This window comes from Neofelis nebulosa, chromosome 6, assembly GCF_028018385.1.
Source record: "Neofelis nebulosa isolate mNeoNeb1 chromosome 6, mNeoNeb1.pri, whole genome shotgun sequence".
Lineage (NCBI taxonomy): Eukaryota > Metazoa > Chordata > Mammalia > Carnivora > Felidae > Neofelis > Neofelis nebulosa.
The window spans coordinates 123,363,632-123,435,720 of NC_080787.1; the positions used below are offsets into that span (position 1 = coordinate 123,363,632).

General features: G+C 38.4%; 5 protein-coding genes and 1 pseudogene across 5 annotated transcripts; 1 reads left to right on the forward strand and 5 right to left on the reverse strand.

The window, feature by feature from the left end:
* Nucleotides 1-3,583: 3,583 nt before the first annotated feature.
* Nucleotides 3,584-4,766, reverse strand: LOC131513510 (trace amine-associated receptor 6-like). The gene has a single exon (XM_058732628.1). It carries the CDS (start codon nt 4,674-4,676, stop codon nt 3,651-3,653), a length of 1,026 nt encoding a protein of 341 aa, XP_058588611.1. The 5' UTR covers nt 4,677-4,766; the 3' UTR covers nt 3,584-3,650.
* A 7,420-nt stretch (nt 4,767-12,186) lies between these two features.
* Nucleotides 12,187-13,265, forward strand: LOC131513511 (trace amine-associated receptor 6-like; annotated as a pseudogene).
* Nucleotides 13,266-17,123: 3,858 nt separating this feature from the next.
* On the reverse strand, nt 17,124-19,546 carry TAAR5 (trace amine associated receptor 5). The gene has a single exon (XM_058732629.1). The coding sequence runs from the start codon at nt 19,188-19,190 to the stop codon at nt 18,177-18,179; it is 1,014 nt and encodes a 337-aa protein (XP_058588612.1). The 5' UTR covers nt 19,191-19,546; the 3' UTR covers nt 17,124-18,176.
* Nucleotides 19,547-26,113: 6,567 nt separating this feature from the next.
* LOC131514859 (trace amine-associated receptor 4) lies at nt 26,114-30,681 on the reverse strand. The gene is made up of 3 exons (XM_058735303.1): nt 30,637-30,681; nt 28,792-28,909; nt 26,114-27,853 (listed from the first exon to the last, which is right to left on the reverse strand). The coding sequence occupies exon 3, from the start codon at nt 27,793-27,795 to the stop codon at nt 26,752-26,754; it is 1,044 nt and encodes a 347-aa protein (XP_058591286.1). The 5' UTR covers nt 27,796-27,853; nt 28,792-28,909; nt 30,637-30,681; the 3' UTR covers nt 26,114-26,751.
* Nucleotides 30,682-40,313: 9,632 nt separating this feature from the next.
* Nucleotides 40,314-41,409, reverse strand: LOC131513513 (trace amine-associated receptor 3). Its single transcript, XM_058732630.1, has one exon. It carries the CDS (start codon nt 41,343-41,345, stop codon nt 40,314-40,316), a length of 1,032 nt encoding a protein of 343 aa, XP_058588613.1. The 5' UTR covers nt 41,346-41,409.
* Nucleotides 41,410-53,224: 11,815 nt separating this feature from the next.
* Nucleotides 53,225-54,218, reverse strand: TAAR2 (trace amine associated receptor 2). The gene has a single exon (XM_058736172.1). It carries the CDS (start codon nt 54,155-54,157, stop codon nt 53,225-53,227), a length of 933 nt encoding a protein of 310 aa, XP_058592155.1. The 5' UTR covers nt 54,158-54,218.
* Between the last annotated feature and the right edge of the window lie 17,871 nt (nt 54,219-72,089).

Genomic DNA, 72,089 nt, shown 5'->3' on the forward strand with positions numbered 1-72,089 from the left:
AGACACAGAATCGGAAGCAGGCTCCAGGCTCCGAGCCATCAGCCCAGAGCCTGACGCGGGGCTCGAACTCACGGACCGCGAGATCGTGACCTGGCTGAAGTCGGACGCTTAACCGACTGCGCCACCCAGGCGCCCCGAGACACACTGTTTAAAGGAAAAAAGAATTTAAAAAAATATATGCTATTCACATAATGAGCATAAGAATGCTGTTATGGCTATATAAATACTGGACAATATAAAACTCCTGACAGATCATACCTTCAGAAATAAAGACCGATTCCATAAAATGATAAAAGAACTATATTCCAGAGGAATTGAATCTTAAGATGAGTTCTCTGAATAGGTTCGGGGTTTCCTGGAATTGGTTCTTTGATGCATTCATGACCCCATTTCCAGAGGTAGAAAGAGAATTTTTAGCCCATAGCCTACAGTGGCAAAACATTTACTCAAATTATTATTGTAGATACCTGTAATCAAGTGCCTACAGAAGACGAGACTCTGGTGACCAAGGATTTGCTGCCATACCACATTTTAGTTAAAATAGAAGTGTAATACATTGGCTAGTTTCTTTTAACTGCTCTGGAGAACCTGGGGAAAGAAAATGATGAGCTTGAGAGTCTTTGAATTCTTTGCTCAAGGCCCATATGAAGGATTGGAACGTTCCCTGAACACTTTGAAAGAATCCCCTCTCTGCCATAGCCATAGGACTGAGTTTCTGAGAACCAAGTCCCAGGCCCAATTCTATAGCTGGCTGAATTACCATGCAAGCTGAATTCTCAAACTCCCAGAGCATCTTTTGCTAAAATTCTGGCATTGGTTAGGAAATAAAGATTCTAGATGTTAGAATGTTGACCTATGGCAGGTCCTGATAAAACTGATTACCCCTGCCCTCTAATTCTCACAAGCCTTTCTCTGCTGGAAGAGGCAGCTGGTCCACTTCTGCCTGAGGAGGTCACTCTCCTTTGTTTCAAAAAGCTATAATGGCCTTCCCTGGGGAAATTGCTTTACAGTGCACCACTGACCCTCCTCAGGACTTCCCCTAACACCTTTTCTTGCCTCCAGAACTGTAATTACACTCAATTCCAGCAGCCCCAAAGAGAGAAGTACAAAGTGTGATCCATGAAAATGTGCAACTCAAAACAATATTAAAAATATTTTGATAACATTAAGATGTAACTCTTAAGATACTTTAACCACTTTTAAGAGGTACTTCCTAAAATATACCAATGCAACTACAATTCAGTTGCCTTACGTAAGGCAAAATATGCTAGGGATATATACTCGAAGAAAATCCTCATTTGATTAAAACAAGCAAACAGACAAACCTGACTCAGTACTCAAGTAAAACAGATGTTGTGAAATAGTAATGTCAATTTTGATACGTTAATTTTTCATCACAAACACCGCAATGATAAAGATAAATGACACAGTAATCCCTCCATATATACACACATTGTCCATTATACATAAAGTTAGACTTTAAAAGAGCATATGGAAATATACATATGTAGGGGCCATATTACTTATACTGTTATGTAATCTGGGATTTTACAATCAGGGTGTTTGGGTTTTGTTTTATTTTTATTTTATTTTATTTTATTTTTAATGTTTTTTTTTTTTTTTTTTTTTTTTTTTGAGACAGAGAGAGACAGAGCATGAACGGGGGAGGGTCAGAGAGAGGGAGACACAGAATCTGAAACAGGCTCCAGGCTCTGAGCTGTCAGCACAGAGCCCGACGCGGGGCTCGAACTCACGGCCTGCGAGATCATGACCTGAGCCGAAGTCGGCCTCTTAACCAACTGAGCCACCCAGGCGCCCCTGTTTTATTTTGATTTTAGTCAAAAAATATATTGTGTTGTTTTTCCATGTCAATTTACACAGAACTCATTAGCACTTTTTAACAGTTTCATAATGTTCCATTACATAGGTGGAGCATAATTTATTTAATTTATCCCATATTGACCTTGGCTTTTCCCAGTTAATAATTAAAAGTTATACAATGAATGTTATTGTCATGTTTGCTTTCTTGGCTGGCTCTTTCCTTAAGATTACTTTCTAGAAATGGAGCTATAGAGTCAAGTGACATGTATGTTTTAATTTTTTTTTAATTTTTTTAATGTTTCTTTTGAGACAGAGAGAGAGAGAAAAAGAGAGAGAGAGAGGGAGCGCAAGCAGGGGAGGGGCAGAGAGAGAGGGAGACACAGAATCTGAAGCAGGCTCCAGGCTCTGAGGGGTCAGCACAGAGCCCAGCCGTGGGGCTGGAACTCATGAGCCGTGAGATCATGACCTGAGCTGAAGTTGGATGCTCAACCGACTGAGCCACCCAGGCGCTCCTTAAATTTTTAATTCCTCTCAGAAAGGAGATACTAAGTTATAGTCTCCCAAGATGTATGTAATTATAATCTACTTGCATGAAAGTATCCAATTTCCCATACTCTAATATCGGGTATTATAGAAACTTCAAATATTTGCCAATTTGGTATATTATACTATATCACATATTCATTAGCATTTAAAAGTTATTTTTAGATTTGCATTTTAATGTGTTTATTAAACATTCGTATATTTTTTCTCTGTGGAATCATCACTCATATGCCCAGTCAGGTGTTAACCTTGTCTTACTGTTTTGTTAAAGCCTTTACATGTTTAAATCTATTAACCTTCACCATGTGTGCTGCCCAGACTTTTCCAAGTGTAACTTTTTAATTTTTCCCGAACTAGGCTTCGTTTCCTTTGAATTAAAAAAAAATTAAATTGAGTGCTTGAATCTATAAAGATGTTCAGTCATGATTTCTACCATGAAAAATTCTAAAAACACTAGTTTTTTTTAACATCTGGAAATACTAGTTTTGATTTTGTTCATGATATGAGGCAAGATGCTTAACATTCTTTTCCAAAAAGCTGTATGCCACACCATCACTTCTTAAATAATCCATTCTTTCTCCATAACTTGCAATGCATTGTTATTTTTGTCATCAACAATGTACTACTTTGGATATTTTTTATAGAAAAAAAAATGCCAGAAAAATGCTCTCCACAACAGCAGAAAGGTGAAATAGCTCACCGCGTAGGGTGAGAAAACGGTCCCATGAAAGAACAATCACCAGTGTGGAAATTGCATCATCTGTTCAGAATTATTCCGTAAAATATGCCCCAAAATATAAAACACGAGTCCATTTCGGAGTCTGAAATAAGCCTCAGAGAACTATAGGAGCTACAGAAAAAGACCAGACCCAAGAAACAAGCTGCTTAAAATGGAAGTCAAGTGCTCAGAGTCCAGAGATGACAGGGACAGCAAGACTTTCACAGGGAACATGGAACCAGGCAACCTTTGAAGGTGACACAAGGGTAAGCCTAACGAGAGGCCTTGAAAAGGAAAATAATTAGCAACTGACAAAGCAGGGAATGCACAGATTTGAAGACACTAGAAAATATGAACTTATGTCAGCCATTTTTTAGTAAACATATTTCTTTCAAATGCTTAAAGGTGTTCACTGAGAAAGTAAAAACATAAAATTATGCTCCTGAAACTGTGGCATTATTTCTCCTCTGCAGTTTGATGGGTCATCTTCATACAGCGTGATTCATGCCACAGTTCTGGGGAATTTCGCACTCGAGCAACAGATTCCTCGATTTGAAATTTAGGATCATTAAGAAAACAGGCTTATGGTTGAGGAACTGTCTTTTAATACTTGACCACTTATAATGAGTTTTACTGCTCTCCTAAACCAAGGGTAAAATAAAGCATAGATCAAAGGATTTACAGCAGAGTTATAATAAGCGAACCAGCAAAGTATCTCATAGACATAAGAAGGTGTTATAAACCCCCCAAAAGAATCAATGAATGAATCAATCATGTACGGTAACCAGGAGATCAAAAATGCTACCACCGTGATACCCAGGGTTTTAGCTGCTTTTCTCTCTCTCTTACTCACCCTGGTTTTGTATGTCCCTGATGCTTCTGTTTTGCTACTAATGTTTTCAATCTTTATAGCCTGTTTTCTAGCCACAAGAAAAATGTTACTGTACAGCATCATCATTACAAAAGTAGGTGTGAAAAATAATAGCAAATCTATCAAAATCCAAAATTGATTTATAAGTGGCCGACAACCGCCTACGCAGCTGAGGGCACTTCCTAATTCCTCCAGCCCGTCATCATGAACACCTGTGAAGAACACGGCACCACTGTATACAAGGGGCAGGATCCAGGAGATGCCGATGCATGTCCCCGACACGGACACCGTGAACTTGGTAGGATAGACCAGAGGCTCAGTAACAGCGATGTACCTGTCGATGGAGATGAAGCACAGGTGGAAGAGGGAAGAGTAACAAAATGCCACATCACAGCACGTGTGGAAGGTACAGAAACTTGGCCCAAAGTACCAGCAGCCCTCCACAGACCTGACCATGCTGAAGGGCATGACGGTCACCCCCAGCAGAAAGTCAGCACAGGCCAGAGAGGCGATGAGAAAATTGGTTGGCGAGTGCAGCTGCTTGAAGTGCAGGATTGAAATCACCACCAGGAGGTTTCCAAAAGCGGCCAGCACAGCCCCCGAGCTGAACAGTGCGTAGAGAATGAGCCGGGGTCCGGGCGAGTAGGGGGCTTTCGCGCAGGATCCGGTCACGTTCTGGTAGCAGAGCTGCTCGGATGCAGCGGGGGACGGGTTGGTGCTCATGGTGCTGCTGCAAACAGCTTGTAAACGTGGAGAAGTTCTGCCCTTGGCCAGTCGCACCAAGCAGAGCGGTTTCTTATTTCCTAAGGCGGAGAAAAGGTCCTTTGCAACTGATACCCCTGTTGTAGTTATCAGATATTATCACTGTGCCCTGTCATATGCATTTATTTTAAGCTCACAACATATAAAATAGTACTATGTTCAATTTAAATGCTCAGTAAATCTTAGCTATTAGTATCGTTTTTATTTTTGCTCTTTGGCATGTAGTAATTGGCATGTAGAGCCAATTTTTTTAATGCAGTACGAATTTTACTTCACGTAAGACTGTGGCAAATTTGCTTTTGCCACAAAAGATTTTGTTTATCTTGCAACTTATCGAACGTCTTTTGTTACCTGCTCTTGATATAGGGGATATTCCTTTTTGCCAGTTAGCGATAATTGTGTGACTTGTGTTTTATTAGTTACCTTTTACTGCCACCCCCCACAAAACTGTCTGTGACGTTAATGACAAAAAAGATCCCAAGAAGCACCACCAAATCCCATGTCTCAAGTCATCACAAATCAACTGGAGTCCCTGTAGTGCAAGGTGTGAATAGAGAGCAGAAACTTAATATTCTCCACTTAAAATTCATATTTTGACATAGAATAGCCTCCATACTAAAACCCAACAGAGACTATGTGAAAAACATAAACGAAAGGACACCTCACTCATATAAATAAATGCAAAAATCCTGAACAGAAGTTTAACAAACCAAACCTAGAAATATATGAAATGATAATGCATCATGATTGGAGTCGATACAAAGAAGGGAAGTTTGCCTTAACATTAGAAAGTAAAATAATACAATTCTCCATTTTAACATATCTGAAGGAGGAAAGCAAATTATACAAAGTTCAACACTTATTCATTACTGAAAAAATTCTTAGCGGGGAGCCAGGGTGGCTCAATTGGTTAAGCATCCGACTTTGGCTCAGGTCGTGATTTCATGGTTCATGGGTTCAAGCCCCACGTCGGGCTCTGCGCTGACAGCTTGGAGCCTGGAGCCTGCTTCAGATTCTGTGTCTCCCTCTCTCTCTTTCTGCCCCTCCCCTATTTGTGCTTCTCTCTCTCTCAAAAATAAATAAATAAACATTTAAAAAGTTTTAGCAAAATAAAAATACAAGAAATCTTTGTAGGTATAAAGGTCTCTACTGAAAATGCCTATTACATATAATATACTCCAAAGTGCTATTTGAGAGCATTCTCTTTGAGTGACAAGGCAAAGATGCTTCCGTAATCACAAGATTCAGAGGGTAAGTCCTCCCACAATACCCATAAATTCACGTGCAGTCCAATCATTCATGCATGCATTGTTCATGCTTATTTATTTAGCATCTATTTGTATCAGGGTCTTGAAGATACAAGAATAAGCAAGGAATATGTCCTGCACTTCGGGGGGTATCCATGTTAATATGAGAGACAGACATATAACAATAACAGTTCACTGCGCTCTGAGTTAAAGTTGACACATGTAAAAAGGGTAAAGTGAAAAATGACATCAGCAACTAATTGAATTGGGTGAATACATAGAATTCACTGGGGGTATAGATTGAGAGCCAGATCTAGAAGGCTCTTAATACCTTCCAGGAAGGTATTAATGTAAAGAACAAGGAAAGTTTCAAAACTCTGCACAGCTTTGAACACCCCAATGATCATTTTAGATTTTATCCTATGACTGGTGCATGCAGGTAAAGAAAACATATTTATTAGCAGGTGAAGATCTCAACTACCACAGAAGGTAATTTTCTTGATTTTTCTGTAACTTATCTTTACCTCTCTTAAAAACCCCCATGTCATGGAATGCAGTAGACTTAAGTTCAGTCAATTTGGGTTTCCCACTCTCTTCTCCCAGAGTAGGTATGTAGTCTGCCTCATTTCCATACGAATCGATTAGGATTGTGTCTGTAGGTGTCTTCTAGGATGAAATGGCCATCTATCTCCAAATGGAAAAATGAATGTATACACAACCCGAAACTCTGCATAATGTGCTTAACAATAGCCACCTCTAGACTATGAATCCGATGTCTCTTCCGTGTGTTCCAGACCACCCACGTGTGGCAAGTGAGGGGCATGCTGCTTTAGCTTTTTCAGATTTCACAGCCAACGTACCCTCATCAGTCTTTCCTCTATCTCCAAGAAAAATGCCACTTTTGTTGAAATTGAGATATTAATTGGGGGTCTTAGTTCTCTGCCTTCAAGGCCTTCCTTTTCGGCGTCCTCAGCTAAGACTTGGAGATTTGAGTTATGTGAGAGTAGTCTGTCATTTTCTCTCTAGTTTTCCTTCCCTCCTTCCATCATCTCTCCCCTCCCCTCAGCCTCTGCTAATTACTTTCAGGATATTGAAAACATGCTGAAGTTCTCTTTCAACTCTGTCTCATCATAGCAATCAGGTATTTCTCAGCCTACTATAACTGCAGAGCACCTACCTAACGTCTTTGTATGAATATTCTTACAATTCGGATAATAGCTCATTATCAGATTGTTATGGCTTTTAACAATCTGTTTTACAGAAATCCTTCCTAAAACATTACAGAAATGCCAGAAAAACCCACAAGTATCTTCGTGAATCACAGGGCACAGATTCAGGTATGCAAAACATGCTACCGTATTGTTAAGGCGACTATCACTATAACAGTAGCAAACAGCTTTTGAACACTTGCTATATCTAAGTGTTTTATACGTATTAAATCATTAAATTGTCACAGCAAGAACACATGAAGTCATCATGGCTATTTTACTGAAACACTACAAGTTAATCATGTGCCCAGGGTAAACGTCTAGTAAATGGTGAACTGGGGATTTGCATCCAAGCAATTTAGCTCCAGATTTTGTGTTCTCTGTGCTCTACAATTATAAATTTACCTCATTTCTGAGCCAAGCTCCCTAACCTCCAGGTGATAGAAACTTCCTGTCGATCTGGGTTTTCTCTACCTTCCCTACTGTGTCAGTCACCCATCAACAGTGTGATTCTGTGGATTAGAGATCTGATCTGGGTGACCATCTACCTACAATGATGTCCAATAAGATGTCCTTCCTGGTCTCTAGACTTTGGTGCTCTTCTGTCACAGAGTAGTCATTCCTCATATCTGACAGCAAGTCTCCTTTAATTCTTACTTTTATCGGCCAATTCCAGTGCCTTTCTCAGAAGAATTCAGCTACGCTTGTGGCATCGCAGGCAGTCAAACATTTGGTGGGGTTTTGAGGATCTGTCATGACTCCGTGGCACCCTCAGGGGCTCAGGAATTTTTACTGTCCTTGTACCATGGAGAGCAGTGGGGTGCTCTGTGGTGCTGTCTCAAGCTGTATGCTCACACAGCCTATGTAGCCATTTCTGCCCCGTGAGCTCTGCACAAGGAAGGAGAATGAGTTTCCCTTGCACTTGGATCTTTTCCCCTTAAACCTACCTGACTATATTAGTTTCCTGTGGTTACTGTAACAAATTACCACCGCCCCTGATGGTTTAACACAACACAAATTTATTCTCTTAGAATTCTGGAGGGCAGAAACATGGAATCAGTTGTACTGAACCAAAATCAATGTGCCTACATAGTCTCACACCCTCTGGAGGGTCTGGAGAAGAATCCATCCTGGCCTCTTCCGGCTTCCGCTGGCTGCTGGCACTCCTTTGCTTCTGGCCCCAACACTCCAATCTCTACCTGTGTGGTCACACTGCCTTCTTGGTGTGTGTCAGCTCCCTGTGCTTCTTTCTTATAAGGACACCTGAGATAGCATTTAGGGCCCTCCCAGTTAATCCAGGATGATTCCTCCACGTCAAGATTTTTAATTTAGTCACATCTGCAAAAGTATTTTTTTCCAAACAGGATTAACAGTGGCAGGTTCCAAGTATTAGGATATGGATCTCTTTCAAGGGGCCATTATTCAACCAACTGCACTGGCATGTCAATTTTTGCCCTTTCTCAACCCTCTCCCAGAGAGGGAGAGATGGGGCGCTCCTGTCTCAGAGATCCCCACTACTTTCTCCCTTATTTTGGCCATCCAATTATCTTTCCTACTTTTATTCTGGAATACAGGGAAATTTTGATAGTGTGCATAACTTCCTCAAATCCAGTGACTATCAGCTCTTTCTTTTCTGAACAGGGCTTTGGCTTTTAAGGTTAAAGTGCTTGGGAAAAAAAAAATCTGTCTTGCTCATTTCAACTAAATCAATTAGAGCACAATAGATGTTCCAAAGAGTTTTTTCCAAGTTTATCTTTTCTAAACTTTATTATGTGGAAATTTTAAGTTTATGTTAAATCTTCCCAAATTTTCCATTTGAAACTATGAAAGTATTCAGTATTTTTTCTAAATTTTTATGGTTTTGAATTAAAAAAAAATTTTTAATGTTTATTTTTGAGGCAGAGAGAGAGAGAGAGACAGAATATGAGTGGGGGAGGGGCAGAGAGAGAAAGAGACACAGAATCTGAAGCAGGCTCCAGGCTCTGAGCTGTCAGTACAGAGCCCAACGCGGGGCTCAAACCCACAAGCTGTGAGATCATGACCTGAGCTAAAGTTGAATGCTTAACCAACTGAGCCACCCCGGCACCCCTATGGTTTTGTATTTTATACTCAGATCTGTCCCAGGGGAACATCTATCTATTTAGATACAGATATAAATACAGATATAGATATAGATATAGATATAGATATAGATATAGATATATAGATATAGATATAGATATTCAAGTGTTTGTAGAGGAAGGATATAACTTTTTTCCTCCAAGGTAAATGTCCAAACATAATTTGTTGAATATATCATCTTCTATAAATATATGACATTGTAAGTTTGCATTATAACCAACAATGACAATATTTATAATATGTTATGACAGGCAACTATTCCCACATGATGTTGAAGAAGTGAAGTGAAATAAACATGTTGGAAAGATAGTTATTGTTATAAATACATCATTTTGTCAATTTCACAATGGAGAGATGTCCTAAGGAGAATGTCCCTTAAACATCAAATCTCAGGCTTGAGTCAGATCTGAATTGGACGTCTGATTCCCTTGCTGTTGGAAGAGCACTGGCGAACAAGAGGAACTCAACTCCTCGCTAGAGCATGAAACAGAGGGAGGTGAGGAGATTTAAGACAAGAACTCCAGCAAAAGAAAATGTTGGAATGAAAGTTGGCCGAAAAACACAAGAGTCTAGGGGAAGGCCAAGAGCACATGACATTAATAGAGAAGAGGAAGAAGAAAATGAGCACTGAAAGTAACAGGGAGGTAACCGTGAAAGGTGAAAATACCAAGAAATCACACCCCCAGAAGGCCAGGAAGTGGAAAAGTAACAGGACAAGAAGTGGGCAGAATCAACAGTAGGAAGTAGGTCTGTTCACCACGTCAGTAAATCTGTCTGTGGCAGATGCTTGGAAAAGCTCACTTTAAGCAATGTTTGATTAAATCTGAGGAAGACTTTTTTCAAATTTGATGTCATATTCATACACTGTATCCCATGTCATAAAATATGGAAAATTCCCAACATCTCACAAATACCTCAATTTTAAGTTTAGGCTGATCTTGAAAACACATTTGTGGCAGAGAAGCTACCCTGTAGTTCCTGAGCAGTTAGGTTGTTTGACTTCTCTCCAAATCTCAGGGTAAATAAAACCAAAGATTTGGCCCTGAAGTTTGAAATCCAGGTCTAAAAGTTTGTTACCCATTTGAACGAGTCTTCTCCTATTTTATTATAATCATTGATACATTTGAGTTTAAGTCAACTATCTTAGTATTTTTCTTCATTCTTCACATTTTGTCTTTGTTCTTTTATCATTCTGGACTCATTTTAAATTATTATTTTTATTATTCACTCTTCCTCCTATGAAATTATAAATTGGACTAACATATTATTCTGTTGGAATCCTGGAGTTTTTTTTTTTTTTTTTTTTTTTTTAATTTTTTTTTTCAACGTTTTTTATTTATTTTTGGACAGAGAGAGACAGAGCATGAACGGGGGAGGGGCAGAGAGAGAGGGAGACACAGAATCGGAAACAGGCTCCAGGCTCCGAGCCATCAGCCCAGAGCCTGACGCGGGGCTCGAACTCACGGACCGCGAGATCGTGACCTGGCTGAAGTCGGACGCTTAACCGACTGCGCCACCCAGGCGCCCCATGGAATCCTGGAGTTTTAATATGTATCCCTGATTAATTAAATTCTCCAATAAGTTAATAATTTTGCCAAGTCAGGGCAATGCAAAAGCTTGCCAGGAATTTCAATATATACTTTAACTCCGTTTGTCTTGGCCATTTTATTGATACTGCGGTTATTTATTTTAATTCTGCGTATAATTTAAGTCAAAAAGACATTTATTTTTACTTTCAGCATTCATTTTATTTTTCCGATATTGACACTCTGTGGCACACTTCGTTACTTCCCACACTACAGTGTTTCCTCTGGGATTAGTTTTTTTCTGCCTTGAAAACTCCTTTAGTTTTTTCCTTTTGTGTGGGTATGCTGGCAATGAAGATTCTTGGGTTTTGTTTATCTAAAAATATTTTTATTTTGCATTCAATTTTGAAAGGTATTTATGCTAATTTCAGAATTCAAGGTTGTCAGTTATTTGTTATAAAGGCTTTAATGATCAGGGCACCTGGATGGGTAAGTCGGATAAGGGTCCAACTCTTGATTTAGGCTCATGATCTCAGGGTTCAGTTCCTGAGATGGAGCCCAGCGTTGGGCTCTGTGCTGACAGCGTGGAGCCTACTTGGGATTCTCTCCCTCTCCCTCTCTTTCTGCCCCTCTCCCTCTCATGCACACACACACACACACACACTCAAATTAATAAAGAAAACATGAAAAAAGAAAAGAAAAACATTCCTAAAAATCACTGTCGAAAATAACCTACCAAGTTCACACACCTTATGCTATAGGGATTCCATGCAGGGATTTTCCCGTTGATGGCATTTATTTATCTGGAAGGACTACATGTCCTAGTAAAGCAATGCTGAGATAAGGATAAGAAGAGGTGATCCTTCAGTCCCAGAGTTACATACCGTATCAATGCCTGTTGCAAAGAGAAATGCTAAAGGTAGAAAATAAAGATATTTAGGGGCGCCTGGGTGGCGCAGCCGGTTAAGCGTCCGACTTCAGCCAGGTCACGATCTCGTGGTCCGTGAGTTCGAGCCCCGCGTCAGGCTCTGGGCTGATGGCTCGGAGCCTGGAGCCTGTTTCTGATTCTGTGTCTCCCTCTCTCTCTGCCCCTCCCCCGTTCATGCTCTGTCTCTCTCTGTCCCAAAAATAAATAAAAAACGTTGAAAAAAAATTAAAAAAAAAAAAAAAAGAAAAGAAAGATATTTATGACTAAAAGGAAATTTTATCAAATTAAGGCAACCAAATGTTTTTTAATTGACATCAACCCCTCGGTAATCTTTTATTATATAATTTTAATTTTATTATAGAAATCAAAAGATTTATCATAAAAATGGTAGATTGAAAAATATAATAAACATCCTATCTGATCATTCCTTTAGACATCCTTGTGGATTTTTTCCCAGATGTGTTGAGAAGTAAAATCCCACTTCCTCTGTGAAAATGAAGAAACACAGAATTCTCCACATGTAAACAGCAGCATCAGGAGCAGCACCTGTCCTCACCTGCAGCCCAGAGCTCTGCTACCAGAACATGACTCTGACCAGATCCTGCACGAAAGCCCCCTACTCGCCCGGACCCCGGCTCATTCTCTACGCACTGTTCAGCTCGGGGGCTGTGCTGGCCGCTTTTGGAAACCTCCTGGTGGTGATTTCAATCCTGCATTTCAAGCAGCTGCACTCGCCAACCAATTTTCTCATCGCCTCTCTGGCCTGTGCTGACTTTCTGGTGGGGGTGACCGTCATGCCCTTCAGCATGGTCAGGTCTGTGGAGGGCTGCTGGTACTTTGGGCCGAGTTTCTGTACCTTCCACACGTGCTGTGATGTGGCATTTTGTTATTGTTCTATCTTCCACTTGTGCTTCATCTCCATCGACAGGTACGTCGCTGTTACTGAGCCTCTGGTCTATCCTACCAAGTTCACGGTGTCTGTGTCAGGGGCATGCATCGGCATCTCCTGGATCCTGCCTCTTGTATACAGTGTGCCGTGTTCTTCACAGGTGCTTATGATGATGGGCTGGAGGAATTATCTAGTGCCCTCAACTGTGTAGGAGGTTGTCAGACCGTTGTCAATCAAAACTGGGTGTTGATAGGTTTTCTATCTTGCTTCATACCTATTCATAATAACTCTTTATAGCAATATTTTTCTTATGGGTAGACAACTGGATAAAAAGGTTGAAGATACTGGGGGCAAAATAGAATTTTCATCAGCTAGTTGATTTATATCCAGAGTGGCCAAGAGAGAGTGAAAAGCAATGAAAACCCTGGGTATCACTGTGGTAGCATTTATGACTTCATGGTCACCGTATAGTGTTGACTCATTGATTGATTCTTTTATAGGCCTCATAACCCCTCCCAAAACTTATGAGATTTGCTATTGGTGCGCTTGTTATAACTCAGACATGAACCCTTTGATTTATGTTTTATTTTACCCATGGTTTCGGAAAGCCATAAAAGTTGTGAATGGTTGACCTTTCAAGGACAGTTCAGCTACCGTGAATTTGCTCTCTGAACAAACGTAAACAATTGGACTGGGAAGTTAAAGAAATCTTCACAATTTCTAAATGAAACGAGTTTTAAAAATCAACTAAGGCTATTAATGAGGAGATAACAAATCACTCTTCAAATGTTATAGGGTAAATATATTTATTAGTAAAAGGAAATTTTTTTTCCACTCGTTAAAATGTGAACTTCCTTGTCACTTCTCCAAAAGCATGTACTTTATTAATAAGTGTTAAATTTTTATTTGCTAACTACCTCAGAGCTCAGCATACCCCACTTTCTAAAAAGATTTTTCTCCCTCATTTCTTTCAGTTCACTGACTCTTCCCTTTGTTCTGATACATCATCTATAAACATCTTCATTCTTTGATTCACTTTCCTCTTTTCTAAAAAGCTTTTTTAACTCTAGCAACCAGTCAAAACTTTCACCTGTGAGTTGCATCCCAAGGTTCTTGCTGTCTTTTGGTTTGTTTCATTTCCTGAGGGAGGCTTTTGGGGAGCAGTTACATGTCTTGTGCTTAATGTCTGAGGAGAGAGATCTAAAATATTTATCTATAAATTGTGTGTAGACTAACACAGCCACTGTGTCTGATTTAGAATTAGTGGAGATCTCGGGGCGCCTGGGTGGCGCAGTCGGTTAAGCGTCCGACTTCAGCCAGGTCACGATCTCGCGGTCCGTGAGTTCGAGCCCCGCGTCAGGCTCTGGGCTGATGGCTCGGAGCCTGGAGCCTGTTTCCGATTCTGTGTCTCCCTCTCTCTCTGCCCCTCCCCTGTTCATGCTCTGTCTCTCTCTGTCCCAAAAATAAATTAAAAAAAAAAAAAAAAAAAAACGTTGAGAATTAGTGGAGATCTCTTGGGGGTTGGGGGGCATTTGCAAGCATAGATATCGTTTTGACCAAGCTGTTGTGATGGCCAAACAGATTACTGTCATCTTGTGTAATTATTTCCTCCCCCAATGTAGGAAGCAGAAGCCACTGTACTTCCCGAAATGATGATAGGATGATTATTTCTCTGCTCTTCTCGCTACTGCTGTTACAACTCAGAACTGTGTAAATGGTTAGAATGGATAGGACTGTATGCTATGCTCTTCTGTTTAAACACATTGAACATTACTTTCCCATTCAGGGTAATTCGTTTTTGAAAGCAGTCTTTAGTTCTTTCTTTTCTATAACAAAACTTAATTTCAACAGAAAATTTGCTAGTTTTAGGAGATAAGTGAAATATACATCAATAAAGACATTGACATATTCACCTTGTTTTTCATTTTTGACATATGAACCACATGCCCACATTGTACCAAATCAGTGCTAGATTATGTAGAAATGGTTATGTTTCAGAATCTGTAACTCTGGCAAGAAGCAATGTTGTTAACTGTGAAAATTTTAAAAGGATAAACACTAGTTCAACTAGATCAAGATTAACATCGAAAGTGACAAGTCATGTTGATAGCAGTGTGCCCTTGTCATGATGTGATGATAATGGCATGTTATTTCAATGTTTGTTCCCCTAAAAAACCTATAACCTCAGTGGAATCATGAGAAAAATCATTACACAAACCCTCATAGAGGACTATCCTACAAAATGCCTGACTAGTGCTCCTCAAAACTGTCAAGGTCATAACAAATAAGGGATAAAAGAAACTGTCAAGGTCTAGAGGAGCCTAAGGAGACATAACAACTAAATGTAACGTAGTGTCCTAAAGGGGAACTAGAACAGAGGAAGGACATAAGGAAAACCTAAGGCAATCTGAATCATGTATGGACTTCTTACTGATACATTAATAATACTATATCAATGTTGGTTCATTAATTGTAAGAAATTTATGATACTAATCTAAATTGTTAATAATAGGAGAAATGGGGTGTAGGGTATAGAAACTCTCTGTACTGTCTTTGCAGCTTTCCTGTAAATTTAAAATATTCTAAAATAAAATGTTTATTTTTAAAGTACAAGGCACACAATTATGTGAGGACAGTGAGCGTTGATCCTTATACTACTGATTCATTGATCCATTTCACAAATACCTTTGAAAACTTAGCATTCTGGGTTCTGGTTCAGAGCTTTAGGAATACAAAACAAAAACCTTAGACTATCTTGTAGAAAAAAATGGTGTATCAACAATTTTTATGGTTTGGAATGCATGGAAGTTTAAATGATAAAAGATGTGTTTGAGAAGCACGAAAGAAAGGAGAACTTGGCTTCTGGAAGGAAGATCAGGGAGACTTATTAAAGAAGTGGCACTTAAGCTGGGCCTTATGAGATTCAGAGTTTCTGCAGGAGGGAAAGGATGGAAATGGATTTTCAGGCTGAAGGAATGGCATGACCAAAGAAACTGAGAAACTGCACAGAGTATTCAGGAAATATGGAGATAAAGCAGCTAAACAACTACCAAGGGAGTCGTCACCCTTTTGACCTCCCTGAGGTTGGCATTCAAGCCCCTCCACCTCTTCCTCTCCCTCCATCTTCCCAGGCATCCCCCACTTTAATTTGGAGGCATTCTTACCTCCACTGCTTTGCTCAGGTTTTGACTCCTCTGATTCTCATTGTCTTCTGAGCCAACATTTCCCAAATGAGGTTTTATCAGACAGTCATCCTCCGAAATGCTCCAGGGGAAAGAAATTCCTGCATCCCCAACGTTTTGGAATTGCTGCATACAATAGCCTGCTCTTGGAGAATAACACTAGACATGACATAGTAAAGACTCCGAGAAGTCCTGTTTCAACAAAAACCTGTTTAACGTCGTTTAAATATGCACATAAAAATTATTTATGCAGAGTTCTACCTTGTGATATAGCAGAGCTTCCTTCTAGGACAGACAGTGCCATACTCAGTGGATTGTGAAGAGGTGTGGATTTCTCTCTAAGAAGAGGAAAATGTGTTTTTAAAAATTTTTTGAATTTATTTTTGAGAGAAAGAGAGAGAGACAGAGAGAGACAGAGAGAGAGAGACAAGAGTATGAGCGGGGAAGGGGCAGAGAGAGAGGGAGACACAGAATCGGAAACAGGTTCCAGACTCTGAGCCGTCAGCCCAGAGCCTGACATGGGGCTCGACCTCATGAACTGCAAGATTATGACCTGAGTTGAAGTCGGACACTTAACCACCTGAGCCACCCAGGTGCCCTGAAAATGTGTTTTTTAAAGCAATGACTGATTTATACTTTGCAATTTTTATTTATTCCTATATCTAAGGCACAGTGTTCCTTGATATCTCAAAATTGCATATATTAGAATAAATTTTAATTTATAATTCTTTTTAAATTTAATTATGTGATAATACCAAAAAGTTAATTGGAAAAGAAAGAATAATTACTTCGAAAGAAAAAAGAAGCATTAAAAAATACATCGAAAAATATGTTTATAATAAATAATTGTTTTGAGAGAGAAAGAGAGAGCATGAGTGGGGGAGAGGGGCAGAAGGAGAGAGAGAGAGAGAGAGAGAGAGAGAGAGAATCTTAAACAGTCTCCATGCTTAGCATGAAGTCTGACTGGAGACTCCACTCAGGGATCATGACCTTAGATGAAATCAAGAGTCAGATACTCGATCGACTGAGCAGCCCAAGTGTCCCTACAATAAATAATTTTTTAATTAAGAAAAACAATAAAGTCAATAAAAGTTATCTCTCTAGCCAGAAACAAAGGAAGGAAGGAAGGAAGGAAGGAAGGAAGGAAGGAAGGAAGGAAAGAAGGAAGGAAGGAAAGGAAATGAATTCATTTCAGCTAACTTCCATGACAAAATAAAACATTAATTTTTTTATTTATGGAGATTGATTGATTTATGTTCGTATATATATTACATCTATCTATATGTTTGTACTTTGGAGACCTCAAATTAACTTACAAATAAGTTTTCCAAATCAGCAATTATTAATTTGAAAAATAGTCAGTAAGAAATGTGGGAGTTATTAGAGACCTGTAGGAAAAGATTTAGGAAGAAAAAAGAGGCAAAATGTACATAGAAGATGTCAGTACCTTTACTAGTAATAGGTCCTAAGAAACACTTGGTTCAGTGTTGAAAAAGCATGTGGCTTAAGTACTTGTATTTCCAAAGAAAATCATATACTGGTGTCCCTGGAAAGATAGTAGATCTAACTTAGGTAATTTTTTTTTTTTAAAGGAAAAATATTACAATGGCCAGATGTGGATCATTATCACTTTACAAACATTTCACCATTTCCAAGTTTTAATAATTAAAGAAAAGCGAGAAAATATTCCTTCAAGAATACAATACATTTACTCAGTGATCATTGAAATGGACAAACGTAGTTTACAATCCTGTTTAGGGAGACAGGGATTCTAAAGAGGACATTTTGAAAAAGAAACACTCCCAACACTTGACTACAATGATGAAAAGTGATGTCAAACAGCGTTTTCCAAAGTTAAATTATTATACAATATTTGAGCTTCAGGTTACCTGAACAAAGAGTACAAAACCCTAATTTTCCAGCTGCAACTCTGAGATGGGGAGAAATTCAAAGGTTGTCAAAATAGTCTCACCCAAGCACTGCCAGGAGGCAGAACCAGTATGAGAACTCAGAAATCTCCACCTCACGCTCTTTTCTCTCCACCTCTGTATCTCAGTCTCAAGGAAGTGATAACAAGGAGCCAAATATTTTCACAGAAGTTCAACGCAGCCAATAAATACTTGGTTGATTTCATTCCCTCCTTTTCTACAGAAACATTGAATAAAGAGAGTGCTACATTCTACTACAGAAACATTGAATTAAGAGAGTACTATATTTCTTTTCAAATTAAGAGGTTGTTTTTTCTCCTCCACTTAAACCATGGTGCCCTAAAAGCATGCCCACAAACTCATGACACCGCCCCTGCCACAGAGCACTCATCCTTCCTGCAGGGACCTACCCCTCGCCTGCATTCAAAGAAGTCACTCTTGGTACAAGTCAATAGTGGGTGTCCGAGGTGAGAAGATCTCTCGACTCAGGCAGAGTTTCAGTGCCTTTCTGAACCACCGGTAGGAGAAGACATAAATGATAGGGTTGCAGGCCGAGTTGAAGTAAGCAAACCAAATAAAGATGTCAAAGACCAGTGGCGGTGTGACGAAGTTAAGGAGGCTGTCAACCAGCGTGTCAATGGTGAAGGGAAGCCAGCACAAGAGGTATATGCCCACGGCAATGCCGAGGGTCTTGGCAGCTTTTCTTTCACGTTTGGCAGCCCCAGCCAGGTTTTTGCTCAAGGTGCTGATCTGCTGAGCCTGCCTGATGGCAACCACAAAAATCTTCACGTACAAGCTGATCATGATGAGGCAGGGGAAGAAGAACATAGGAAAATTTAACCAGCCCCAAAACTTATTGAAGAGCAGTTGGCAACTGCCCACACAAGGCATCTCTTCCAGCCACTGACTAAGCGCATTCTCTACCACATCTGTGTAGAGGAAGAAAGCTGTGTAAGCTGCTGGAATCCCCCACCCTGCCAGGATGTACCCGATGGCCACCCTGACTGTGAACTTGGAGGGATAGATCAAGGGCTCACAGATGGCACAGTGGCGGTCTATGGAAATGAAACAGAGGTGGAAGATGGAGGTGAGGCAGAAGAGGGTATCCAGATAGGTATGCAGGCGGCAGAGGAAGTCTCCAAGGAACCAGCAGCTCTCCACGGAGCGAATGGTACTGAGAGGCAGCACTAACAGACCCAGAAACATGTCAGCCAGGGCCAAGGAAAGCAGCAAGAAGTTAGTGGGGGTGTGAAGCACTTTGAAGTAGGACACAGCAAACACCACAAACAAATTTCCTAGGACCGTAATCAACATGCCTACTGCACCGGCCAGGTAGATGGCCAACCGGATGCCCAGAGGATGGACTGTCCTGGGGCAAGATCCATTCACCTGGTAGCAGAATGCTGCGGGGTGTTCTTCAGCACCTTGGTTGAGGACAGCACTCATTTATGGTTCCTACTCTTCCTTTCTCTCTGGGAACTGGCCACCTGTACCACCCAAAAAACAAACAAACAAAAAAACACCCCCCCAAAAAAACCACAAAACAAAACAAACAAACAAACAAACAAACAAAACAAAACAAAAAGATGTGGAGGAGAAACCGAAGGGCATTTTGTAACCTAGTACAATTTACTTAGGTACTGAAGCAAATATTGCCCAAAAATCAGTATAATGTGAGATTTAAGGTCTCATAAGAGTCACTTCTCTGCTAGCTCTGGTTTCTCTAACTGGGCACTTTTGAAATTAGTGTAGACTGTATCTTTAAGGGCACAGAAGTAGAATGTAAGCTAACTGTTCCCTCAGAGACAAAGCAGGCTTTGCCACGGTAGGTACTATACGATTATTGAGAGGCCGCCTCTTCCATTTTGATAAGTTGACCTATTGTCAAACATAAAGTGAGATTTCAAGTTATCAGTCTGAAACAAGGAAGAATTAAGTCTTTGTAATAAATCATTGCTTGGGGAAAGAATAACATCTGGCTCCTCTCCTCAAGAATTAAATAAAGCAACACTAAAATCAACAGATCGAGCTGTTTAATTACATGCCAACCAAGAAAATAATTCAAAACACAAATAATTAAAAGAGTAGAGAATTACCAATTTCAGTTTTGCCTGCGGCACAATTCCTAAAGAGATCACACATTGTTCATACATCCTGGAAGAACTATCTGTTGTGAAAAAGTATTTTTCTATCTTAACACCGGTCTGCAATTTTAAACAAGTTCCAGTAAATTGAATTCAAGGTTTCTAAACTACTTACAGAAGTAGGAATCAGGATCACTTCATCAGAAGTCCTTCTTGTAGCAGGTGAACACAGGTATGTAGAATTCTCTTCCATCAGCAAAGACGACAGATGTGCAATCAGTTAATGATTTTATACTCCAAATAGAAACTAGTCCTCAGGGTGGTATGCCATGCAAATGAGTGTTGGAAGTGCTCCAAGGGACCTAGTTTGCACTATTCACAAGTTTCAGTAGTTTGAAGCTTCTTCTCAGCACGAGATCATTTATCTTGCCAATTAATTAGATGAAAATTGAAGACACCAGTTTTATATATCCTTTTGTTTAATTTTATTTTTAGTGAGTTCTGTATATCCTTTCTGCTTTATTTTTTATTAAAATTTTTTTTTAATTTGTTCATTTTTGAGAGGCAAAGAGAGACAGAGCATGAGTGGGGGAGGAGCAGAGAGAGAGGGAGACACAGAATCCGAAGCAGGCTCGAGGCTGCTGTCAGCACAGAGCCCAAGGTGGGGCCCAAACCCACAGACTACGAGATCATGACCTGAGCCACCCAGGCACCCCACTTGCTTTAGAATTATTCGTGCACAGGGTGTCTCTGTGGCTCAGTTGGTTAAGGGTCTGACTTTGTCTCAGTTCATGATCTCACGGTTTGTGAGTTCGAGCCCTGTATCAAGCTCTGTGCTGACAGGTCAGATCCTGGAGCCTGCTTCGGGTTCTGTGTCTCTCTCTTCTCTCTGCCCCTCCCCCACTTGAATTCTGTATCTCTCTCTCTCTCTCTCTCAAAAATAAATAAACGTTAAATATTAAAAAAAAATTATTTGTGCACATTTCTTTCAACAAAATAGTTGAGAATAACTGATCATAAGCCCTTAGGTTCACTTCGTGTTGGTTAAAGAAGTCACAGTAGATGAAGCAGTTCCCTGAATACAGCCGAGTTAGATTCTTGTTCTGTTACCCCCTCAGTCATCCCTTACCCTTTTCGTCCCTCTGCCTCCCCATTGGTAAGAGTACCTACAATTAGACTCATATGTCCATACTTTATGTGGATACTACCAAGGAAAATAACACATCCGATCATATTCTGCTCTCTCTGATTTTTGGTGCCAAACCTCCAGGGGATGGGATGCCTCTTTATGGCCTTGGAGAGATCATTCCTCAAAAATAAATCAAACCGGTGTTGCAAAAACCACATAACTGTAAAGGTGACAAAAGATTCCATCTGCCAATGGGGCCTGTAGTAGGAAGTATAGGGGTCGAAGGAATGAAATAAAAAAAAAAAATGAAGGAGGTTGACAGACACCTCCACCTTCTCCACAAAGCCTGGGCCAAACCCAGTGATCGTCACTGGAAACTTGCACTGTATCCAGTCCACGTGCATAGAAATAGATTTTTAACTCCAGAACTTGATCAGACCAGGAAGGATCCTGCGTTATCACATACTGTGACACCTTTTGATTCATAAATCATAACCCACCCTGCAATCAGGCAGAAATTCCCATGGCTCTAAGTCTAATCTGACCAAGAGTTTGTGAAAAGTAAGGACAAATGTCTTCCAAATAAAAGAAGGCCTAAGAAGGAAACTCTCAAAAAGGGTCTTGTGTTTTGTTTGTTTGGGAGATATATTGCATCAAACCTGAAATGCAATATGCAAGCACATGTGTGATTCCTCTGTCAGAGATTACCTAACCTTCTGTGCCCTGTTTTCTAATCTATTAATTGAATATAATACAATACCTACAACCACAAGTTTGTCATGAGGATGGATGAGTGTTAAGAATGGTTCCTGTCACATGGCAAGCTGGACAGACAAGAGTGGGAATAGATACTAGTCCCGATTCTGTGTTAACCCTCCCAAGTTAGGGCTCTGATTCCCTCTTCCAAACTGACTTTCAGAAATACACTCCAGGTACATAACAACTGGGAGCAAAACTAATTGGGGTTTGGATCCTCTAGATTTTCTTGCTCATCTTGAGATTCATTGATGTTCCCTTTGTATAGCTTTCATCAAAGAGGCTTTATATTTTAGAAACAAGACAGAAGAGAAAGTGGAATATTTATAAGGTAGTCAAAAGTGTTGTTTAGATTTAGGATCTTAACAATTAGTTTTGCTATTTAACAATGCTAAAGCTACTAGAGTAGGCTATAAGACAAGAATATTAATGTTCTCCCCTCTCCCCCAAAGCAATGTCTGACTCCCTTGAGATAAGCTGTGAGTATTGGTCCAGGAGAGATAAAGGTTACTAGGAGATATTCTAGAAAAGAAAATAATCTAACTGATGATACCCGAGGGACTCATAAATGCTAGCAATATTTGAGACAGGTAGTAAGTTTTTAAGAATTGCTTCTATTCATATTTGCAATCTGAAACAGTAATCACCATTGATGACTAAGGTCTAAGAAAGTGAGGTTTTTCTTTTCCTTTTTCTTTTTTAACAGAAAGAATAATAAAAGCAATTCCCTTGAGGACACAAATAAAAAAGCAATTGCAGAACAAGATTTCCTGTTTTTCGTAGCCCCTCTGCAATCCAGTCAAGATCAATTAAATGTATATGAAAGGGAAAACCTACGTTAGCAGTAGATGAGGCAAACAAATGTGGGCTTTAACAAGAGATACACCAGGTTTTGAATATTATGATCTTGGAAAAGTTGCCTAATCTCTTGAACAGGGGATTTAAGCTAGAGGTTATAGAGAGTGCTAGGAAGATTAGGTAGTTCAGTGGTAGGAAGCATCACCTTTACTCAATGTGATGACACATTCCTTTGGCCTAAAATGCAGTCTTCCCTACACCCAAAGCCAGGCAAAATTTTCCTCCTCCATATTCCGTAACTTATTGTGCCTGGCTCTATCATAAGATATATTACCATGCAGGGTAATTGAATGGCTATGTCTCCCCGTAAGGCCAGGATTTCAGCTTTATGTGTCTCTGAACAAAAAACACTCAGAGTAGTACTTGGCACATAGTAGATGCTCAGTAAATGTTTATTGAACTGAGTGGCTTTTAATATAGGCTGTCCATGGCAGCCACCATCCTCCTGGGATAATGGCTGCTCTATTCAACCTCAATACATTCTGGAAAGAAGAGCACTGGGTTTGTAATAATAATGGAATGATTCACTTTTCCTTGGACTAGCCACCTTCCACTAGGGAAGAGAAGGTGGAGCTGTTTTGAGAAACAATTGAGCTGATGTTCATGGACATCCTTTGTAAATTACAGAAGTGCTTTATGAAGGTAGGGAGTGATTATGACTGCAGCAGAAGCTTCCATATGCTCTTTCATTTCTCCTCTATTTAGCTATGCTTTTAGTGGGCAAGAGAAAATGTGGCCTGTGGCCACAGACCCGAGTTCCTTGATACTAAGTCAACCATTTTGTGTAATTCTAATTTTTGTAATGTTTTGTTTATTTTTGAGAGACAGAGCATGAACTGGGGGTGGGGGGGCAGGGAGAGAGGGAGACACAGAATCTGAAATAAGCTCCAGGCTCTGAGCTGTCAGCACAGAGCCTGACATGGCACTCAAACTTGTGAACTGTGAGATCATGACCTGAGCCGAAGTCAAATGCTTAATCAACTGAGCTGCCCAGGTGCCCCATCCTTATGCTATGCTGAGGGTCAAATGAGAAAATGCATATATACCGAGTAAATGGCTGTCCTTCTCATTCAGTCTCTCAGTTCTAGCAGTGCAAATAACCTTGTTGAATCCCGAAAAAGGAAGAGAGGCTCATCATGGGAAGCAGACTGTAAAATACTCTTTCCATCATATGGTGCTCTATCTATTGACCCATCTGACTCAGGAAGGAGGTCTATGTTGGCCTAAAGACCAAGGAACTCCCCCTGTTTCTTTGAGTCTTCAAAAGGAAGGAGTACCATTAGCCTCTGGAATGTCGTGTTTGGGATTAGGGGAAGAAGAAATCTCCTCCTGAAGGATTAAATGACTGTAGTCATTAAAGAATAAATCAATACTTTACCAAGCATCTCAATACCTAATTCTGATTTCTAATACTGTCCTTTGATGATGATAATAATAATAATAATAATAATAATAATAATAATTTGCCAAAACACCTCAGGATCTAAATATGCTATATCTAAATGATTAAGGTACAAGTACTGGCCTCAGGAAGCTACAAATATTCAACAGAACATGTAGATGCAGAGAGTATTGGGAATTCTCAACTGAATATAGATGTTATTAAATGTATTTTGGAATAATGAGTAGTTCCTAATAGATAGTCTAGAGTGGGGATAGAGTCAAAAAAGCAAAAAGGTTCATAAACAGCTTTTAGGATTTATATATATGTATATGGACATTAGAAACTTTAAGTATTAAGATGTCCTGCATGGATGTGTGATATCATTTAGCCAAGTCAAAGAATGGAGGGGGTTTGATTAACCAAATATTCTGATATTACTATAAGAATTACTGTAGGGGCACGTGGGTAGCTTAGTCAGTTAAGCGTCTGACTTTGGCTCAGGTCATAATCTCACTGTTTTGTGAGTTCAAGCCCCACATTAGCCTCTCTGCTGTCAGCACAGAACCCACTTCAGAGCCTCTGCCCCACCCCCCCACTCTCAAAAATAAAAGAAAATAAATTACTGCAATAAAATGCACTTAATATTAAAGCCTATGCTAATGGTAACAAGATTTCTCTTTGCAACATACCAGTGTCTGAAAGTTATGAAAAGCAACCTTACTTCCTGCAAAAATTAGCAAAAGTTATAAATAAATCACATCAGCCACATACAAACTATTTGCAGATACAGTCTATTTGACTGGAAGAGTCCTTCTATTGAACATCTCCATTTATGAAATTTCCAATCTGTCAATCTATTAGATAATCAACAATATTTCTACATAACCAAAACTTTCAGTAAAATACTTCCACCACTGAGGCATTAGGAAAGGAAGGGAAGATCTGACTTCTATTCTCGGGAATCTCACTATATGAGCATGAAAGCTTCATTTTGAGCGTTGCAAATGTTTCTGAGTCAGTAAGTCCTTTTCCACTATGTGCCTTTTCTGGCTCTGTCCCCCAGTTCCCCAGTACAACATCGTGCACATGTGACCAAAGAAAACAGGAATTAAATTCAGTTCAATTTCTACTTTACAAATAGGCTTTTTCTTCCGTCTTCTTTCCCAAGGGAAGGAGTCCCTACTTGCCTAGAATTCTTTGCTTTGTAGTTGTTTATCTTGGTGGATTTGAGTAACTCCCATGTTCTTCAAAGTTTATATGTTTTAGTTATCCAGTGAACATGTTCAGAGATTTTAATGGGAAAGGAACCATTCCAGGCACTGTGGGATACAAAATGGAAAATATAAAGACATAGTGTCCCACAGAAGAAGCCTATAATCTAATGAGGAACCAACACACCGGTGCATACTCAACTCTGGCACAAAGCAGGAGTCAGAGAAATGGGTTTGGGGTGGTGGGTGTGCATAGAAGGAAGATGCTGGTTACATTGAGTTTGCGATCTTGGTAGAACATTCAAAATGGCAGTCTATTGGTAGTAAGAAATGAGGGGCTTGAGTTTGGAAGAAATGATAGGCTGCAAATAAATATACTTGAGAGAAAGATATATAGACATGAATATTGAAGCTGTGAGGTTAACTAAGGTTAAAGCAGGATTTCTTAACCACGAAACTATTGAAGTCTTAGGCCAGATAATCCTTTAGTGTGGGGGATATTCTGTGCATTGTAGACTCTTTAGCAGTGTTCCTTACCTCTACCCTCTAGATGTCAGTAGCATCCCTCCCTGGTTGTAAAAACCAAAAACATCTCCAGACGCTGAATGGCCACAAAGGTCAAGACTGTCCCTGATTGAGAACCACCAGATTAGACAGAGGGATGGTATGAAGGATGAAAAGAAGGTTGTAAAGGACAAAATAAGTTTATGGGGTAGGAGAAGCAGGAGCAAGACAAAAAAAAAAAAAAAAAGACATGAAGAGACATGTGCAGCATTAAAACTATGGGGTAGGGAAAGAACTTCAGTTGTGAATGAAACTCAACCTTAGTGAATAATTAGTATGTACACACAGACACCCAAAGACGTGGAAATACCACCTATGTGTATATACACAGGCTGTAAATATATACAGCATATATAATTACATATTGAGAGGGAGAAAGAATATATTCCTAAACTCTTATTTATTCATTCTTCTCATTCAGTAAGACAGTCCAATTTTACCAAAATATTACAAAATTCACATCAATGCTTTTTGAAGAGGTTTAAGTCAGAACCAAAAAAATTGAAAGTAGCTACAACTGTCTGCTTCCTTCTCCCCTTCCAAGTCAATCACATGCTAAATAATCCAGACTCCCAATGTTCTCAAGCTCTCTCCCTGGCTCCCCTAAGATAGAACAATAGTCTCAAGAAAGATTTAGATAAACTCTGCATGGCTGTCAATAAGTGTGAAGACCAACTCTGTCTCCTCTTCTGATGTTCATAAGAAAAAAAAAAGATCTCCATTTGATTTAAGTCAAAGGAGTGAAATTCTAAATCTCTAATTTTGTGAATTCAGGAATCAGCAAGCCATGGGACAGAGTTTTTTTTTATTGGAGATGCCTTCCCCAGAACTCCAGAAATTAACCACTTTGGTAGCTCTGGTAAACCCAGAACGCTAGATCGATTGCTCCTACTTAGATAGATGTCCATAACACCAACTGGAAGAATATGCTTATCCAGTAAGTTTATGGCCTTACCTTTGAGGAGGAGCATCCAACAAGATTCCTTACCAGGAAAGAATCTTACAGAATGGAGAGTATTGCCTAAGTATCTGCAGGATATAGGCTTAGGGTAGAAGAGTCAGGGTGGAAGATGGTTCCCGTGACAATCATCCGCAATGCCTTGCGAAACCAGGGATAAAACATGCCATATATGATGGGATTGAAAGTGGAGTTGAAATAACCCAGCCAGAGGAAGACATTGTACAAATCTTCAGGAGTTGTGAAATTAATGAAAGGGTCTGTGATTGTCAAGATGAAAAAGGGCAGCCAGCACAATACAAACACTCCCATGACTATGCTTAAAGTCTTGGTGGCCTTGCTTTCTTTTTTGGATGATACTTTCATTTTGCTTTCTGACCCAACGTGTTTCCTGGTAGGACCCATGCCAATTTGCTTAGTATGCTTCCTGGCTACGCTGAAAATGTGTATGTAAATCCCCACCATTACAGTCCCAGGTAGGAAGCAGGCTATAAAGGAAGCCAACACCCCCCAGAGCTTGTTAAATATCAACACACACAAACCTGTGCAGTCAATGGCTGCAACAAAGTCTTCTGCACCAACTATGTTTAATTCTGAGAATACCAGGCCAAAGGCAAAAAAAATTGGAATAGACCAACTGATGAGTAGAAAGACCTCTATTACAGGGATGGTAATTTTGGTGACATAATGCAAAGGGTCACAAACAGCATAGTAGCGATCCACTGAGATGAAGCAGAGGTGAAAAATAGAGGTGGTGCAGAGCATGATGTCACAGCAGCTGTGGACTTTGCAAAAGAGGTCTCCAAAATACCAGCAAGACTCAATGGACCTGACCATACTGAAGGGCATGACCATACAGCTCAACAAAAAGTCAGTTGTGGCCATGGAGAGAATCAGGAAGTTGGTTGGGGACTGGAGCTGCTTGAAGTGAGCGATGGAAATGATCACAACCAGGTTGCCCAACATGGTCATCACTATAGCACCAGTCATGACAACATACATGGCACACACACTCAGCACAGACCTCACATTTCTAGGGCATGAATTGTTGACCAAAGCAAAGCAAAATTGGACTTCCGGAGGATTCCAAAGTTCTGGTGAATTCATCGTCTTTGTCCTGTGGGTACTATTAATCTTTTGCAAAATTACTGTGCTCCTCTCCTTTCTGTGAGAGAAAGAAGAAAAACAATGAAAATCCCTGGTGGGCAAATTTTCAGAAAGGCCCGGGTAGCTGCATTTCCAGTCCTAAACTGAACTTCCTACCGACCAAGAGCACTGCTTCCCAAACTTTAATGTACATACAAATCACCCAGGGGTCTTTCTAAAATACAGATTCTGTTTCTGGGGTGGAGGTTAAGAGTCTGGCTCTCAGGAGATGCCAATGCTGTTAGTCTAAGGACTATCCCTTAAGTAGGAAGGGACTAAAGACAACTGAATGAATATCCAATGTCTAAGTAACCCAGTTAAAACCACCTAAGTAACCCAGGTAAATGCCCATGTTCTGGGCACTAATACGTAGCCCTTACTTAGGATTCCAAATCTATAGGCAGATCAAGAATTTTCTCTGTCCCACTTATATTAACCAATTTGATGGATAAAACCTGTCAAGAATTACTAGGACTTATGGAACTTTTATTTAATGTTTAGCTTCAAAAATAATTACAATCTAAAGATTGTGCTTCCCCACCCCCCCTTAACTTCTCTTGTGGGTATTTGCAAATGCTTTGGATCCTGTTGATTAATACATACTATTCAGTTAAGGGAATATTTTTCTTTCCAATGTGAAGAATAAGTTTTTAGATTTTTAGAGCAATTTGTGGTCGACTAAAAATGTGCTAAAGTCTACAAAATTATACATGAATAATCTCCAAAAAGGGCAGGGGGATACTGAAATGATAAATTCTGTAAATCTCGTGTGTTACCTCCTTTCATTTAGAAACTCCATCCATGAATTCAATTTAAGTTGAGGTCTCCTGGTCCACAGATTGCAAGACTTATATTGGGAACAAATTTGACACATGGGCGTGCTCACTGTTTAAACTGTCACGTTACATAATTTATGCTGTTGCCTTTAAAAATGTGAAAATAATGAGACTGACTCACCCAGAGTATGACAGAGGTTGGATTTGTTTTTCCAGTACCCGGACTGGCTGTGTAGTTCTGATGACCAAAGACAAGCATTACTGAGCTCTAAGGCCAGGTAGGTAGAGTGGACTTTGGCCTGAGAAGAAATGAAAACTCACTGGTCCATCGTAAAAACAAACCCACAATCATGTCCTCATGAGATTTACTTGGAAAACACACTAAATGAGAATACAATTACCTTTGAAAATAATATTTACAGTATTTGCTACTATAGCTCAGCCATTTTTTTTTCCAATGTGTACTATTTGAAATTTTAACATCATGGCACATTTTATTTGATCTGGATATAATAAGTTAATTTCTCAAATTAACATTTTTCTTTAGGTACGTTTTAATTTTGTCAGTCAAATATTGTGCAATGGATTTGAACTTGAGAAACCAAACACAGGTAAGAAGGACAAAGACTTATTCAAATCCTTTTTAAACTGTAGCTTATCAATTTTGGAACATACAGCACAAATTATTTGGTTGCTTATCACTTTAGCCATGAAATCTCAAATAATGGAATAATGAAATCTTAAATGCTCAATTAACTTCTTTAACAAATTAACTTTATTCTGCCTTTCATCTTATTTTTGTGAATTTAATTTTTTTCTTTAATTCTTTAAAAAATCATCCTTAAAGATAGCTGACAGGTACCAAAAAGTTTCTTAAGCATTTCACTGCATATCCATAGACAGACAGCATTCTCATACAAAATAGACGCTCTTCAATTGTTTATGGTATAATTTTTGGAGTTTGAAGTTTCATTTTTGAAAATTTAATCCCTGAAAGAATTGAAACAACTTAACCTCCTAGGTGTGTAAAGTGAATACCATTTACTTCATCTTATTTATTTACTTTTTGTGGGAGGAAGTAGGGTATGAAACAGCTGCCCAAACTTAATAGCATTATCTCATGTTTCTGATGCATGGTTACCTATATTAGGGAAGTGTTTAAACTTATTTACTTACAAAGTCACTACGCGTGTGAATTGTGAAGGTAATGTCAAAGGTAATAATGCTTTAAGCCCCTATCATAAACTCTTGGTCCCAAATTACAAAAGCAAGTAAGCAAATGCAAATATGGCTGCTGGTCTACTGCTTCGTTAAGCAAGGAAATTGTCATGAAATCAAGTGCAGCCCGGCTTTTGTTTGTTATTTAAGAACATAACACAATAGATTCCTTTAGGTTGAAGACTCACTTCCAAAAGATATACAGTAATTTTTAATAAGATTAAATAAAGTTAAGCCCACTAAGACATCTCACTTTCAACATAGGATATTATTATTACACTTTTTTTTCTTTTTACCAGTTACGTTTCCGGGGGCCAAATGCATGACAGCATTGTAAACAATCACCCAATGCAAGCATAGAAAATTGTTAGTTTTTTTTTCCTAAGAAGTAAAAAGAAACATTTGCAAACAACTTTGGAGAGGAGCAAGCATTGCATTGTCTTCTAGTTCAAATTTAATTATTTAAGGGAAAAGATAACATAATAAGGAAACAAACAAGGACTGAAATAATGATTTCAAAAATACAAAAGTCCCCCAGAATTGCAAAGAAAAAATGAAAAAGGACTCACGTAATAATTTTCCCCAAGCATTAAATACCTAAAATTCTATTAATATATATTTATTTCTCCAAAATAAGAAGGAAAATATTCATCCAGCTCAATAATGTATTACAAATAAAGTGGAAATTTTAGGAAAGGACATATCAAACCTGCTTAATCAGGCCTGATTTTTCTTCTCTTGCTAGTGACATAGTTCAGCTGCTTTACTTCTGAGACTATTTCTGTGGGGAAAAATGATTTTATCTTACCTTGACGTACATCACTTACGCAATAGTTTCCTAGGTAAGGGAGCTAAGAAAGAAAGTTCAAGAAAGAAAGCTAAGTTCAAGAAAGAACTGCTGTGGGTTTTCCTATCATGGCCTGTTTAGAATTTCGGTGATTAAAAGAAAAAAAAAAAAGTGATCTGGCTTTATTTTTTAGACCAGTGTTTTAAGTTTGATTCCTTTCCACATAAATTAAAAAAAGGATGAATGTATCTGATCTTTTTCTTCTTTTAATATATTCTCCTCTTGTTTACCAGAACTTGTCTGGCTAATTAGGTAATTTGGAGCTAAAGTCACTGTGAGATGAAATATCTGTTGTGCCAAGGTTTCTTACCACACAACTGCGCATTGTGTCTCGCGGCTCTCCTCTCTGCTGACACCCGACCAGAAAAGGCACCTAGGCTCAAGTTCTTATAGGTGGAGCCCTGGCAGGCTATCCTGTCATCACTGTGTACACACAAAATATGCCTCCTGAGGCTGCATTACCTCCTTCTGTCCTGCTTTTGACAGGCGTGTCCTTTAACAATCTTCCATGCGCTGCCGGCAAAGTCATTACAGCAGGTCACCAGAGAATTGGCTCTGGGAGGGCGAATCAGTGTCCTATTGTCCCTTTGGCTTCAGAGGAACAGCATCGAATAGGCTAGCACAAGGCCAAAGTGGAGACAAATGAGAAAAAGTGAAAAGAAGGGAGGAAGGGGGGGGGTGGATAAGGAAGCAAAGAAGAAAGAGTGAGAAAGGAGAGAATTTGGTTAAAATCTAAAAAAGTGCTCACTCCACTTATTACCAAATGACAGGTGTTTTGAAGCACTGAGTTCTTTAATCCCTAGTGAAAAGTTGACTCATTTATACTGTTGGAGGATTTCTGACCTCAGTACTGGGGATTCCTTGTCTAGTCTCTTCGAAGAATGAAGAGGGGGGCACAAAATGAGCCACAGGCAAAAGCTTATTAGAGTATGAGATCAGTAAGGAAGAATAGTTTCATAAAGAGAGCTTTCATAGCTCTGTTTAAAGAGAAGGGACATTGGAAAGTGAATGCCTGACGACTATAGGCAAGAGTCCTTGTAAGGTTCTGGTCGCCCCCTGCTTCCCTTCCCCCATATTTCTTCTCAGGTTCTATGCTTATTGGCTTGGTAATTAGGTGCTGGGTTGTCCATTCCTGATTGGCTCATTTCCATTGTCTGAGGGATGGTCTATGGCCATACCATTCTTTGTGAGTCATGCGTTTTATGGTCTACTTATTTTGAGTTTACTTATCTTTGCTCAAATTCCTGAGGGAAACCTGAGGGGGAGTAGGCGGGGTCTGTTACATTCTTAAGAGGACCCTTACGCCTGAGGGGGTTCGCTGGGGTCAGACCTGCCAGCATTGCTCCAAAAAATGTGTTTTTCCCCACCCAGGGACCTCAGGTCCTATCCTTTCCCTCTCTCTCTGCCTACGGAATCCTATCTTTTCCTATCAGTATTTTTTCCTTATGCTACCATGCACGGGTCAGTGATATTCATACTGCAATGAAGTCCATAATTTTCCAAATGAGGATCCTAACCACGCAAAAAGCAAGAAGAACCATTGCTTCAAACCAACCAAACGAAAAGCGAAAACTTCTTTCACCATGTGGGTATTTTCATGATCCCTGGAGGAAGATGCTTCTATTAGGGCACCATAGTTATAAACACTAAGCTTCAAGTCGTTTACATGGATAATTTTATCACCCATCAGGGACATAAAACTGTTATATCTAAATACTCAATGCTTTAGAGAGCATCAGAGTTTAGGTATTTAGAAAACATTGAATCAAATTATTCATATTTAGAACTAGCAAAAACTAACTTTATTCCATCCTCTGGGGATTTTTCTTTATAAAATGAAAACCCTTGGTGAATGGGGACAGTTAGAACTGTTGGGTGAAACCCAACAGTTAGGTGTTGGGTTTTCCTTCAATGCTCATCTGGGTTTATAAAACTTCTCTTTCCAAATGTCTTCCTAGATATAGAACTAATAACTTCATGGGATATTTTTATAAATTTTCGTTCTATCGGGCAGGGTCCATTCAGGAAAGTAGAAAGGTACATTGTTGTTTTAACAGAGAGAAATCAACTGTGAAGTTGTTTTAAGAGCTAGTGGAGGGCTTATGACCTATTGGTGGCTTTAAGAGTTTGTCCAGGTGAGGGGCGCCTAGGTGGCTCAGTTGGTGAAGCGGCCAACTCTTGATTTCGGCTCAGGTCATGATCTTAGAGTTCGTGAGATTGAGCCTGGCTTCAGGCTCTGCACGGACAATGCAGAGCCTGCTTGAGATTCTCTCTCTCTCTCTCTCTCTCTCTGCCCTCCCCTGATTGCTCTCTCTCTCTCTCAAAATAAATAAATAAACATTAAAAGAACAATAACAACAACAGTTTGTCCAGGCTCAAACCAAGACTCGAATGCTTCAATGGTGTTTGACTAAGCAAAATTATTTAGCATGAAGATTACTCCTCAGTGAGCTTCTGAGATGATGAAGCATAAAGCACACACTTAGCTGCTACAGTCAGATTCTGAGCTGTCCGATCCATCATCCCAGCTCTCCTGGGGCACAGGGACTTTTGGAGCCCCAGGACTTAATTATTACTGAAAGAGCTTAATTTGCAAAAGGAAAAACAATTGCATCCTTTTGACCTTAAGAAGATCTTTTCTTTCCTTGGCATTAATTTACCAGCAGCCCACTCTCAGTGGCTTATCCCCCAAGTTGAATAAAGTAATATAGGATAAAGTATAAATAAGAATAAAGTAAGTAAAATAAAAGAAATAAGAATCAAGTTATAGAGACTAAAATAAAGATCAAAGAATAAAGTAAAAAAGAAAAAAGAATGGAAGTAAGGAAGGAAAAGACAAACCAGATCAACAGGTACCTATAAATTGCATACTTGAATTTTCAGAAGGATTTCCTTCATACACTAAATAACTAATAGATCTAAATTAAACACAAGATTTACATGGTTCAGGTCAGGTATATTATACTTGAAAAACTTTGCAAAATATGTGTTCATCTGCCCTATGTTTTCTTTTCCCTAGGATTCAAATTTCCAGAGGACACGGTTTAGTTCTAGCTTATCACTATGTTCTGTTCTGTATCCCTCTGGGTAGACATTGATAACTAAGCACTGTATTGAACCACAAAGGGAGAAGTGATATAATGCAGTCATGGAAATGCAGTAAAATAAACATCAAAAAGCAAACAACTAAGGTGTTTGCTGATATACTCAATAAATAGATATGTGCTTACATGGATATTTATTGCAGCATGATTTGTTACCACAGAAATCAGAAACAGTAGAAATCCAGTTACATACATTATGATACTTCCAAATAATGGAATATTTTTTAGAGCTTTTGAAAAATTAGGAAAAACTGTTTCCTGATAGAGAATGAGTCCCTAATATTACTAAGTGAAACAATCAAGTTGCAGAACAGCATGTATAGTATTTTGCCATCTTCAAAAAAAAAGTACGTGAGAACAATGTGTACACATATGATTGTGGATGCGCCTGTGTATTTCTAGAAAGATACACAGGAAAGTAATTGCCTCTGAAAAAGCAGTCTGTAAGCCGAAAGGACAGACTGGAGGGAAATTTATTTTTTAGTGCACAGTTCTTGCTTCCTTTTGCATTTTTAAATATGCACACAGTCTCTTTAAAATTTTTTCAAAAGATTTAAAAAAAATTTAATGTTCATTTATTTTTGAGAGAGAGAGAGAGAGAGAGAGAGAGAGAGTGCAAGCAGGGAAGGGGCAGAGAGAGAGGGAGACACAGAATCTGAAGCAGGTTCCAGGCTCTGAGCTGTCAGCACAGAGCCTGACATGGGGCCCGAACTCACAAACTGTGAGATCATGACCTGAGTCAAAGTCGGACGCTCAACCGACTGAGCCATCCAGGCGCCCCTCAAAAGATTCTTTTAAAGTTTTTCTTTATATCATTTAAATTTATTATTTATTTTTATCATTTATATTTATTTTATTTATATCATTTAAATTTATTAATTAAAATTTTGCATATAAAAACCCTTATATTCATGTTTGTGAAGGATCTGTAATTCAAATTCGTAGTATTAATATAGTTTACATTCGGTTTCAAAGTAATCTTTGTATATGTGTCATTTTCAGTATTTGTAATGTTTAAAAGAATTTAGTATGTTAGGGCATTTATCACCATAGCTTTGTGATTCCCACTTAAAATGTGTTTTTATTTTTTTCCTTTTTATATTCTTAAAACTTTTTATTGTAGTACAACACAAACCCAGTAAATGCACAAATACCAAGCATACAGCTTATGAGATTTTGAATGCATATAGACCTGTATAGCCATAATCCAGGAAAGACCTAGAATATTTCCAGTATGTAGATGGTTCTCTGGTGCCCCTTTCTAGTCACCTCTTCCCATACGGGTAACCACTATTCTGACTTTTTTTCATCAAAAATTAGTTTTTCCTGTTCTTGCAATTTTTTTAAAAGTGTCTTTCTTTATTTATTTAGTAATCACTACACCCAATGGGGTTTGAGCTCAATACCCCAAGATCAAGAGTCATATGCTCCTCTGACTGAACCAGCCAGACGCCCCTCCTGTTCTTGCTATTTTTATAAATGGAATCACAGTATATATAAATGCAGCCGTGCCTTGATCTTATGTCAGGTAACCAAATAAATATGGAACTGGTTCTGGGCTTTCTATTCCGTTCTATCCTTTCACCGTTATAACACTGTCTTACTATAGCTTTGTAGTAGTAATCAATATTTGGTAGTGGAAGGTCCTCTTTGTTCTTCTTCAAGACTGTTTTCTATATCTTATGCATTTCCACATGAACATTTTAGAATCAGCCCTTCAACATACACACACACACACACACACACACACACATCTTGATGGGCTTTTGATTGGGATCGCATTTAACCTATACATCGACAGGGAGCATTGTCATCTTCAATCCATATTGAGAATTTAAATCCATTAGTATGGAATATTTTCCTACTTCTTTAGGGCTTTTTCATTAAGTGTTTAAATATTAATTCAGTGTAGTCGAAATATAGTGTTATATTTGTCTCAGGTAGATAATACAGGGATTCAGCAATTCCGTACATTACTCAGTGCTCGTCGTGATAAGTGAACTCTTTAATCCCCATCGCCTATTTCACCCATTCCCCTCACCACCTACCTCCTCTCTGGTAATCACCAGTTTGTTCTCTATTGTTAACAGTCTGTTTCTTGGTTTGTCTCTCTTTCTTTCTCTTCTTGTTTTGTCTTTGTTTTGTGTCTTAAATTCTGTATATGAGCGAAATCATATAGCTTTTGTATTTCTCTGACTGAATTATTTTGCTTAGCATTATACTCTGTCGCTGTCCATCCATGTCATTGCAAATTAAAAAGATTTCATTCCTTTCAATGGCTGAATAATATTGATATACATGTATATTCCACCTCTTCTTTATCCATTCATGGACACTTGGGCCGCTTCCATAATTTGGCAATTATAAATAATGCTGCAATAAACAGGGATGCATGTATCCCTTTGAATTAGTGGTTTTGTATTTTTTGAGTAAATACCCAGTAGTGAGAATACTGGATCATAGAGTACTTCTGTTTTTAACTTTTTGAGGAAAAGCCATACTGTTTTCCAGACTGCCTGCGGCAGTTTGCATTCCCACCAACAATGCTCAAGAGGGTTCTTTTTTCTCTACATCCTTGCCAACATTTGTTCTTTCTTCTGTTTTTTTTTTTCTTTTTTTGATTTTAGCCATTCTAAAAGGTGTGAGGTATATCTCACTGTGGTTCTGATTTGCATTTCCTGGACGATGAATGATGTTGAGCATCTAGTCGTGTGTCTGTTGTCCATCTGGATGTCCTCTTTGGAAAAATGTCTGTTCATGTCTTCTGACTATTTTTTAATTGGATTATTTGTTTTTGGCTGTTGAGTCGTGTAAGTTCTTTAAACATTTTTGATACTAACCTTTTATAGGATAGGTCATTTGCAAGTATAATCTCCCTTTCAGTAGGTTGTCTTTTAGTTTTGTTGATTGTTTTCCTTTGCTGTACAGAAGCCTCTTATTCTGTTGTATAAAATCTGTTATTAAATAATTAATTTAGCCATGATTTTTAAGTTGAAAGGCCCAAGAAAAGTTTGGTAAGTCTATAAATGGTATTATAATTGCTAAGAATCTTAAATTACCGGATCGCTTGGGTGGCTCAGTCAATTGAACATCCGACTCTTGATTTTAACTCAGGTCATGATCCCAGGTCATGAGATCGAGCCTTGTGTCAGGCTTCATACTGAGCGTGGAACCTGCTTGGGATGCTCTCACTCTCTTTCCCTCTGCCCCTTCCCCTGCTCATGCTCTCTCTTTCTCTTTAAAATAAAAAAATAATAAAATAAAACAAAAGAATCTTAAAATTACCATATTTGTAAGTCATTAAGTCTACAAGAGTTTCTAAGTACTAGGAAAAGTTTTATGCATTAGTCTGACAAATTTTCGAAAGGGAAATTAAGTGGTGCTCTTGGCTAATTCAGTTGGTAGAGCATGGAACTCTTAATCTTGGGGTCGTGAGTTTAAGCTCCATGTTGGGCATGGAGACTACTTAAAATAAAATTAAATAAAACTTAAAATTAAAAAAAATAAAAACTACAAAAAAGAGAAGTTGAACATTTTGATAAATACAAATAAAATATTAAGATAATTCAATTAAATAGGCTGTATTTGCCCCTTAAAGATGTTAGAAGTTACTGATTGTGGAAATAGAGTAACTATATTCTGTTTATAAATTATAGTTTATATGTTACCATTAAATAAAAGTTATAAGTTAAATAAGATTTTTAAGGAAGAGCTACGTTTTCCAATATTATTATTTTGTAAGTGAAAGATTAATTTTAGAAGCCAAAATTACCTCAAACAATCTTTTCTATACACAAAAAGGACACCATAAATCTCACATTGATGACTGATCCTAAAAATAAAAAGTTTGTCAGGTAGAGGAGGAAGGCAAGTTGCCCCCAGGTAGGACTAACAGAAGAATGATTTATTGGACACCAACAATCCCTTCAGAGAAGTGACTAAATGTGAAAACACAAAGAAAGGCCAAGTTGGGTTTGGACAGACTTGATGTTTTTGAGAAGAATTTCAAAACTTTGTCTTAGAGCAATGAAAGCTACACTCACCATGTGTCTAGCAGGAAACAGATGGCACAATCAACCTGGGTGATTGAGGAGAGTTTAATAAAGGCACTATTTACAATGAGGTGGGCAGCATTAAGAAAACCAGCAAGAAACAGCCTAGTATCCGGGGGCAGCAATAACATACAGTCACCACCCTGTGGGGCCCTGACAGCGAGAGGGAGTGGCTATGGGAACTTGAGAGAATAGTTGTATGGAGAGGGACTCCACATGTCCTTTCCTGTATGAAGTCAGCCAACTCCAGGGCAATGTGACAGAGAGGTTATCTGCGTTACCCTGATTTCAACTTCTGTCCATCCTTCAATCTCTTGCGGGTGCTTCTCATTGGTACAATGCCATTGGACACCCCACAGCAAGGGACCACCTTAATCCTAATCTTAATCTGTGCTCCCCACTAGTGTAAATAGAGGGAATCTAGCATAGAAACAATGGAAGATATTTAAGAAGAAAGTTGTTAACTTCAGAAAACTGTGTAGAGTAGATCAGAAAGCTGTGAAACCTGAGGCAAGAACACTAGTTAACACAGATGGGAGGGAAGGCGTATGATGAATATTTATATCCTTTATTGAGGACTCAATAGCTATATCAATGAATAGAGACTTTTCCTATAGCCTTAGAGCTATCTATTACATGCATTGCCTAGCTGAATCTATTCCAATAGATTATTCCATTTATATTTAGAATAGATTTCTATCTACAGTCAGCAAGTCAGTTGTAAGGTCTTCATCTGTGATAATTTTTTTTTAACGTTTTTATTTATTTTTGAGACAGAGAGAGAGCGTGAACAGGGGAGGGGCAGAGAGAGAGGGAGACACAGAATCTGAAACAGGCTCCAGGCTCTGAGCAGTCAGCACAGAGCCTGACGCGGGGCTCGAACTCACGGACCGTGAGATCATGACCTGAGCCGAAGTCGGACACTTAACCAACCAAGCCACCCAAGCGCCCCTGTGATAATTTTTTTAAAGTAATCTTTACACTCAATATGGGGCTCAAACTCAGGATCCCGAGATCAGGAGTCATATGCTTTACCGACTGAGCCAGCCAGCTCCCCTGGTCGTCAACTGTGAGGGAAGAGGTATACTTGGGTGGTGTCCACAGTCTTTTGGGACTCTCAGGAAGAAGGAGCCAGGCAGTGCTACTCATACCCAATCTCTCTCCCTTTCGTCTCAAGACGAGCAGTTGCACTGCATTAGTAAATATTTTGGCAGATATGAAAGTACTTCAATTATGCATTTATTACACCCCGTTGCTTTTCTACCAACAAGTACGGGGAATGAAAACTGTAATGATGGTGAAGAGGAATCATCCTTATGGAATCATGTTGTCCTTCAAGGCACAAGTGGAGCCCAATGATTGTCCATAGCTGGACCTAGAACATGGATGTCAGGGTATGGGGAGAGAAGGGCTTAGAAGAGAGTCGGGAAAAAGCCAGAATTAAATTTGCCTGTTCAAAGTCTGACCTGAAGCTGAACTTGGATTCAGGAGCAATCTGCCCTCCTTCTGCTCCTCCTCTTTTCCATCCCACAACTTAATCCAACGTAGGACAGGATGTGCACATGGTTGTTACACGTACGCATGTATTTTCCAATCTATCAGATAAAAGGAAGTTTCTGTTTTTTCTTAATGTTTCACGGAAGAATCACTGGAAGGATTCTCACCAAACATTAATGATCTGACTTAAATCATAGGCATTGTGGTGTGGATGAAATTTATTTGGCAGGATGGCAGGGCAACTTACAGAGAAAATGATTTAAACGAGTACAGGGAGAGGCTTTGTGATTGCTGGCAGGTGGTGTAGACACAGCATGCAGAGGAAGAAGGTGGGGACAAAGAAACAGGAAGTCATTTCAAATATAAACCACGGAGTGAGAAATCACAAGGATAAAAGCTCAAATTGCATATGATGATTTGTAATCAACTGCTTCTCCAATGGGCAGCTCTTTGTAGTAAGCTTCGGGGTGTCAGGAAATGACTGAATAATTCATATAATGATGGTTAATAATTCTCCCAAGCCAAACAATAAAGGAGACTGACTGCTAGTTGGTAGTATAGACCAACCTTATGTCACACTTTCTCCATGGGTCCGCAGGCCTCAATAATCTATTTTCTGAATTCCTAGAGTGGAGTCAGCAACCAAAACCATTAGCACTTTATTTTCTTTCTTCTTACATTGATTCTTTTATGGGTTTATAATTGTCTCATGTGTGTAAGTAGAGGCCAACCTATTCTGAAATGTTTTATACTTCTTTTGTGTATTTTCCCCCAGTCAGATGGGAGTGTTGATTAGATAGAGTTCACAGTTAATACACGGCTGATGCCTGATGGGTCAAAGATACTGAAGGTAACTGTTGCGCACGTTCCGAGACACTTATCCAGATTACCGAAATTTAATAGTATCATTAATGCGAGGCATGAGGCCAAAATGATAAGTCTCATTTTCAATACTCTCTTCACTTTTTTAATAGCTTTTTTTTAATTAATGTGCCTCAGGAAATAGGTTTGCAGTTCCTGAGTGAGAGCTAAATATTTTGCCTGACAATATGTACTTAAGAGCTTTCCGAAACCATGGGTAAAAAAACCCATGAATGAGGGGGTTGCAAGTAGAGTTGAAGTACCCAAGCCACACTAAAAGGTCAAGTACTATTATGGGAGTGGAATAGTCTAAGTATGGGTCTATCAAGACAGCAAGAAAGCAAGGCAGCCAGCATGCTAAAAACACCCCCATTACTATTCCCAGGGTCTTAGCTGCTTTCCTGTCCTTTTTCTTAGATAAGTTTTTTTTCACTTCCACCTTTGTGTTTTCAGGCATGTTGCTGATAACTTGAGCATGTCGTTTGGAAACAAGAAAGATTTTGCCATAAATACCAACCATGATGGAGCCAGGAGTAAAAAAACATGTAGTGAACAATATCGTCCCCCAAAATTTGTTGAACGTAAGTGCACAGAAATGGAAACAAGCAACAAGAATCTCGTAGCTCTGCATACCGGCAACGTTGGCCTCGGATAGAACTAAACTGAATGAAAAAAGAGCAGGTGCTGACCAGCAAAATGCTAACAGTCGCTTTATCATGGAGGTGGTCATTGTGGTCGCATAGTGTAAAGGGTAACACACGGCATAAAATCGATCAATAGCAATGGAACAGAGGTGGAAAATGGAGGTTAGGCTAAGCATCATGTCAAAGCTTGCATGGAATTTACAAAAGCCATTCCCAAAATACCAGCAGCTCTCTACTGATCGCACCATGCTGTATGGCATGATGACAAAACCCAGAAGGAAGTCGGTGGTTGCCATGGAGAGGATCAGAAAGTTTGTGGGAGAGTGAAGCTGTTTGAAATGTGATATGGAGATCATTATAACCAAGTTTCCAAAGATAGTGATAAACATGGCTGCAGTCATAATTGAATACATTATCATTCGGACATGCAAAGAGCGGTTTACGGGAGGACAAGATTTATTCCCAAATTTTGGACAACCGGATAAGTCTTCAGGAATATAAATTGGATCCATACTGCTTTATCACTTAAAAGTCCCTTTTCTAGGAAGATGAGTCTGTGTTTCCTCTCCTCTTAAAAATGATTCCAGGAAACTTCACCTCCTAATTGCATAAAAAAAAGCATTAATTGCATAAAAAAGACATCTGTTATGAATTCATTTCAATTTCCATTTATTTAAATATTTAAAATTATGTCAATTGTGGTTGTGCTCTGAGTTATTTGCTGCATCAGGGCAGGAAGAGTTTCAACTACTTATTCTTTCCTGTTCTATTTTATTCTATTCCACTCATCCATTTGTTCATTCGACCTGGGTTTATCTATTGATTGCTCTGTTCTTTTTAAGGTATTGAGAGCTTCTTAAGAGTTTATTCCACTTGTATAGGGATCTGTAATAGTCAAACCCATGAAGCAGAGAATACAATAGTGGTTACCAGTATGGGGCAGGTGGGGAGTTATTGTTCAATGGATACAAAGTTTTAGTTATGCTACATGAATAAATTCTAGAGGTCTGTTGTACACCAGAGTGCCTATAGTTCATAATATGGTATTGTGTACTTCAAAATATGTTAAGAGGGTAAATCTCACGTAAGTGTTCTTAACACTCACACGCGCACACACACACATGCACACAACTAAAACTAAAAAGAAAGGGCCAGAACTTGTTGGGTATGTCCATTACCTTGACTATGGTGATGGTATCACAGGTGTTTGATGTCCAAACTCATCAAATTGTGCAGTTCTTTGTCTATCAATATACCTCTCAATAAAGCTGTTTAAGAAAAAAGAATTTATGGTCAACTTTTACCTTGAGCAACCACTTTTCTAGAAACTCCTTTGAACTACAAGTTAACATCTCTCATCATAAAAATACTTAATACACAAAAGCTAAGTGAAATCGCGGTGTTTTTCTTTAGGTATTCTTTCAATAATTTAAACTCTTCGTTTTAAAGAGTCTGCAGATGTTGTAAGAGTTATAAATGGCATATAGCTGTTGAAATACAAGGAAAACCACGTACCTGTGGGTCAAACCATGCACCTGGGCTAACGCTTCAAAGTTTCTCTACTCTCTACTCCCTTCCTCTCCTCTCCTCTGTCCTTCTCTTCTGCCCTTCCTTCTTTGTTCCCCTCCCCTGTATTTCTTGAGTGTTGTCATTCATCTGAAATTCTAACTACTGGACATATATGCCATCCCCGAGTGACTCAGAAGTATCACAAATTTCATATTCACAGACTTGGGTGAGTCAAATCTCACGTAACTGCTGTTGGTCACAGCGGGCTGAATAAGAGATGATGGACAAATTGCGTAAGTCCAACCTCTCAGTAAGTTATTGCATCTCCCTGCTCTTTACTTTGGGATGCCACCATGAAAAACCACTGGGTGGCTCTGGAGAAGCTAGACACCGTGCCTCTCACAAAGCATCAAATCTACTTAGTGAGCTACAGAAAGACAAGTCCAATCTTGTCTGAGTCAGACACAAGAGACACTCTTGCCCTACGTCAGGTTCTTCCAAGCCACAGAGATTCAACCATAGTGTACATTTGGCAAGTTCATCTACTTAGGCAGACTCAACTTAGTTTTGCCTTTAGAACCCTAAGGAAGAGCAGCATGAAAGGTCCCTTACTGGTCTCAAAGTGTCAGAAGTTCCTTTCATTCCTTCTGATTCTGTCTCTCTTTCCTGATTGACAGGGAAAAGTAAAAGAACCTGGTCATGACAGAAAAACCTGTTCGATGTGAGTTGGAGAAGCATCTTTTCCCAAGTCTCAGGAAGGTTTCTCTTCAGAAAGTCTTAGGGGGACCCTTCTTGAGCTGACTGCTCCATGTGGCTCTCCTGTTTGCTCTGGGTTAGGGACGTACTTACTTCCAAAGGAGAGGGGGCAAAATATCCTTGGATTAGGGGTTCTTCTTCTAGTGTGAGTGTTACCTCTCACTAGCTGTGAGCTCCCGGGAAAAGGAGGTGTGCTAGAATAGATGGCCTTTCAGAGGCTCTGAAAATCTGTGATTGATTGGTACCCGAAAGGTCCTTGGTTTTAAATTATCTTCTCCTAAAAAAAATAGAAAGTGGAAAAACAGAGAAACAAGATGAAAGGAAAACATAGAATAAAGGATGTGGCTCAATGCAGGAATTCATTGAATAGTACTTTCAGTCCTGAGGCACATCTGACCAAGATCACGGATTTGTTTCTCTCCACTGTAGACGCTCCTCCACTCCTCATTGCCCCTCTTTCTTCTTTGGTTTTCACCAAGGAAAGGTTGTGAGCATCTAACCTGGGCCCCATTTTAGCATATAAGTGATAGCAGTCGATAAACAGTTGTTGAATGTATTATCTGTGTTAAAATATACATCAGCTCGCATCTTGTCTTTTCTTGCCTTTGTAATCAACTCTAAGTAACAGCTAAATCTTATCAGACACAATTTTTTTAATATACTACCTTGAGGCAAGGAACCTGTGGGATCTCATTCACCCCTGGATTCTCCGCACCTTGATTAGTGCTTGTGGCAGACACTAGGTACATATTTTTGAACAAATAAAAGTAAAAATAAATGGCAAATTATGTCTGTTTTTAAAAATATCTGCATTGTTCCAATTAAAGCTGTTGCTTCAATGTGCTTGACACTTAGCTGTAAAGGAATGGACTAGACCCGGGAGCACAGTTTGTGAATATGCCTTCCAGGATTCAATTGTTTCTGATGGTGTTGTAAAATAATCCTTCATTATTTAGACAACGTTTAGACAGGCAGACAGGAGGGATTGCTGTAGACATACTTTATTGATCCCTTAGGCTAATGATAAGAGGACTAAAGATAGTAAGTTCAGATAAATACAAAGATGTCAGAAAAAGAAAAAAAAAAGCTGCTGAGTGTTTTAGTTAAATGCACCTACGAGGTGGTGGTGATGGTGGCATAAAACTCCATTGGTGTTTCATGAACACGTTAAAATGAGGTTATACTGGCCCTTTTCAGCCCCTTTTACAATGTTTAGAACCTTACCTACCGCTGAGGGGAGTTGAAGATTTTCTTCCTGCCGAAACTCACAGACTTTCATAAATTAAATACTATCTGGAAAGCACAGACTCACCATTGACCTTATACAGTATGTAAGTCCATGAAGACATGAACGCTTAAAGTGTAGTGTTGCCCAAGAAACTCCCTGTCACACCTCAGTTGCCCATGTGACCTTAATGATGACAGCTGTGACATTGAAACAACATCATATGAGAGCTGTATATAAATAACTGCTCCATTTCTTTAAGGATTGAGAGGATTCTAGGAGGTGTTTTAACATGAGATCAAATTTTCCTCTATGCACATTACTATTTATATAAGGGAAACTGCACACACACTTTCAGAAGTAGAGACCTCAAACGGAACGTTTACAAAGACATATCATGTGATTTTGTGCATTTTCCAGCTTCCTGGCTATCTTACATCCCACAAGATGACTTTGAAATCAGGTCAACCTTGTTTGATGATTGGCTGTAGCACTTATCAACCATATTACTCTGGACAACTTTTCAGTGTCCCTGAGCCTCAGTTTCCTCTTTTATAAAATGGGAGAGTTGGCTGTGAAGATATTTAAGACCATTAGCGTTATTTTTACCTTCCTCCTTGATTTTCTGCATAAGAATTATGGCATCTCCCCCAAGTTTTCTTTATTTTGTACTTCCATGTAATCTATTATGTTGAACCACATGCCTCTATGAAGTTGCCATTTTTGTAAGTTAAAATGTTAAAATATTAATACTTTTGTATAATTTACATTAGGTACATTACATTAGGTGTTTTTTTTTTCTTTTTTCCCCTTAGGTTTCAGTTCCAAGCACTGACTGATAACAAGGTTGGCATATCTCCAGTCACATACATGTGCAGGATGTCAGATTTTCTGTGCAAGATTATAACATGGAGTTAAAGCTTCTTGAAGAAAATCTTCATGTGAACACATGATTTTAGTTGGAGGAAAAAGTGGTCCAACACAAAATTTAGGTTCAGAATCTAATTTTCATAGCCTTAAAATATGAATATCATATAAGATGTAGTAGAAAATGGGCATTTATAATCCATGGTTCTAATAGAAGGAGACATACATTTGCATATGCTATTAACAAAGCACCAACTAACATAAGTACATAAGTATCACCATTGCTAGAAAACACATTCTCTTCTGGAACCTAACTATTTGGTAAAGAACTTAAAATTGCTATTGCCTCCTATGTATATATGTCTGTGTACATATACATAAATTAACCCCAATTAAGGTTTTTCTCATTTTTAATTGTTGAAAAAATATCAGGTATAAAGGATCAGCAAAGGAAGATATGAGTCAGTATTATTGTTCTGTAATACTCTGAGTCAAATTAAGTGTGATAAGAAGGAGATTTTAAAGTTTCTCTCTTATTTGTACACAAATGTGGATGATGATCATAAATAATGTGCTTTCTTTTTCTCCTTTGAATTCTGATCGCCCTGGAATTTAAGGCTGAAGTCTAAAGTATTTCAGCTGATCACCTAACTGCTTGAGAGAACCACGGAAAATTTCAAACTAGCCTCTCAAACCATAGGCTCTTCTGAATGCCTGCTCATGGTGTGCCAGTTAAGAGTCTCTTATCAAAACGAGCACCAATTGGAAGGCCTAGAACTGACACTAAAAATGACTATTTCATTTCTCTTGCCACAAGTTAGAAAATAACGTCAATTTTCATATAATCTTCCAAGAAATTGATCCCAAACTGCAAAGTCTCAGATATAAATTCCGTTTTTAAAGCTCCAAAATCATTCTTGGCCTAAAACCAAATTCCACCCGAAGAGCAGATTTGTGTTAATTTTCTATTAAACTTGTTAAATCAAGAGAGCAGGGCATAAATAGTGTACATAGTGTAACAGAAAAAAATAAGCCAAGGTTTGAAATTTATGATATTGGATCTTTTCTGGTTAATTCTTTAATATCTAACATAGACTACAATGAGTATTTAAAGACTACAATCACAAAGACTCTTTGGAAGACGTTTCAGGGATGATAATAAGTAGGCTATATTCAAATGTAACAGTGAAAACAAAACAAACAGAAGAAAAAGATTATTTTTTCTGTAAATCGACTTTACAACTATCTCTAGTAGTTTACACATCATGACATCAACAAGTAAAAATGGTACCTGGCGCGTAAATGACTGGTTGACCCCAAGTGGCTCACGGTTCTTAAGTAAGCCTTATAACACCACGTAGCGGCTGGCAACGGGCAGAGATGACATCTTGAAAATGTTGTCTTCTCAAAGGCAGCTGGTATCAGGAAACATTTTAAATGACAGTAAACACACATGGAGAACAGACAGAGCACCTTTCATTTCAGAGAGCGGGGGCAGAAAGAAGAGTGAAAACTAAGAGCAAAGGAAAACATCTTTCTTATAATTAGCTATAAATGATGGCATGTTTGAAAACCAGCAGAAAAGAGGAAGTTTTACTAAAACTATGCATCAGAAAATGTGTCAGAAGTAGACAGCCCAAGAGGAATTGATCTAAATACACCTTTTATCAAGATCACGTGTACATTTTTCAGTGGATACAAGGGAAAAAGTCGGAGACAACATACCTTGGCATAATCCTGCATGCCATAAATTTACGCTTTCAGCATCTGTCTGTCACCTGCCCCCCCTTCAGTCTGCAATAGTGCAGTCACTTTTGCCCACAGTTGTCTCCATGTTGCCCTACAGAGGCCCACTCCGTGGTTTGGCCAACCCCATTTCCTGATTGCCCATCCCTTCATCTCTGAGCACTTCAAGGCTCTACAAAAATATCATTTCCTTCCAGGAACCCATTTTTGATTCTCCCAGTTGGAGTTAATCTCATGAAATTCCAGACCGTTGGGGTGGCCAAAGATCATAGAGATAAGTGGTTCCAATTCCTCTTCTCACAGCTGACTTCGAGTTCAAATACTTTTGTTTCCTTTTTCAGCAAAGTTCTTTTTTCTTTTAAGTTTTTAAAATAAAATTTCTAGTTAGCTAACAGTGAATATTGGTTTCAGGAGTACAATTCAGTGATTCATCCCTTACATACCACACCCAGTGCTCCCAACAAGTGACACAACTGTTTTTTTAAAATGACTTCACCCTGACCGTAAAAATTTTTCAACCCATTCCGTTAACCTTCCTACTCTTGCAACACTCAATACAGAGCTGTGTGTTTGGGGACTGTGCAGTAACAGCTTGTTGGATTAAATGCAAAGAAATTAATCCCAACACATGATGTAACCTGGTTAATAAGCATCTCCTCTCATGGTGTTAGAGACCTCTGGTTTGGGAAAGTTTAAAACATTAGGAAAACAGTAAATGTTGCTTATCCCCAAATAAACAGTATTCTAAATGAAACCTAGATGACAATTAAAATTTTGGGTGCCTTGAAGTTTCTAAATTACTTGAAAGCCACATTCCCCCTATAACTAAGACCTTGAGGTAGATATTGCCACTAAATGCTGAAAAACAACATTATAATCTAAGTCTTTTGGCTCCTGTCTAGGGAACCTCCTACCACCTCTTACTTTCTCTAATTATGGCAACAAGTCTTTTCTGACCTATGGAGAGCAAGAAAATCTACAGCGTCGTCTGCTCATAGTTTCTCCTACTAGGCCTCACCAATCAAAAGATGGTCCCCAGACCAGCCACATCATCATCTCCTGGGAATATTTTGGGAAAGGAAATATCTTAAGCCATCTCAAAATGTACATCTTAGCAAGATACCTATGTTATTTGTATGCCCAACGAATTCTAGAAGAACAATTCCAGACAATAGAGAAACTGCATTTTTAGTTCGGACACTGTTTGTATCTGAAATGAGTGAATAATTTTGAGGAGCAAAAAGCAACTGAATACCTTAAGTAAATGCTGCTGGCAAGAGAAAAATACCAAAAATGAAATATGTAGTGAATTAAGTAGTAGCAGTGAATTAAGTAGTATACAACAGGATTTGCTTCTTAAAATATAATATTAAAGAGGAGAAAGCATTTTAACATTATTGAAACATAGATGTACCTTACATTTATTGAATCATGCTTGGAATAATTCCAGAATTTCACAAAAACATTTTTTTATAGGCCACCATATAAAAATTTACAAAACTTGCCAGACAAAACTTAACGGAAAATGTAAGAAGTTTCGTTCACTTAAATGTCATAATAATTATCATTTTCCAGTTAGGAAACTACCTTACCTTTTTTATGGCAACAATTTCTGGTTTTCCACCAAATTGAGTTCTCTCTGTTCAATTATTTTGAAAAAGCAAACAAATTAGCAATATTTAAAAAAACAATGGTACATTTCCAATTCTTTTTATTGACTCAGTACCTTCCATCTCCTGAAAAGTTAGTTGTGAATCACTGAGTCTTTTCTGGTGACTTGGCAGGTATGAGGTCAGGAAGTTCTAGAAAGTGTAGCGTTGAGGATTGAAATATCTGATTCATATAAGTTTGCCTCTGCTCTCAAGAGACTTGGAGTGGGGAGCTCAGATCCAGGAGCTCTGAGAGAGTAGCTAACTGCAGGGCCCCAGTGGAATTGTTCTTCTGACTCTCTTTCGTGGAGGATATCAAAATATTCTGTGTATTTTTAATGTCCTGAGTATTTTCAGTTTCCTTTTTTTCCAAACGAAGGACAATTTCATATCAATTTCATGGTCCTTTGGGCTTCATTCTGGCAAGATAAGGTACCAAAGATAAGGTATCCTTTCTGTATATTAAAAACACATAAATATGTGTAGGCTAAATTAAACATTAGCTGATATCCAAAGGAGGGACAATTGACTCCGAAAAGGTTGCTGTTTACAGTTTGACTCCTGAATGTAATAAGATATTGGGGTAAGAGGGAAGCATTTATTTTTGCTTTAGTGATTTATATTAGTCTGACTAAAATCCTTAATAAAAAAAAAAAGAAGAAGAAAATCCAGTTAAGGTGCCACAAATCTTGAAAAAATCAGTTCAGTGAACAAAGAACATTGAATGACAAGTCAGTAGAGCTGGGTTTTAGTTCCGGTTTTCATACTTAGCTGTAAAATTCAGGGAAAATCATTTAATATCTCTGGGTTCAGTTTTCTCATTTGCCACCTACCGTCAAATCCTGGGTGTGGAAAGGAGGCTATTTTACTAACTCTGGGAAATGATGGAAGGTGGACAGTAGGTAAGAGGCTGGATCACTTTCTTCCACAGCAAACAAGTCAGAATGACTACATTCTGAAACCAACAAGTGCCATGAAAACCTATAGAGAAAATTATCTGTTTCAATGAAAGGGGACTAACTGAGCAGAACTTTACACGGGGCTATTTGATGTTTTCAAATACGAATAGGATCTAGTAGAAGAAGGAAAAAGTATTAGAAGGAACCATATGGTGTAGGGCTACTAACATTTTCTTGCATCTGTAAGCACTAGCATGAACAAGAACCACCATCACAAACATTATCCTTTGGCCAAAAGAAAAAAAAAAAAAAGCAATGTCTAACCCTCTCCACCGAATTTGTTGTAAGTTTGTCGACAAACTTACATCAAGATATTTAGTTTTCTTTTCTAAAGTCATACGTTAAGGAATTGGGAAGAAATTTAATACAAATTAATTCAAGATACTTCTACTTTCCAGTAAAACTAAATTCGATTTTACTTATTTTTTTTTTTAGCAATTGGTCTTTTAAATAAAAACAGAACATCTGCGTGTGTGTGTGTGTGGGGGGGGGGGTGTTCAAATACCAAAGCAGCATAAACATCAGTACAGTAAAACCTTGGATCGTAACTTGCTCTGTGAGTGATCCGCAAGATGAGCAAACATTTCTAATAAATTTTAACTTGATAAATGAGCCGATGTCTTGCAACACGAGTAATACATGATGCCGAATATGACATGGTCACAACTGAGCCGGTGGTTCGTCTCTCACAATACACACTGTAGGATTGTGGGTGATCATCTCCCATGCTCGGACGCTCGGTCTCAGGCTGTGGTGTTTGGCAGAAATCAGTGATTTTTCAGAATGTTGGAAGCTGACCACAACTGGCACTAGTGAATTTTTTGTCACTTCAAAGCACTTCTGGACAGTCCTTTGCTTTTCCATACAAGAATCAGCTTAGGAACGCTTTGCTTCATTCTAGGTCAGGTGGCCTGCAGATACAGACCCTTTCTTCTGCTGCCTTATTGTCAGTTACATTAAATACAGTATATGACAAGAGTTTATGAATACTGGATTGTGGTCAACACCCGTGCTAGCATACACAATAGCCCCCGTGCGGAAAAAGGTTAAAAAGAAAGGCAGTTATAAGGAGATGATCGCAGTGGAAGTTAAGATGGAAATCACTGAGAAGTACAAATGACATATGCAGGTTGCCGAGATTACAAGATGTTATAAGAAGTCTATGTCTGCATCTTGTTTGCAGAGGAGGAGGAGACAAAGGCAGAGGAATCACTCGCTTCAAATGAGATTAGGGAGATGTGTAAAATGTGTGAAACAGCACAAAATTTTGTGGAAAAGTACCACCTGTACAAGTCTGTAGCAGTGCGAGGGATGAATCAGTTGAATGACCATGCAATGTCACAGTTCCCCGAAATCCTCCAAAGGAGGCAAAACCAAGTGTCACTGGATAGGTCCCTTGTTAAAGTTGCATGAAAAGAAAAAGATTCCCTTGAGCCAATAGATAGCAGTGATTGCGTTAGTGATAGTGAAAGTCGTCCTACACAATAACCCTCCTCTCTCTTGTTTCCCTCACACCAGCCATGAAGGTTTTCAGAGGTAAATGCAGGCTAATTTGCTTATTTTTCTTTATATTTTGTACTTTCTTTATAATTTTGTATTATGTTACAGTATTGCAATCATTTTTATATGAATATTTTTGGGTTGTGGAACGAATCATCTGAGTTTCCATTATTTCTTTCGGGGAGACTTGCTTTGATATACAAGTGCTTTGGATTACAAGCATGTTTCTGGACGAAATTATGCTCACAAACCAAGGTTTTACTGTATTTCATTAAAAAGAATTGCCAAAAAGCCACAATAGCATCCAACACACCATATTAGCTCTCATCATTGCACCTGGCTTTAATTCCTCTCTTCTTGGAAAATCAGTGTTTCCACTTATTTTGTACTTGCAATGTCTTTCACCATCCCAAAGAATCTCCACTATTTCTCCTCTACTCTAAGGCTACGGGGAGGCACCAACCTATCAGCACGCTAGCAGGGATGGAAGGTCTAGACAATATGTGGCAGGGCCATATTTGGGCAGGTAGACAAAACTAATATTTCAGCTGACCACAGAATGGTCACTGCTTAATTGTGATTTGTGCAATTAACTAAGATCAAAGTAAATTTACGGGCAATGATGTAAGCTTTTCCATAAAGAGGAAAAATTGCTAATTTGTTCATCAGTATCGTTCATCAATTTCTAAATAAAGAAATTAGGGCACCTGGGTGGCTCAGTTGGTTGAGTGTCCAACTTCATCTCAGGTTATGATCTCACGGTTCGTGGGTTTGAACCCCGTGTCAGGCTCTATGCTGACAGCTCAGAGCCTGGAACCTGCTTCAGATTATGTGTCTCCCTTTCTCTCTGTCCCTCCCCCGCTTGCACTCTGTCTCTCTCAAAAATAAATAAAGATTAAAAAAAAAAGAAATGAACCACAAAAAATTTTAGTGGAACGCAGTTCACTTACACACACACTCACATAACTAAAATTAAAACATTATAAGGCATTACTTACCCTCAATGCAAGCAACGTATTCTGAGATGATTTATTTTCTTCTGTTTGTTTTTCATGAAAAATGCTGTTTGCAGCCAGTGGTGTATTGGCACCTCTCATGCCCACTGACAAGAACAGGTTAACTTTTCAGGACTTCTGAGAGCCAGTTGACATCACATTTATAGCTTGATTTCAGCTAAATGAACAATATATATTCATTCTGCTAAATAAATGTGTGTGTGTGTGTGTGTATGTACTGGAATCATAATTTTCATACATATATATATATAATCTCTATATATATATATGTTGAGTTTATATGTATATTTATAGTCAAATTCTGCAAATCAAGGCTTTTTTCTTCCTTTTCAAAGTGTCAAACACTTAGCAGCACACCCCTGGTTGCACACCACTAACTTCACTTCACAAGTTACTAATGGGCCTCAACTTATAGTTAAAAAGACGCTGAATAAAAACCTCATGGCTCATGAGTTCGAGTCCCGTGTTGGGCTCTGCACTGACAGTGCAAAGCTTGCTTGGGTTTCTCTCTCTCCCTCTCTCTGCCCTTCCTCTGCTCTCTCTCTCTCAAAATAAATAAACTTTACTTAAAAAAAAAGAAAGAAAGATTTAACCTCACAATAGTAAATTCTAGTAAAGGTTTAACTCTCAGCTAACCAGTGACTGGTTCCTGACAGAATATGCATGTTTGAAATTATTTCTGTATTTATTTGCCTATAATTATTAGCTGTTGACATTTCAAACTACATCCGGTCAGACACGAAAGAACAAAAAGCGAATGGAAGAATCACACAAAGTGCTCGTGGTGGTAAGAGGCAGCAGGAGTTTTTAAGCTCAGTTTATGCTCTGATCCCTTCCAAATAGTATCAAGGTTGTGTGTTCTTTTCACACCATTCCTGGCTTTTCCTCGTCTTCTCTTTATCCTTCCAAGTTCCTTCCTCTTTTCTCCATAGAAGTAATAGGTATATGAAGTATTCTGAAGAAGAGGGATTTGGGTTCCAAGAGAAGACTTTTTTTTTCCCTCAAGTCTTAGAAACTAAAAGCTTGCCTTGGTAGTCAAAATCACGCACACACCTACACACACGTATACACACATGCACACACATATACGCACATGCACACACATATACACATGCTTTAAGTGACTTTATTCTTCTACATTCCTGTGCTTTTGCCTCATTTCACTCATACACAAGTCTGTTCAGTTTCTTTTTGAGTAAACAGATCAGTAGTATGGAAACGTGAGCTGAAAATTTTACCTAGTAAAATGCACTTCAGCGCTCTGCGAAACCAGGGATAGAAGAAACCGTATATTAACGGATTACACGTGGAGTTAAAATAGTCAAACCATGTCAAGGCATCAAACAGAACTACAGGAGTAGAGAAGTTCAAAAAGGGATCCAATAAAAGTGTGAAAAAACAGGGAAACCAACATAGTAAGAAAACGCCCATCACTATTCCTAAAGTTTTGGCCGCTTTTTTGTCTTTCCTCATTTGATTATTTTGGTTTTCGGGCAATCTATTGATTGCACGAGCATGTTTTCTTGATACCGCAAAAATCTTGCCATAAATCCCCACCATCACAGACCCAGGAGTGAAGAACCCTGCCATGAACAAGGTGGTCCCCCATAACTTGTTGAACATCACTGGACAGGAACTGGAACAGGCCACCAGTATATCGTAGCCCTCAATCCTGTCGGCATAGGCCCCCGAGAAGACCACCCCGAAAGCAAATGCTCCGGGAACCGACCAGCAGAGAAATAGCAACCGCTTGATGAGGGGAATCGTCATTTTCGTGGAATAACGTAAAGGGTAGCAGATAGCATAAAATCTGTCAATAGCCACAGAGCAAAGATGGAAAATGGACGTTATGCTAAGCGTCAGGTCAAAACTGTAATGAATCTTGCAAAATGTAAGCCCGAAATACCAGCAAGTCTCCACCGATCTGACCATACTGTAGGGCATGATGGTGAGCCCCAGGAGGAAGTCAGTGACTGCCATGGAGAGGATGAGGAAGTTGGTTGGTGTGTGAAGCTGCTTGAAGAAGGAAATTGATATTATCATGGCGAGGTTGCCAAACACCGTGATGAATATGGCTGCGGCCATAAATGAATACATAGCAGCTCGGACACCCAGTGGCCTTTCATTTTCCGGGCAAGATCCATTTCCATATCCAGAGCAATCCAATATTTCCTTCAGAAAAAGCAAGAACACATGAAATTTTGTCAGATATTAATCAAATATTCTATATTTTATGTAAGTTTTCACAGAACAACTCAAGAAAAATATAGAAGACTCAAGGAAGATAATTAATTTATGCTCAAATATTAATTACAATCTTTCTCATTTATTTATCTTAACTTTCATTTGCAACTTCACAGAATTTTAACCTGGGTTTAAATGATTTATTTGCTTTATACTTTCCTGGATTCAAATTATACCACCAACATTTAGTAGGCTCTTATTTTATTCCAGGGCCAGAAATGAAAAAGAAGGAAGAGAGGAGGAAGAGAGAGAGAACTGGGAGGTGAAAGGAGGGGAAGAGAAGAAGCAACAAGTTCATTATCTACTTTATTATAATTGATGCTCCTTATGTTCATAGAAAGAATGGATATGTATTAGACAATACATTCACTTCTTCCTCAAATAAGTCCGGAACACTTAATCAGCTTTTATTTGAGTACAGTCTACTGCCTTGTGGGACCAGGATGTTATTATTATTTGAAAATTGTTTCATTCATGTGTTGTATTATTTTCATGGTGTTTTGATTTTGTTCATGCCAAGGTTGTTTAAAAGGGGAAGAATCACTTAAGGATGTCTAATGACCGGGTAGAATCATTTTCAGCCAGTCATGGAGCCCTGACAAGCATCTCACCAGCCAGAGCAGCTGAGTCAGACATGGGCAGAGGCCAGAATTGAACCACCCTCACTTCTTTGGGAAGAACAAGTACACCTCCATGGTGCTTCTCCTCAGAGCCTCGGGCAACGCGTATCACGCAAAATGAAAGCCGAATAAGTTTCAGTGTGTGGGTCGCAGAGAAAGCTATAGGAGCAGGTGGTTAGCGAGCTTCAGGACAGCTAGGCATCTCCACTCCTTCCTTGTGTTGGCCCAGTATCTTCATTTTGCATATAAAAATCTGCATGATGCCATTTCCATGTATATTTGGAAGGTAACATGTTCATGAATTAGGATAACTTTCCTTTTTTTTAAAGTACGTTGGGGGAGAAAACACTAATACAAAAAGAATAACTGTTAATACTGCCGAGAGTCTGTGGCCATCAAGGACTTCACACATATCAGACCTGACCAGTTACTAACAGATAAACCAATAAATTCTCAGCCCCTGTGAGCACCATCAGACACTGAGCCACAACTGTTTACAGAGTGCCCACAACAAGCAAGACACAATGAAAGGAACAAGAAAGCTTGAGCCTCAGAGATTCTACAAAACAACTGAAGAGGCAGAACTTAAAACCTAAATGACTCTGCACCACAAATAAAAACCAACTGTGGAGATTAACTGATCTAAAAGGAGTCTAAGCAAAATGTGCAAAGGTAAAAGAAATGGGTGAGGGAATTTCAGGCTGGGGTAGACAAGAATGCTCCGGTGAGGTTGGGACTTTCCATTTGGTTCTCAGTGGGTGAGTGGGATTTAAACAGAAGAAAGAAAGCCGGTTATAAGCAGAAGAAAAGGTGAAGGAAGAGCTCAAGGTTGGTTGAAGATTTTTTTTTTTTTTTTTTTTAATTTTTTTTTTTTCAACATTTTTTATTTATTTTTGGGACAGAGAGAGACAGAGCATGAACGGGGGAGGGGCAGAGAGAGAGGGAGACACAGAATCGGAAACAGGCTCCAGGCTCCGAGCCATCAGCCCAGAGCCTGACGCGGGGCTCGAACTCACGGAGCGTGAGATCGTGACCTGGCTGAAGTCGGACGCTTAACCGACTGCGCCACCCAGGCGCCCCTGGTTGAAGATTTTTGAAAGTCATTCTCAGGGTCTCCAGAACATAACAGAGAAAATAGAGGGTTGGGGAGAGGACAGAGTGGGAGGCGAGAGGGTGTCTAGTTTCATTGTTGCCCCCAAGCCAGTGGTCTTAGCCAGTAGATAGTCAAGGAGCTTTCCCATTTTTCTCAAAGTTAAGCAGTGATTTTAAAAAGAAAAAAATAAAGAAAGCAATTAAGATAGCTGCAAGGAGGAGAATGAGTGCAGATCTGAAATTAAAAGCTTTCTCCAACTGATTCTCTTTTTGTTGAAGAATAACTGACATACAAGACTCTATTAGTTTCAGGTGTAGTGATTTGATATTTATATATTATAAAATGGTCACTACAATAAGTCTAGTTATCATCTGTTCACCAGGCAAAGTTGCTACAATGTTGTTGAGTATATTTCCTATGCTGTGCATTATATCCCATGTCTTATTTATTTTATAACTGAAAGATTGTACTTCCTAATTCCATTCACCAAGTTTGTCCATCCCACCCATCTCCCTTCTAATGACCATCAGTTTGTTTTCTGTAGCTGTGAATCGGTTTCTGTTTTATTTATTCGTTCACTTGTTTTGGTTTTTACGTTCCACATATAAATGAAACCATATGGTATTTGTCTGGCTCTGCCTGACTTATTTCACTTAGCATAATACCCTCAAGGTCTATCCAAGTTGTCGCAAATCGCAAGATTCTTTCTCTTTTAAGGATGAATAATATTTCAATGTAAATATAAGGACCATGTCATTATCCATTCATCTATCAATGGACATTTAGATTGTTTTCATATCTTAACTATTGTAAATAATGCTGCGGTGAACATAGGAGTGCATATGTCTTTACAGATTAAAGTTTTTTTTTTCTTCAGGTAAATACCTGGAAGGACAATTACTAGATCATATGGTAGTTTTGTTTTTAATTTTTTGAGGAAACTCCGTACTATTTTCTGTAGTGGCTACACCAGTTGACATTCCCACCAACAGTGCACAAGGGTTCCCTTCTTTCCACATCCTTGTCAACACTTGTCATTTCTTATCTTTTTGATAATGACCATTCTCACGGGTGTGAGATGATATCTCATTGTGGTTTCGATTTGTATTTCCTTTAGTGATGGTGAGCATTTTTTCATGTGCCTGTCGGCCATCTGTATGTTGTTTTCTTGGGGGAAAACAAAAAGTCTATTCGAGTCCTCGGCCCATTTTTTTATATTATTTTGTTTTGTTTATTTTTTTATTCTCTAGTTAGTTAACATACAGTGTAGTCTTAGCTTCAGGAGTAGAATCCAGCGATTCATCTCTTACATATGATACCCAGTGCTCTGCCCATTTTTTTAGTTAGATTGGGCTTGTTGTTGTTGTTGTTTTTCTTTCTGTTTGTTTGTTTGTTTGTTTGTTTTTGATATTGAGTTGTATGAGTTGGCTGTTCACCTTCCAACTGATATTCTGGATGTTAATTCTAAGTGTTGAATCCAAAGCAATTTTATCCTACTTATCCTTCCTACTCTGGGGTTCTATCTCCCCCTATACAGAACTAATAGCCTAACTGTGAGATGGGACACATTTTAGCAATGGAGCTAAAGTTAGAGAAGGAGGAACACGACTGTTTACAACCACAGAGGAACACTACCAAACCGCACTTGGGGTCTCTGCCAGCTAATGCCCTAACGACTATTTACAGAAACGACAGACTTATTCTTGAAAGACAGTTTTGCCAAAACATTTTCATCCCCAAATTTTTAAAATGTGTACCACTGGTTCACAAGTTACATTCAGTTTTAGCAGCTACTGTAGCAGTTTCTATTACGTATGTAACATTCATCCTGACATTCTCATAGGAAAGAAGGTAGAAGGAAAAACAATAGGCAAGGAATTTCCCCCCCTTTTGGTACCAAGTTTTTTTAACCAATTACTTTAGTCACCCACGTGCTTACCAGTTAAGTATCAGCACAGAAGAAAATACTTTAACAATGCAGGCTTGAACTGCACAGATGGATTTACCTCTATGTGGATTGTTTTCAATACTTAGTCTAAATGTAGTCTTTCTTTTTAATGATGTTCTTTTCTGTTTAATTTTTAATTTTTATTTTTGACAAAGAGAGAGAGAAGGGGGAGAGGGGCAGAGAGAGGGGGAGACACAGAATCCAAAGCAGGCTCCAGGCTCCAAGCTGTCAGCACAGAGCCCAAAGCTGGGCTCAAACTCAAGATCATGACCTGAGCTGAAGTCAGACACTTAACTGACTGAGCCACCCAGGCTCCCCTTGAATGATTTTCTTAATAGCATTTTCTTTTCTCTGGCTTACTTTATTGTAAGAATACAGCATATATACATATCACGTATAAAACATGTGTTAATCAACTGTTCATGTTACCAGTAAGGCTTCCAGTCAATGTAGGCTATTAGTAGTTAAGTTTTGGGGGAGTCAAAAGTTATACATGTATTCTTGAGTAGGGGTGCTTGGTGCCCATAACTCCCAAGTTGTTCAAGGGTCAACTGTACTATGAAATAGAAAGGAAAGTTCTATTTTGTTGGCTTATTTTTAAGCCACTTTACTTCTTAGAAAGGAAAGCTAAGAGAAATAAATAATTTCATTTTAATGAAAATGGCACACACACACACACACACACACACACACACACCACAGAGTATTCTTGTGCTAAAGGCAACTCCATGACAATACATTTTAGGATTTAATTGCAAACTTTTTGTGTTCCTGGTTTAGTGACTTTCCTATTATAATCTGCTTACTGTCCATTTTTGAAAGTCATACTCAATCCTTTTAAGCTTCAGATCATAGGGTGCAGAGCTTACCTCCCTTTAATATTCAGGAAACTTACATAGCCAACAAGCTCTAGGAACCTTAATAAAGTTCTTTGAAATGCAGAGCATGATGTGTATGTTAGTATACGTCATGAAGGGTGTTCCTCATACCCCTGCCACAGAGCAGAAAGGGGCACAGTGGATGACTATTTGATGACTTCATCAAATAGGACTTTTAAGTAACTTCCCTCTAAGCATCATTGTCCTGTATGGTGTATTTGGAACGTTTCTTGCGTGTGACATCCATCAACAATTCAAACATTTCAATGGTCACATCTTTCACATCTTTTACAGTGATAGTCTGTGAATGCTAAATGCATAAAACAATTCTTTCAGGACTATATTCTTCAAGTATCATTAACCTTTTTTTAAACCAGGGCACCTGGGTGGCTCAGTCAGCTGAGTGTTCAACTCTTGATTTAGGCTCAGGTCATGATCTCATGGTTCGTGGGTTCAAGCTTCATGTCGGGCTCTGTGCTGTCAGCATGGAGCCTGCTTGGGATTCTGTCTCTCCCTCTCTCTTTATCCCTCCCCCACTGGAGCATGTTCTCTCTCTCTCTTTCTCTCTCTCTCTCAAAATGAATTAAAAAAATTTTTTAACCTGTTAATATAAGCATATATAGCCACATGGATGTTAATAGAATTAAAGCAATCTTTTTTTAGAATTAAATTAGAATTAAATAGAATTAAATTAATCTTTTCTCCATTGTTGGTATATCTACAAGAACAAAAACTAAAGACGCAGAACACAATGAATTGCTTGCACATTCATGAATAATTAATAAATACCATGCCTAAAATTTATTCCACTGTATTGTTAAAAATAAAAGTGTTTTCTACACTCCTGAGAAAGTGATTAAATTGCAAGACCATGTCTGCAATAATAAAGTATTTTCTGATTTTTCTAATGTAATCTCTTGTCTCTTTACCTTATTAAATTGGTAAGTGCTTCCATATTAAACATTCCTCTGCTTTAGCAACCATTTTTTCAACTTTTAACAGGACTTTAAAAGTCCTTCTTCCTGCCAATCATTCTTTCTACCTTTCTGGAATTATTCTGCCCTTATCCAAGCTTTTGTTTTCTTTCAGTTTTTCAATTTCCATCAAATATTCAATGGTAATGAATCTTAACATATTAAATAACACACATGAACTGCCTTAGCACAATGCCTGACGTACAAAGAACACTATCAAGATGACTTTCTTTTCATCTTTCTTCCTTCTTTGTTGGGATGAACATTCAAGAATATATTTCACCAGAAAATATTTTTCCTACAAAAATAAAGGATTGGGGTTGTATGTAAAATCTGAGGTCTGCTTTAATCCTCTGCTTCACTTAGGTTAACGACAGTGGTAATTTACTCAGCCATTTGTGAAGAGGTAACACTTTCCAGGATTCTATATCTTCTTCCCAAGAAACGTATTATACTGCAGAGCAACCTATTATCCCATTCACATAATAAAAAGACTCTGCCTTTTATTAAAAATTCATATTGAATTGTGCACTTACTATCTTTTATAGTCCTACACATTCTCTCTGCACATGACAAAAAGGCAAAAAAGAAGAATCAGGTCATGAATAATGCTGTTGCATAATACGAATGACAGTTTACTTCCTAACAAAACCTCAGGAAAGAGAAAACACACTGGTCTGTCCTTAATCCCTTCTCCACATACCTGTTGTATTGTAGATGAGGCCATTGTTAATCAAACTCCATCTAGCAGGACCTTTATTTCCTTGTTTCTTTTCTAACCACTGTGAATGTTTATACGGAACTAGAAGATCTGCACTATGTGAATGGTGCTATTCTAGAATTTACCAATTAATCTCAAGGGAATTGGGACTGAAATACTTAAGAGAGGGGGAAAAAAGCAAAAACAAACCCTTGCTTTCTAAAGTCTAACAGCTTAATAAGCCTAAACCACTCCTCTATCCTCTCAGGAGTCTCTGCTGCCTAAGTTGTCATCATCTGAACCTTTGGTCCCTAAGTCCGCTATTACATAATGACTATAAAAACACAGCTGACCTGTTGCATTTCAGGTGGCCCTAAGGAAGCTGATCCCAACCACACAATGATTCCAGTAGAAAAATGGACATGTGTCCTCCAACTCTTTAGGAAATCTGAGATCGTCACAGTTCGTATTTGTCTCACATTCCAGCCACTGAGAAGAGGCCTTACCATCCATTGTTTTTCTTTTTCTTTTTTTCCCTAGCAAAAATGTGATTAGAAGAACAATTCTCATCAACCCTCTTAGACCAGGAAGAATGGGGCAACTTGCTGAATTCTCTTATTATTTTAAAAGTTTCTCTGTGGATTTTTGTGGATTTTCTATGTGGTTAATAATACTATCTATAAGTAACTATGGTTTTGTTTCCTCCTTTTCAATCCTTTAGGCTTTCAGTTCCTTATTCTTAACATCTTGTGCTAAGACCTCTAGAACAGTGTTGATTAAGGTACAATTACAAAATGATGAAGCAGCTTTTAAAAAATACTCATACTTGTTATGACTGTTAAAAGTCTTCTGTTCTTTTTCTTTTTTAAGTTTTATTTAAATTCTAGTTACTTAACATATAGTGTAATATTAGTTTCAGAAGTAGGACTTAGTGATTCATCACTTACATATAAAACACCTATATAACTTCTCATCACGAGTGCCCTCCTTAATACCCATCACCCACTTAGCCCATCCCTTGCCCACCTCCCTTCCAGCAAACCTCAGTTTGTTCCCTAGAGTTAAGGTCTTTATGGTTTGCCGCTCTCTCTTTTTTTCCCCTTTCCCCTATGTTCACCTGTTTTGTTTTTTTTTAATTCCACACATGAGTGAAATCATGTGGTATTTGTCTTTCTCTGACTGACTTATTTGGCTTATCATAATATACTCTAGCTCCATTCATGTGATTGCAAATGAAAAGATTTCATTCTTTTTGATGGCTGAGTAACATTCCATTGTGTATATATATATATATATATATATATATATATATATATATATACCATATCTTCTTTATCATTCATCAGTCTATGGACGTTTGGGCTCTTTTCATAGATTGGCTACTGTTGATAATGCTCCTATAAGCATTGGGATGCATGTGCCCCTTCGAATCAGTATTTTTGTATGCTTTGAGAAACACTGAGTAGTGCAACTGCTGGGTCATAAGGTAGTTTTATTTTTAACTTTTTGAGGAACCTCCATACTGTTTTCCAGAGTGGCTATTTCCAAGTTTTCAATCCCACCAGCAGTGCAAGAGGATTCCCCTTTCTCCACATCCTCACCAAATATGTTGTTTCCTGTGTTGTTAATTTTAGCCATTCTAATAGTGTGAGGTGATAGCTTATCATGGTTTTGATTTGTATTTCCCTGATGATGAATGATGTTAAGCATCTTTTCATGTGCCTGTTAGCTACCTGGATGTCTTCTTTGGAAAAATGTCTATTCATGTCTTCTGTCCATTTCTTAACTGGATTATTTGTTTTTTGGGTGTTGTTTGATAAGTTCTTTATAGATTTTGGATACTAACCCTTTATCAGATATGTCATTTGCAAATATCTTCTCCTATTCCATAGGTTGTCTTTAAACGTCTTTAAAAGAAAGCTGATTGCTTTCTTTTGCTGTGCAGAAGATTTTTATCTTGATGAAGTCCCAATTATTCATGTCTGCTTTTGTTTTCCTTGCCTCTGGAAACATGTCTAGTAAGAAGTTGTTACTGCCAAGGTCAAAGAAGTGGCTGCCTGTGTTCTCCTCTATGATTTTGATGGTTTCCTGTCTCACATTTAGCTCTTTCATCCATTTTGAATTTATTTATTTTTAATTTTTTTTAATATTTATTTATTTTTGAGACAGAGAGAGAGCATGAACAGGGGAGGGTCAGAGAGAGAGGGAGACACAGAATCTGAAACAGGCTCCAGGCTCTGAGCTGTCAGCACAGAGCCCGATGCAGGGCTCGAATTCACGCCCCGCGAGATCATGACCTGAGCCGAAGTTGGCCGCTTAACCGACTGAGCCACCCAGGCACCCCTTGAGTTAATTTTTGTGTATGGTGTAAGAAAGTGGTCCAGTTTCCTTCTTTTGCATGTTGCTGTCCAGTTTTCCCAACACCATTTGTTGAAGAGGCTTTTTTCCATTGGATTTTCTTTTTTGGATGTTCTTGGATATATCTTTTTTCCATTGGATATTCTTTCCTGCTTTGTCAAAGATTAGTTGGCCATACATTTGTGGGGGTTCTCTATTCTGTTCCATTCATCTATGTGTCTGTTTTTGTGCCAGTACCACACTGTCTTGATGATTACAGCTTTGTAATATAGACTGAAGTCCAGAATCATGATGTCTCTTGCTTTGCTTTTCCTTTTCAAAATTGCTTTTGCTCTTTGGGGTCTTTTGTGGTTCCATACAAATTTTAGGATTGTGTGTTCTAGCTCTGTGAAAAATGCTGATGGTATTTTGATAAGCATTGCATTAAATATGTAGATTGCTTTGGGTAGTATAGACATTTTAACAATGTTTGTTCTTCTGATCCATAAGAATGGAATGCTTTATCACTTCTTTGTGCCCTCTTCAATTTCCTTCATTAACTATTCTATAGTTTTCAGAGTACAAATCTTCTACCTCTTTGGTTATTCCTAGATAACTTATGGGTTTTGGTGAAATTGTAAATGGGGTTAAATTTTTTTATTTCACTTTCTGCTGCTTCATTATTGGTGTATAGAAATACAACAGATTTCTGTATTGCTTTTGTATCCTGTGACCTTGTTGAATTCATGCATCAGTTCTAGCAATTTTTTTTTTTTTGGTGGAGTCTTCTGGGTTTTCTACATAGAGATTATGTCATCAGCGAAGAGTGAATGCTTGACTTCTTCCATGATGATTTGGATGCCTTTTATTTCTTTTCATTGTCTGATTGCTGAAGCTAGGACTTCCAGTGCTATGCTAAATAAAAATGGTGAGAGTAGACATCCCTGTCACATTCCTTGACTGTAAAGAAACACTTCTCATCCTCCATTAAGGATGATATTAGCTGTGGATCCTTCATATATGGCCTTCATATATGATGTTGAGGTATGTTCCATCTATCTTTACTTTGTTGAGGGTTTTATCAAGAATGGATGCTGTACTTTGTCAAATGTTTTCTGCATCTCTTGAGAAGATCATATGGTTCTTATCCTTTCTTTTATTAATATGGTATATCAGCTTGATTGATTTGTGAATATTGAACCACTCTGGCAGTTTGGCAGCCCAGGAATAAATCCTACTTGATCATGATGAATAATTCTTTTTTTCATTTTTTAAGCTTATTTAGAGAGAGAGAAAGAGAGAGAGTGCCAGCAGGGAAGGGGCAGAGAGAATAAGAGACAGAATCCCAAGCAGGTTCCACGCTGGCAGCCCAGAGCCTGATACAGGGCCCAAACTCACAAACTGTGAAATCATGACCTGAGCTGAGATCAAGAGTTAGACGCTTAACCAACTGAGCCACCCCGGCACTGCCTGCATGGCAAATAATTCTTTTAATGTGCTGTTGAATTTGATTGGATAGTATCTTGTTGAGAATTTTTGCTGCCATGTTCCTGAGAGATACTGGCTTGTATTTCTCCTTTTTAGTGGGGTCTTTGTCTGGTTTTGGAATCAAGGTAATGCTGGCTTTGTAGAAAAAGTTTGGAATTTTTTCTTCCATTTCTATTTTTTGGAACAGTTTCAGGAGAACAGGTATTAACTCTTCTTAGTTGTCTGGTGCAATTCCCTTGGGAAGCCATCTGGCCCTAGACTTTTGTTTATTAGGAGGTTTTTGATTACTGATTCATTTTCTTTACTGGTTATGGGTCTGTTCAAATTTTCTATTTTTTCCTGTTTAAGTTTTGGTAGTTTATATGTTCCTAGGAACTCAAAGATCTTTTAGAGATGATATGGTTCCAAACTGTTTGGGAACTCCTGATTGTCTTTTATTCAGACACAAAAAGTAGCCTTACGGTAGTTAGTATTCATTTTTAGAAAATAAATGCCATAGTTTATTACTTAGTCAAATCACTGAGACTTTGCTTTAATGGTTTCTTACTGTTTCTGAAAATCCAAATTCATATTAAAGATTTTTACAAATATATGTGTATTTAATCTGCAAAAAATAGGATTAGCTTTACTTTAGTCTGATAATGACTTCTCACTGCTCTGAATTAGTAAAGCTCTCATTGCGGCAACTTGTCACTCACATGCTTTGTATTGAAAGTGTCAGTGTATATTGCACTGCTGTACTCTGTTTCCAGTTTATTCCTTATCCTTCCCCAACCCAAACATGTGCCAGCAAAGTAGATTTTAAACAAATAATTTTTTATATGACAAAAGAGAAAGGAATTAAAGGAAGGAAGGGAGGAAGGAAGGAAGGAAAGAAGGAAGGAGGAAGGAAGGAGGAAGGAAGGAAGGAAGGAAGGGAGGAAGGAAGGAAGGGAGGGAGGAAGGAAAGAAGGAGGAAGGAAGGGAGGAAGGAAGGAAAGAAGGAAGGAAGGAAGGAGGAAGGAAGGGAGGAAGGAAGGAGGAAGGAAGGAAGGAAGGAAGGAAGGAAGGAAGAGGAAAAGAAATGAGAGAGGCATGAAAGGAGAAAGACACCCATGATACACTCATGCTCAAAACTCCCCAGCGGTTTCCTTTCTTAGAATAACATTCAAAGACCTAATTTTAGCTTAAAAGGTCAGCCATTCTGGCCATCTATTTGGTCTCATCTTCTGTAACTTTCCTTCTTAAAAAAAAAAGGATCAGATATTTGAGAAACAAATCCAACTATGAGCTGTTTTTAAAGAGATGCATTGAAAACATACGGATAGAGACATTTTGAAATTAAAACAAAAATTAGAAAAAAATATTCCAAACAAATATAAATCAAAATAAAACTTGTGTAAAACAGATGAACATAAGGGAAGGGAAACAAAAATAATATAAAAACAGGGAGGGGGACAAAACAAAAGAGACTCATAAACATGGAGAACAAACTGAGGGTTCCTGGAGGGTTTGTGGGACGGGTGATGGGCTAAATGGGTAAGTGGCATTAAGGAATCTACTGAAATCATTTCTTCACTATATACTAATTTGGATGTAAATTTTAAAAAATAAAAAATAAAGTTAAATTAAAAAAAACTTGTGTAGTTATATTAATATAAGACAATATATATGTTAAGGGCAAAAGCATTACTAATGAAAACGATACATAACAAAAAAGAGTTCCGTTTACCAAGATGATGTAATGCATGTAAATTCAATCAGTCTACAAATCCATAAAGAAAAAAACTAACCAAACTACAAAGAAAAATAGACAAAATCCACAATCTTTATGGGATCTTTTAACACATGTCTATCAATAAATGAAAGGATAAGTACCAGGAGCACCTGGCTGGCTCAGTTGGTCCAGCACGTGACTCTTGATCTCAGGGTCAGGAGTGTGAACCAAGCGTTGAGCATGGAGCCTACTTAGAAAAAGAAAAAGAAAAAAAAAACATTGTAAGGAGAAAAAGGATAAATACAAATATCAGTAAGATTTTAAATAAGTAAATAAGTACAATACAACAAAACAACTGCAGAACACATGGTCTTCTCAGGCATACACAAAACATTTATAAAAATTGATAAAATACTGGGATATAACATGAAGTCTCAACTAATTTCAAGGGACTGACATTGTATGTGTCAGGTTGTCAAAACACAGAGCAATTAAGCCAGAAACAAGTAACTAAGAAAACCCCTTGTCTTGGGATATTAAAAACATACTTCTAAATCACTCATTGACTAAAAAGGAATCAAACATTGAAATTGGAACTTATTTTGAACTAATCAATGAAAACAATGTATTAAGGCTTGAAAGAGTCATCTAAAAATAAAACTGAATGGGATAAATTTTCCCTTAATTGCTAATATAAAAGAAGAGAGACTGAAAATTAGCTAAATAATCATCCATATTAAGAAGTTAGAAAAAGAGCAGCGGAGAGGCTCAGTTGGTTAAGCGTCTGAGTCTTGATTTGGGCTCAGGTCATGATCTCACGGTCTGTGAGTTCAAGCCCTGCGTTGGGCTCCATGCTGTCAGCGTGGAGCCTGCTTGGGATTCTCCTTCTCTCTCTCTCTTTCTCCCTCTCTCTCTCTCTGTCCCTCCTTTGCTCATACTCTGTCTCTCAAAAGGAATAAATAAAAACTTATAAAGAAAGAAAAAGAGCAGTGGAATACAGAGAGAAAAGGAAGGAAAAATAATAAAATAACAGCAGTAATTGATACAGGAAACCAACATGCAATAATAGAAAGGCTAAATAAAGCCTAGCTATTTTTGAGAAAGAGAGAGAAAGAGAAAATACATAATATCAGAAATAAAAGGCATCTGAATATGTGTAACTATATATTCAGCAAATATTAAAAAAGGTCATAGGGCATCATGAACAACTTTACACCAAAAATCTGAAAACCCTTGTGAAACAAACTCCTGGAAAAATATGGCTCATAAAAACTGACTCAAGGAGAAAAGGAAGACAGTCTGTTCTATAGTGTGCGTTTCCAGAATACACATGAGCTCATATCCGACTGATCCGTAGTAAGATGATGTCAGCATAATTCAGAATTATATTTTGATTCTTATGTGATCTTTCCCAACACATGAAAGTTTTGAAATAATTATGACAGGCTTCCTTGCAACTAGAAAAAAAAAGTCTTAGCAATATATAGAGGTCTTAGGGATCTTCCTGAAGCGAGAGGTAGCGGTTTTGGTGGTTTTGAAAACGGCTCTTAGCCACAGCTCTAATCCCTCTGGGGAAGCCGAGGGTACATATGAAAAGGCAGCAGTTATTTCCTCTGATGTTAACTTTTTTTTTTCTAATTAACGATCCATAGCATGCCCAAGGTTAGATTTTTAATTTTATTTTGTTATTAAACGGATCTCTATTGGAAACAAATGCGCTCACGGATCCAGAATTCAAAGGAGCGAGGAGAAGCCCCGTCAGAGAAGTTCACTGTGAAGCTGAGTGCAGATTCCAGTGGAAATTTACTCTACTGATGTTTTTGTTAGGATTATATTTGCTTTTGTTAGGGCCCCAGTTCCAGTGCTACATGGGACTTGGGTGGTCTGCCAGTAATCCTATTTTTCCCATTAGCTCTATTATTCACAGAGCACAATTTTAATAACATTGGTTTCTCAGGTACCCACACATTGCATTAAAACAGAAACATCTGTGACTAAACAGTCTGTGACTATTAAAATGAATAGTTGGAAATGTTCTCATAAAGAATGTTTCAGGTCCAGATGGTTTTAATAGCAAGCTCTACTGAACATTCAAGGACCAAATAATTCCTGTCTTACACAAACTATCTAGAATACAGAAAACAGTCAGTTTGCGAGTTGATTTTATGAGGTTAGCATAAACTTCGTATGAGGGTGCCAAATCCTCACAAGGATATGCTGGATAGGAAAATCAAAGCTTATTCTTACTCGTAAACACAAATGTAACAGTCTATAGAGTTCTGAGTTATTTTTTTAAATTTTAATGTTTATTTATTTTTGAGAGAGAGGGAGAGAGAGAGAGCACAAGCAGGGGAGAGACAGACAGAGAGGGAGACACAGAATCTGAAGCAGGCTCCAGGCTACGAGCTATCAGCACAGAACCCAACGTGGGGCCTGATGCAGGGCTCGAACTCACAAACTGCAAGATCATGACCTGAGCCAAAATCAGACCATGTAAGCATGGTTTGACATTTTGACATTAGACATGACTTGCAGTCATTCACTACCATGTCAGAATAAGAGTGGATGATCATTTTGTTATCTTAATAGACACATGATAAAATTAAAATCTACTTATTATTTTAAAAAATAACTTGCAGGAGACCAGGCGGAAAAGTGATTTCCTTAACCCAATTAAGAGTATCTCTGCAAAAAATGAAAAGTTTTCGAGAGACATCTTACTGATGAGACATGATTCTCTTGAGGATGAGGCAAACCTCCTGAAAACACTCCAAAATCATTTCATTTCCTTCTTTTGCTGAAGGCTTTGGCCATGCAGAAAAGCAGAGGAAAAATGTATAAAGATTAGAAACAGGAAAAGCTGTTATTATTGACAAATGATACAAATATCTCTGTAAAATATTCAAAATATATGTTTACATTTTTACAATCAATAAAAGAGGTTAACAAAGTTTGCTATATTTTTTAAAAAACCAGTGTACAGAAATATTGCTTCCTAACATCAAAAAAGGAGTAAAAATCATAACTTTTTATAAGTTTACCTTTACAACACAATCAAAAAATATATATAAAATACCTTGAGAAATAGATGTGAAAGTTCCTTATGGAAAAAGTTTTCAATTTTATTTAAAGGCATAAATGAAGCCCTAAATAAATGAAGAACCATACCGTATTCTGGGATTAGAAGAATTATTGTAATAAAGGTACTAATTTTCCACAAAATGATCTATAGAGTTAATACATTCTCTATTAAAATCTCAGAGGGTGTGCAAGTGCGTGTGTGTGTGTGTGTGTGTGTATGCAACTTGACAAGTTGTCTCAATAATGTATAAGAAATTATGAAGGTCCTCATAAACCTAAAGTCTCCAGATGAAGAAAAAGAAAAAGCAAGAAGAGAAGGAGGAAAAAAATGGGATGAAGGGAATTTTCCTTTATCTCATTCAAAGACTTAATATAAAGTTATAGTAATTAAGACAATGTGGTGTTGGTATAGGTAAATGAAGGCTTCAAAGAGCCCAAAAACATATGGCTTCCTATATATATATATATATATATATATATATATATATGGAAATGTGAGTTATGATACTGCTCACAACAGATTAATGGAGAATGGTTAGAGGTGCTAGGACAATTAGTTACACAGAAAAGATAAATGAGTGGTGCCTGGGTGGCTCAGTTTGTTGAGCCACTGACTTCGGCTCAGGTCATGATCTCACGGTTGGTGGGTTTAAGTCCTACATTTGGCTCTGTGCTGACAGCTCAGAGCCTGGAGTCTGCTTCCAATTCTGTGTCTCCCTCCCCTCACCGCCTTTCTCAAACATAAATAAACATTAAAAAAAATTTTTTTAATTTCCCAGACTTTGAAAAAGAAAAGATGAATGAAATTGGGCCTTGTCTCAACCACACACAGCAATCAATTCCAGAATTAAGGTGAATTAAAAACCTAAATATGAAAGACAAAGCTACAAAACTCTTAGAAGCCAGAGGGGCTCAGGTGTCTTAGTTGAGGGTCCAATTGTTGATTTCAGCTCAGGTAATGATCCCAGGGTCGTGGGGTAGAGCCCCACGGCAGACTCCATGCTGAATGTGGAGTCTGCTTAAGACTCTTTCTCTCTCCCTCTGCCCCCCTCCACCACCCATGCTCTCTCTCTCTCTCTCTCTCAAATTAAAAAAAAAATGCTTAGAAGACATATAGGAAAATGTCTTTATGCTTTCATTGTATAAAAGGATTACCGCTGTCACCAAAAAAGGACAAAAAATAAATGCTTAATAAAAGCTTAATGAATCTGACTACATGAGGATAAAGAATTTGTTCAATACGTCATCAGAAAAAAAGCTGAAAAAATAAGCTAATAATTGGGGGAAGACATTTGTCACACGTGTACCTGGCAAAGAGTTAGCAACAAGAATATGCAAAGAACTACAAATCAATGGAGTTTTTAAAAATAATGTTATTTTTCCTAAAGTGAGAATTAAGCTGTGTGCATGCTCTGAGTGATTTTTATGCCTAACGTTTGTACCTTACGTATACTGTGTCAAATATTCTGCGCAATATTGATTAAAAACTAATTTGCTTGTACAGACAGATCATTACACTGCAATGCGTTACATGTCGTAATAGAACTATGCCTGAGTGTCTTTTGGAGATCAGAGAAGAAAGTAGCACCTGGGTCTGAGGCGTTATCAGTTGAGCTTTAGCAAAAAGTTCTGCTGTGGGAAGGCCTTGAGAATGAGGACATAAACAATTTGATGCAGGGCATTCTGAATAGCAGAAATCGAGTGTTCAAAGCCTGGGTTTTGAAAAGCCTGGTTCCAAAAAGACACAGAATTTTCAGGAAATGTAGGTAACCTGGTGTGGCTGAAATATAATATGCTTATAAGAGGGGTAGGAGATACAGATAGAAAAGTAGGCGGGACAGACAACAGATGGTCTTTTATGTTAGCCAGGAACTTGGGCGTTGTGGGGCAAGTAATATAAAAAGTACTACAAAACACTTAAAGACGTTCAACAGCAGAAAGACATTTCGACAAGGGGCCAAATACGGGTTTTAGAGGAATCGGTGGCTGCTGCGCTGAGAGGCTACTGGACTAGAGAGGTCAAGACTTGAGGAATGAAACCAATTGTGGGATTTATCCAGAGTCCATGGAGAGAAAGTTGCGTCCGGAATTACAATGCGTGGCCCATACTTGACAGGAAGTGGGGTGTAAGGATGAGGAAGAGCCAAGGATTCCTCCCAGACTCTCAGCTTGAGCAATTGCAAGGATAGCGGGTGTCTTTCAATGGAGAACATAGGAGAAGATGGGATAATGGAACAACTTAGTTTAATTAGGCACATACAGGATTTTGGCACCTGCTGAAGGGGAGCTTCCCAATAGACAAAGACGCCAGTGTGTTTTATGTAAGTTGGCCAGCCAAGAACAGAAACGAGGAGGGGGCAGCGAGAGTATGATCACAATGACTTTGAGGATTTGTTATATCAGCTAAACAGAAAGAGATCTGAGCTCAAAATGGATAGTCGGGGATATATTTTTAAATTCTCTCTGCAGCATGGACGAGGCTTAGGACAATGCCTAAGTGAATTGGAAATCATAATCATAATCATAATAACCAACTTGTTGACTGCGTGATATGAACCATGTACTGTATGTCGTGCCAATGTGTGATAAAATACAATCTCATTTCATTTCCAAAACCTGCATTTTATCTCCACAAAGATTCCAGAGGGACAGGGAACATGTTGGCCTTGTTCCCATCTGTACCCTTAGCAGGCAGCTAACACAATGGGCTCTAACAGGTGCTTAATAATTCATACTTGTTATATGAATGGATATATATAACAGGTGCTCAATAATTGGATATATATAAAACAGGAGCTCAATAATTCATACTGTTATATGAATGGATAAGGGATTTAAAATGAAAAACATCTTCACAATACACTGAAAGTTACATACTACCCCTTTGTCAATAACAAAAATGAAATTTAAAGAGGTTTAGCAAATTGCTCTCTGCTGTTGGAACATTGCTAAACAGTTGATAATCAACAG

Bases quoted from the DNA above. Each gene is read 5' to 3' on its own strand.
- TAAR5 (XM_058732629.1), bottom strand. From the start codon at position 19,190: ATGAGTGCTGTCCTCAACCAAGGTGCTGAAGAACACCCCGCAGCATTC.
- TAAR2 (XM_058736172.1), bottom strand. From the start codon at position 54,157: ATGTATTCATTTATGGCCGCAGCCATATTCATCACGGTGTTTGGCAAC.
- LOC131513513 (XM_058732630.1), bottom strand. From the start codon at position 41,345: ATGGATCCAATTTATATTCCTGAAGACTTATCCGGTTGTCCAAAATTT.
- LOC131514859 (XM_058735303.1), bottom strand. From the start codon at position 27,795: ATGAATTCACCAGAACTTTGGAATCCTCCGGAAGTCCAATTTTGCTTT.
- LOC131513510 (XM_058732628.1), bottom strand. From the start codon at position 4,676: ATGAGCACCAACCCGTCCCCCGCTGCATCCGAGCAGCTCTGCTACCAG.